General features: G+C 41.0%; 2 protein-coding genes across 4 annotated transcripts; both read right to left on the bottom strand.

The window, feature by feature from the left end:
* Window positions 1-1411: 1411 nt before the first annotated feature.
* On the bottom strand, window positions 1412-23740 carry LOC132898790 (Fc receptor-like protein 5). Of its 3 annotated transcripts, none has more exons than XM_060940456.1 (10): window positions 23615-23740; window positions 23489-23515; window positions 21947-22210; window positions 21554-21847; window positions 18392-18661; window positions 18008-18310; window positions 15414-15464; window positions 5419-5547; window positions 5300-5327; window positions 1412-1756 (listed from the first exon to the last, which is right to left on the bottom strand). In XM_060940456.1, the coding sequence occupies exons 1-10, from the start codon at window positions 23652-23654 to the stop codon at window positions 1672-1674; spliced, it is 1491 nt and encodes a 496-aa protein (XP_060796439.1). In that variant the 5' UTR covers window positions 23655-23740; the 3' UTR covers window positions 1412-1671. The 3 variants fall into 3 exon arrangements, with proteins under 3 accessions (XP_060796439.1, XP_060796441.1, XP_060796440.1); XM_060940458.1 differs by having other exon boundaries at window positions 1412-1628; XM_060940457.1 differs by having other exon boundaries at window positions 23645-23740.
* A 2661-nt stretch (window positions 23741-26401) lies between these two features.
* Window positions 26402-29805, bottom strand: LOC132898984 (uncharacterized). The gene is made up of 7 exons (XM_060940645.1): window positions 29668-29805; window positions 29516-29567; window positions 29318-29418; window positions 29173-29218; window positions 28866-29071; window positions 28365-28524; window positions 26402-26529 (listed from the first exon to the last, which is right to left on the bottom strand). Exons 1-7 carry the CDS (start codon window positions 29803-29805, stop codon window positions 26402-26404), a joined length of 831 nt encoding a protein of 276 aa, XP_060796628.1.
* Between the last annotated feature and the right edge of the window lie 31675 nt (window positions 29806-61480).

Raw genomic sequence — 61480 nt, 5'->3', positions numbered from 1 at the left:
ATTTGAAAAAATTGTACCTGTAAATCTGATGTCTCAAAACTTCCAGAATAGGAACATAAATATCTTGCATGAAACATGCTTTGCAAAATGTGGGTTTGAGTGCCTAAAAGATAATGTAGGATGGGTACACCCTGGACAGGTCACTAGTCTATCGCAGAGCTAACACAGAGAGACAGAGGGCCCGTCCACACGAGTACGTTTTTGTCGAATCCGCATAAATACTTTATCGTTTCGGCCTTGCGTTCAGACGGATCTGGCTTTTTCGAGGTGTGAAACCGGTATTTTTGGAAAACGGGTCCCAGAGTGGGAAAATCCTAAAACGCCGGATAGCCCGGAGTCGTCTGGACAGCGAATGCGGATTTTTTCAGAAACAATGACGTATAAGCCCCGCCTCTCTAACCTTTAACCTCAGCCTCCGCCACTAGACGCGTCATAACAACAACAATGGCAGACTACAGGCTTCTACCATATAGTTCCACTTCATTGTCGGTCCACACAAAAGACTCTCCTCTTCCTCTCAGAGTTGCGCTGGCCATGATCGTCCTCTTCTCGTGTTATGAGCTTGTTTGTAAACAGTGCGTGACCTTTATACGCATGCTCCATGGCTTCTCTTCCGGTTTTAGTGTATTGGTGTGGCGGCATCACAGCGCCACATACAGGCCTGGCATATGTACTACAGCGTTTTGGGTCGTTTCCAGTGAATCCGTGTGGACGCAGATATTTCTGGAAACAACGACGTGTTTACGGAGATTTTTTTTCAAAACGACAGCATATTGGGTGAGGCCACGTACTCGTGTGGACGGGCCCAGAGAGTCGTTCACACTTACATTCACACCTATAGGGGCCTTTCACTGACATCACAGATTTTTGTTTATCACGCAGTGTCCGCCATATTGCTGGGCAAACAAAGAAATGTGGCCACAACAATTAATAATAAAAATCGAGATGACTGCAGTCCGTACAATTTCTCTGAAAGGATTCAAAATTTTGATTATACCAGCAGATCACGTTACATCCAAAAACTGAAACATACAGACATCACAGATCCATATAATTTACATACAAATGTATTTATTTATTCTGCCCACTGCTCTGGGAATATGTGTGTGTGTGTTCGATGCTTTTGCTTTGGTGGTATAATCACTGAAAGGATGAGCTAAGTATTTGTTTTAGATGTCTTTAGGCTTTGCTTTTTCTGCAGCTCAAATCACTCATTGCACTTTTAATTCATAGAACACTGAGATATCTTTTATTTCCTTACATATTAAGAAAATATACAGTATATTTTTTCTTATGGTAAGGACGTCTTGAGTATGACCAGTGAAAACATGACAGAGAGCAATTATTGTTTCATGGGAGTACATTTATTGATATAAAATAATAATCAGTAATGTAGTGTATAATCAAAAACAAAAAGGGAGTAGATTTGATATTGTCGATTTGTATCTTCAAGGACTGCTGCCCTTATTCACAATATGCTCATACTAAACATGCTTTCAACACACTTGTTACTTGTCTTTATAATCCCAATATCAGTGTCATCCAGAAAATGATGGGTTCTCTTTAGAGTCTGGCTCCTCTCATGGTTTCCTCAGTGATTTCTTGAAGTCAACATGCTCATCATATTCCTGAGTGAGAATTGATTGATCTGTTTAGCAATCATGCCTTAGTCTAGATTTCCACTTCCATTACTGTTTCCATATCTTTAACCTGTGGCTCAAACAGAGTCTCTAGCATGGTGTGATGATTCTCAGGGCTAGAAAGTAAGAGATATGACAAGTGATATGTCACGCCATATGTATGATATGTACAACCCCGATTCCAAAAAAGTTGGGACAAAGTACAAATTGTAAATAGAAATGGAATGCAATAATTTACAAATCTCAAAAACTGATATTGTATTCACAATAGAACATAGACAACATATAAAATGTCGAAAGTGAGACATTTTGAAATTTCATGCCAAATATTGGCTCATTTGAAACTTCATAAACAGCAACACATCTTGAAAAAGTTGGGACAGGGGCAATAAGAGGCTGGAAAAGTTAAAGGTACAAAAAAGGAACAGCTGGAGGACCAAATTGCAACTCATTAGGTCAATTGGCAATAGGTCATTAACATGACTGGGTATAAAAAGAGCATCTTAGAGTGGCAGCGGCTCTCAGAAGTAAAGATGGGAAGAGGATCACCAATCCCCCTAATTCTGCGCCGACAAATAGTGGAGCAATATCAGAAAGGAGTTCGACAGTGTAAAATTGCAGAGTTTGAACATATCATCATCGACAGTGTGTAATATCATCAAAAGATTCAGAGAATCTGGAAGAATCTCTGTGCGTAAGGGTCAAGGCCGGAAAACCATACTGGGTGCCCGTGATCTTCGGGCCCTTAGACGGCACTGCATCACATACAGGCATGCCTCTGTATTGGAAATCACAAAATGGGCTCAGGAATATTTTCAGAGAACATTATCTGTGAACACAATTCACCGTGCCATCCGCCGTTGCCAGCTAAAAACTCTATAGTTCAAAGAAGAAGCCGTATCTAAACATGATCCAGAAGCGCAGACGTCTTCTCTGGGCCAAGGCTCATTTAAAATGGACTGTGTCAAAGTGGAAAACTGTTCTGTGGTCAGACGAATTAAAATGTGAAGTTCTTTATGGAAATCAGGGATGCTGTGTCATTCGGACTAAAGAGGAGAAGGATGACCCAAGCTGTTATCAGCGCTCAGTTCAGAAGCCTGCATCTCTGATGGTATGGGGTTGCATTAGTGCATGTGGTATGGGCAGCTTACACATCTGGAAAGACACCATCAATGCTGAAAGGTATATCCAGGTTCTAGAGCAGGGGTGTCAAACCTGATCCATAAAGGGCCTTGTGGCTGCAGGTTTTCATTCCAGCCATGCAGCAGCACACCTGACTTGGCTCATTCAATCAACTGAACTGTCTTCACACAGTCAAATACTTGCAGCCACACCCACCCTTGATTAAAGGGTGGGTGTGTCAGTTGATTGAATAAGCCAAATCAGGGTGCTGCTGCATGGCTGGAATGAAAACCTGCAGCCACACGGCCCTTTATGGATCAGGTTTGACACCCCTGTTCTAGAGCAACGTATGCTCCCATGCAGATGACGTCTCTTTTAGGGAAGACCTTGCATTTTCCAGCATGACAGTGCCAAACCACATACTGCATCAATTACAGCATCATGGCTGCGTAGAAGAAGGGTCCGGGTACTGAACTGGCCAGCCTGCAGTCCAGATCTTTCACCCATAGAAAACATTTGGCGCATCATAAAACGGAAGATATGACAAAAAAGACCTAAGACAGTTGAGCAACTAGAATCCTACATTAGACAAGAATTGGTTAACATTCCTATCCCTAAACTTGAGCAACTTGTCTCCTCAGTCCCCAGACATTTACAGACTGTTGTAAAGAGAAAAGGGGATGTCTCACAGTGGTAAACATGGCCTTGTCCCAACTTTTTTGAGATGTGTTGTTGTCATGAAATTTAAAATCACCTAATTTTTCTTTTTAAATGATACATTTTCTCAGTTTAAACATTTGATATGTCATCTATGTTCTATTCTGAATAAAATATGGAATTTTGAAACTTCCACATCATTGCATTCCGTTTTTATTTACAACCCCGATTCCAAAAAAGTTGGGACAAAGTACAAATTGTAAATAAAAACAGAATGCAATAATTTACAAACTTCAAAAACTGATATTGTATTCACAATAGAACATAGACAACATATCAAATATCGAAAGTGAGACATTTTGAAATTTCATGCCAAATATTGGCTCATTTGAAATTTCATGACAGCAACACATCTCAAAAAAGTTGGGACAGGGCAATAAGAGGCTGGAAAAGTTAAAGGTACAAAAAAGGAACAGCTGGAGGACCAAATTGCAACTCATTAGGTCAATTGGCAATAGGTCATTAACATGACTGGGTATAAAAAGAGCATCTTGGAGTGGCAGCGGCTCTCAGAAGTAAAGATGGGAAGAGGATCACCAATCCCCCTAATTCTGCGCCGACAAATAGTGGAGCAATATCAGAAAGGAGTTCGACAGTGTAAAATTGCAAAGAGTTTGAACATATCATCATCTACAGTGCATAATATCATCAAAAGATTCAGAGAATCTGGAAGAATCTCTGTGCGTAAGGGTCAAGGCCGGAAAACCATACTGGGTGCCCGTGATCTTCGGGCCCTTAGACGGCACTGCATCACATACAGGCATGCTTCTGTATTGGAAATCACAAAATGGGCTCAGGAATATTTCCAGAGAACATTATCTGTGAACACAATTCACCGTGCCATCCGCCGTTGCCAGCTAAAACTCTATAGTTCAAAGAAGAAGCCGTATCTAAACATGATCCAGAAGCGCAGACGTCTTCTCTGGGCCAAGGCTCATTTAAAATGGACTGTGGCAAAGTGGAAAACTGTTCTGTGGTCAGACGAATCAAAATGTGAAGTTCTTTATGGAAATCAGGGACACCGTGTCATTTGGACTAAAGAGGAGAAGGACGACCCAAATTGTTATCAGCGCTCAGTTCAGAAGCCTGCATCTCTGATGGTATGGGGTTGCATTAGTGCGTGTGGCATGGGCAGCTTACACATCTGGAAAGACACCATCAATGCTGAAAGGTATATCCAGGTTCTAGAGCAACATATGCTCCCATCCAGACGACGTCTCTTTCAGGGAAGACCTTGCATTTTCCAGCATGACAGTGCCAAACCACATACTGCATCAATTACAGCATCATGGCTGCGTAGAAGAAGGGTCCGGGTACTGAACTGGCCAGCCTGCAGTCCAGATCTTTCACCCATAGAAAACATTTGGCGCATCATAAAACGGAAGATATGACAAAAAAGACCTAAGACAGTTGAGCAACTAGAATCCTACATTAGACAAGAATTGGTTAACATTCCTATCCCTAAACTTGAGCAACTTGTCTCCTCAGTCCCCAGACATTTACAGACTGTTGTAAAGAGAAAAGGGGATGTCTCACAGTGGTAAACATGGCCTTGTCCCAACTTTTTTGAGATGTGTTGTTGTCATGAAATTTAAAATCACCTAATTTTTCTTTTTAAATGATACATTTTCTCAGTTTAAACATTTGATATGCCACCTATGTTCTATTCTGAATAAAATATGGAATTTTGAAACTTCCACAGCATTGCATTCCGTTTTTATTTACAATTTGTACTTTGTCCCAACTTTTTTGGAATCGGGGTTGTAAAAGATAACATTTGCACATGCATCAGAAATGATTCAAATAAAAAGAGATCTTACTTGATATGTTCATGGCAGTGTACATGATCTGGAAGAAACCGAGAGATCAGTATATATAGTATAGCATCATAGTATGGCTAAAAGAAATGTCACCTGTCAGTGAGCAGTTTGAGACATACCTGAGCTGTCTGTCATTTCACGCTCAGGGTTCTTCGTACAGAAGATACAGCAAGCTCCTCCCACAATCATCACAAACAGGAAGCAGCAGAAGACCACAGCGATGACCCCTAAAGGTGTCTCTTCAAAACCTTACAGAGAATGTACCACAGACCAGTGATCAAGACTGGATTGAAAAATGCTGTATAATAAAATATCAGGCTGCATCCTTGATTTGCATAGTTATGCTGGTTCTGACTAGTCTCATTATAATAAACAGGACACTCTTCTGTATTGAAAAAACCCACAGATGTTACACTGACACATGCTGTACTGCAGGACTTTACATAGCAAAAAAGAACATAAATGTATTCATTTATTTATTTTTCCTACATCACACCACAGCTCTGACAGTTTGCCTGCAAGGCAAAACACAGATTTATACTCATACTCTCATTACCTTGCCCAGGATGGAGTCTACCAGGGGGCGAGGTATTGTTTTCGGTGGGGTTTGTTTGTTTCTTTGGTTTTTTGTTAGCAACATTACAGGAAAATGGCTGAACCAATCTTCATGAAACTTTCAGGATAGATGGGCATTGGTCTCAAATAGAACCTTCAACATTGGACACCAGGAAGAATAGCACTTGTTATAAATAAGGCTAATGGTGATTCCGAATAAAAATGAAATGAAATATTTTGAGGGTTATCCAGTCAAGGTCAGCAAAAAGGTCAAAATCATTTTTGTTGTGGCTATTGCCTCATATAGAGGTGCTAGCCACTATGTCATTATGCTGTAAGAATGTAACAGTCGCGCACTGCGCATATACATACATGTGTTCCGATTAAAATGGCCGGTGAGTGTATACAATTTGGTTCACCATTCTAAATAAATGGACTAGACTAAAGAAATCGCTTTCAGACATGTTTATGCTTATTACAGAGGGAAAGTGTGTTCCACTGAGCTCTAGCGCCAGACCATTTCCGGGAACTAAGAATTTTGGTCATGGCGACAGCATGTGCATGTCAACCTCAGTTCGGAGGTTTCAGTTTCGAAAACTGTAAGAGGTAAGAGTAGAATAATATAAAGTACAGACACTTGGTATATTTTACTTCTGTGATTTTTAAATTGCTAATTTTTGGATTACGCTTCATTTTTGTGGCTATTGCCTCATAGAGTAAATATATATGCTATATTTACTGCATGGACATGGTATCAGAAAATTTTTTTATTTATAAGCAGTAGCCACATGTACCCATAGGGTACCTATTTTTTTTCCGCGATATCTTCCTTCATATTCATCATAAGTGCTACAGGGCAAGGTTTGTTTTGCCTAGCAACACTTGTTCTATTGTTTCTAGATTAACTTACCCAGGGGTGGAGCTTCATACAGGCCACTTTTCTTTTGCATTTTTAGAAGGAGTCTCCAGTGTCATTGCTTTGTAATCAGTCAGAGTTAAAACTGTAATTAAGTTTTCTAGCAAATTTTTAAGGCTTAGATGGTTTGCAATTTATGGTTTCCAGGGACAACAGATGCTACTGAGAAGGACTGATAAGAGAGTGGCTGTTTATAGCTGCTATAACGTAAGTGGAGCAAACCTGATTCACAGACATTTGACAACGTTAAACACAATAAAACGGGCCAGTGGAGGCCTTTCTTTTGTCTTTGCTAAATTCTTTTATTTTAACTGTATTTTAACCAATCACCAAAGCAAATTCCTTGTATGTGAGAACGTACTTGGCAATAAACTTGATTTTGATTCTGAAAAATTGCTTTGGTGTAATTTATCTTATTAATGAATTAATAATGAATTCATCTGGGGTCTGCAGGTATTTTCTGGCACGCTAATGATTTTGGCATTCTCTGGTTTTGTTGTCAATTTCAACAAATCTAAGCAGTATTTCTTATGATGTTTTTGTATTCAACACAAGTTCAGTTACAATAATATCTGTGTAGTATGTCATGATTGTACTTAAAAAAAACAGATAAATGAACATGTTGTAAAAAGCAGTTTTAGAACTGTGTTGGAATGTGTGAAAATCATGACCTTACTCATTGTGATGAAATGTTTTGATCACTTGAGGTGATTCTGTTCAGTCTTAAGAATGTATCAAGCACAAAAACTTAAATCTGTTCCATTGATTTGGACAATTAACTGGCCATCAAAAATTTGTTTCCTATTGTTTTGGGATAAAAAGAGTTGGCAAGGGGAGGGGTATTCAATAAGAAGAGTAAAAAATTCCATTCCATTCAATGAGAAGAGTGAAAACCCCTCCCACTGCCATCTCTTAATCCCATCAGGTCAAGTGATCAAAACGGCTCACCACAATGGGTAAGGTAATGTTTTTTCAACACATTCCAACACAGTTCAAAAACTGCTTTTTATAACAGCTTCATTTATCTGGTATTTGACTTTATTTTGGTATTTGACTCTATTCAGTGTGTCTTGAAATTAACTCTTGTACTATTTTACTCAGTTCAGAGCCACTGTCACAGTGCAGGCACTTACGGACGTATGCGCAGAAGAGGAGTGTAGAGCAAACAGTGAAAAAGCCAAAACGTGAGACATGAATCAGGGTCGAAGAACTAGCAATGGTCAGGTGAACGGCAAACGAGGACAGGCAAGAGAGTAAACAAGAAAGGAGATGCTAAAGTCGAGTAAATGTGCGTCAGTCAGAAATAAACAAGGCTCGGTATGTACTGGGAAAGGCAGAAGAATACTTTGCAGTGAAGTGATGTGAGAGCGCGGTTTAAATAGGCAGAGGGACTAATAGGATGATAAGTAACAACTGTGGTTATTAGTCGGGAGACAGAGGGTGCTGTGAGTTCTGGGAAGTGCAGTTCATAGAGTCCATGTTCGTGGTTTGGTCGAAATTGTCAGGTTTACTGACAGCCACAACCAACTCTGTTACACAATTACTCTGCAATTTTGCTCCCACTCCAACTCCAAACGTTACTCTCTAAACTCAAAGTAGAGCAAAATTAACTATTTTTGAGGAAAATACTTTTAACTCTTGAAAAACTGCTCAGTCATTTTTCCTGTGTATGCACTACAGCGCACGCACATCAACCGATCTATTCATCAGAACTAGAAAAAATATTTACACTTACTCCCAGTTCTCAAGATTGAACTGAATTGCTGTCTTGAATCATGAATCAATTCACTGTTCAGAAATTGAATCGCTGTCCCGAATCATGAAATGAATCATGAATTGAATCACTGCCCGGAAATTTAATTGCTGTCCTGAATCATCTGAAGCGCATACAATCTGTGTGCCATTTTGCAACAAGTTTTACCTCCAAATAGCCTAAACTATGGCTGACAGATTTTATCCCATTTACAGTGGGCGTTCCCACCATTAAAGAGAAACCAATCAAAACTGAAAGAGTGAAAGTGATGATCATTCAGTTACCATGTGAATAGTCTTTTATGAATGCGTAAGTGCGCCCTCAGCGCTCTGACTCCGGTGTGACTGAGTAAGGTGACAAGTTTTATGATTCATCTAGTTTAGGTAATTTAAAAAACATAATATTATTTGACAGTGGGCACATAGGAAAGTGTAAAATATAAAGTTTCTGTCAATATGTTTTTAATGCTTGTATTATAAAAACTCGTGAAGATATTTATCTAAATACATGACCGACTCATTCTAAACCTGCCGAGCTTCGCTGGAGAAGCTGTTGACCCCAAAGGGATATCATATTTCAGGATGTGCACTTATTGGAAAATTATCAACTTTTTGTGGTAACTGTAACTCCGCTTTATGTCAGGTCACATTACACCCACATTGTTGATTATTTTCCTGTAATAGTATAACCTGTCATGGTTTTGTTCTTTCTTGCTAGATATGACCCAGTATTGCAATGCCTTCTTGAGAGTAAAAACAACAGGGTTATCAAGCACTTTGTCACAACAAATAAAAGATCCAACCTCACTTTATGTTTATTGGTTTTGTTCTCCCTTAGTTATCCTGATCACCTCTGTCTAGTTAGTGCTTTTTTATTCATTTCTGCTTTGTATTCATTTTGCCTAGTTGTTTTCACTTGAATGCTCTAGTTTGGACTAGTGTTTGCTTCCTGTTTCTTTGAATCATTAAAATCTATTAGTGTTAAATCACTAAGAACTTTGGATTTTTTTTCTCAGTTTTGGCAGCACGGTGGTGTAGTGGTTAGCGCTGTCGCCTCACAGCAAGAAGGTCCGGGTTCAAGCCCCGTGGCCAGCGAGGGCCTTTCTGTGCGGAGTTTGCATGTTCTCCCCGTGTCCGCGTGGGTTTCCTCTGGGTGCTCCGGTTTCCCCCACAGTCCAAAGACATACAGGTTAGGTTAACTGGTGACTCTAAATTGACCGTAAATGTGAGTGTGAATGGTTGTCTGTGTCTATGTGTCAGCCCTGTGATGACCTGGCGACTTGTCCAGGGTGTACCCCGCCTTTCGCCCATAGTCAGCTGGGATAGGCTCCAGCTTGCCTGCGACCCTGTAGAACAGGATAAAGCAGCTAGAGATAATAATGAGTTATAATTGACACTACACTATATCTTGCCTTGGACATGTTTTGCAAACTATGGGTTTGAGTGCCTAAAAGCCTCAACAGAAACCCAGAATCAGAGGTGGAAAGAGTACTAAAATATTATACTCAAGTACAAGTACTGTTACTCTGATGAAATTTTACTTAAGTACAAGTAAAGTTACCAGACAAAAAATCTACTCAAGTAAAAGTAAAAAGTAGATCATTTAAAATGTACTTTGAGTAAAAGTAAAACGTTACTTTTAACAATGGGTGTTTTCTGCCTCCATTGTGTTGTGCAAAAATGAAAAAGAAGAGGAACCAAGGATATATGTACATCTCAACCCAGATGTTTTATTTAAAGGAAGTGTATCAAATTGAATGCTTAGGATAATGCTGCATTAAAGCTGAGACAAACAAAAAAGGTCAATACACACAGTCATGTCGTTTACATCGCCCTGACCACACACAAAGCATTGTACACGAAATATGAAAGTGAAATGTTGCACCGAAATCTCGTAGCTTGCCTGTGTGCACTGTGTGTTATTGAACAATTCAATTCAAACATTATTTGTTTTGCTTAGTATTCCTTTCTGGCCTGTTGGATGTAGAATGGTAGGAGGACTGATCACGTCAGGTTGGCGAGCTAACTTGCTTGCATGATTTAGCCAACTGAATAACAGACTAGTTACCGTTATGTTACAGTACCAACAGGTTGCTACTTCAACATTAGCAATGCCATCCACTATTTTTGGAATATAACCAGCCTATTGTCGGTTTTACTATGGAAAGGAAACATTATGATCAGGGGTGCAGATACGTTTTTTGAACTGGGGGGGACAAAAAACTGGGGGGGACAAAAAACTGGGGGGGACAAAGCTGCCAGCAAACCAACCCCAACCCCGATATGCCTGTCAAACTTGTTGTGGGTAACCATAGCAACCAAGCTCGAGCTCGCAACCTGTGCAGTCTGCGCAGCTCAACCAACCGAATATCAGTCTTTGTTTTGTTTTATGTGAGTTGTTGCAACTATGTATACACTGCTGTGCACCTCAATAAACCGAATGGTAATTAGTCTTTTGATTTTTCCGTGAGGTTTGCCTTATGCAAAGAAAGACAGCATAGACGTTTTTTCCTCCCTATAAGTGGGGGGGACCGAACGAGGTGAATTTAAATCTGGGTGGGACGAATCCCACCCGTCCCACCCTCTATCTGCGCCCGTGATTATGATGCCAATGACAATACTTACCTCAACATGCTTGCGCAGATTAGACACTGAATTTTTGTATGCTGCAGTGGTTGTCTTCTTGGGCACACATAATCTGCATTGCATAATGAAACTGTCACCCCTTTTCTCTACGAAGCTCAAGTGATCACGTATGTAGGGCCAGGGGTGCACTTCATTACTGGAAGAAATTGCGTTTTCTGCAGGGTCGTCCACCACAGGTTCCTCGGTCTCCTCCATGTCCGCAGGGGCGCTTTATCAACACCCGTGGCCCAGGGGCTAGGCCCCTCATAGGCTACCTGTCAACCCTACCCTTACCGTTGGCCAGGAAAACACTCTTATTTTATTTGCAATACGTGTCAAGCATTTACAGTGTAAGCACGTAATTAGCCTAGAAGCCTATGATAGGTTACGTTTGGCTCAGCATAGCTGTGCAAGGCCCACGCTCACATCGCTCAACACATCCGACCACAGAGGGCGAGAAGAACACGCGCATTATCATTACAGAGCCGATTCTGATTATTACCACGGACAGGACAGTGATACTGCGTAACTTTCACGCAGGGGCATGGCCAGAGATAACCACACAAGCGCGCGTGCGCTATAATGTAGGCCTATTTGTTGTAAACATAAAACACACACACCTACAGACAAGTCCTTTTAAAAAATAAAATACATAAAAATAGCTCGGCGGCATGAAAACAAACATTCACTGCAAGTCAAGGTACTTGGCTCGGCGGCCACATGAAACGTAAACACCATGGACAGCGGCCAAACTCATAACTCTACAGACCGAAATACACGAAACCAAGTCCTACTAGGGTCTATTTTACCGATCTATGTTCAAGCATCATGCAAGTCTTCCTTCTCCTTGAATAAGACCGTGCATTCAACTGCCTTTTTGACATGACTGCATCGAAATAGCACTTGCAACAATATTTCACGCACTCCATCAAGAAAAAAGTTAAACATGATGAACACGGGCATACTGTTTTGAGCATACGATTTTTTAAAAAGAAACTAGCTACATCAAAGTCCTTCAATAAACCCATCCTTTAGCGCAAATGAGCTTAACCTAGTTCAAAGCATGACGCTAGCAGTAGCTGCATAAGGCAAAATCATGTGGGCCTTTCGTCAACAACAAGCCACGGCGGGCAAACATTAATAATCAAGCGTCCTTACCTTAAAACGTTGTCTTGACCACAGAACTTCTCAAATATTTCACTTAAATCCACACGGGTTAACAACACACCCAACACAGCTAGCGAGAAATGTGGATATGCGCTAGCTTTGTATTGCTATTCCCCTCAGTATGCTTACTCTGTGTGCTGCCCGAACTGTGAAAATTATAGGCTACAATCTTTTCATCAATTTCTTCAGTAGATGCCGTTTTAGACATTTTATTATCCCCATCGAAATATGCTATTATACTAACAGGATTATAACTCAAATCACACGACACTTATTCAAATCACAACTGATTTATTTTACTGTTGGACAGATCATAGCATATCTAGCCTAGCTGCACATAGCCTAGCTGCTGGTAGGCTGATAACTGATAAGTAGCTGATATTCTGAACAAATTGGTGATCCTTACCTTAAAAAAGTCTGTGACTTTAGGCAACGATTCTATCATTACCTGCATCTCTCTTTTTTTTTCCTTTTATGCGTCCCGCGAACATGTGAACGCTTCATCTTTCAAAGCCTCTAAATTTGTGTCTCTGTAGTCTGCAGTCTTTGGCGCGCTTTCGTGCGTGACGTTACATTTTGTTACATTTTATTCTGGTACAGTTGTGGGTGTTCGTTTCGCGAACCACATCCACCATGTCTCTTACAGCAGGCTACTGTGCGCTCATTTATTTCTAACCTTATTTCTATCCATACATTAATGTAGGCCCACGATTCCGACAGTTTATTATTTTATTAATATTACAAGGCCCCTGATTGGCTGTGGCCCAGGGGCTTGAGCTCCCCGAAGCCCCCCCCTTAAAGCGCCGGTGCATGGCCACCATCGTCTGTGTGAGACTCGCGCGCGCGACAACTGTCCTTCCCGTGATTCATTTCCAGAACGCATTTCCCCTTCTCCATTTTAGCCTTTTTTTATTTTTTATTTATTTATTTTTACTCAGTAATGGTTGTGATGTAAAATGTACCAAAGTACACTACTTAAAAGAAAACATACTTAAGTAAAAGTAAAAGTACACTCTTTAAAAATTACTTGAAAAAGTATAAGTACACAAAAAAGCTACTCAAGTACAGTAACGTGAGTAATGTAATTCGTTACTTTCCACCTCTGCCCAGAATTATACGAGAATCATGGTCTACTAAATGCAGCGGGGCATTTTAGTGTCTATTTTTTATTCAACAATTGAAACATGCACACAGAGTCATTGGGATTGCTACATACAGTGTTTTGTGAGAAGATAACAAAACAACATTGTCATAACACATAATACACTACGAATATAATATTGTATACAGTGGGGCAAAAAAGTATTTAGTCAGCCACCAATTGTGCAAGTTCTCCCACTTAAAAAGATGAGAGAGGCCTGTAATTTTCATCATAGGTACACTTCAACTATGAGAGACAGAATGGGGGGAAAGAATCCAGGAAATCACACTGTAGGATTTTTAATGAATTAATTGGTAAATTCCTCAGTAAAATGAGTATTTGGTCACCTACAAACAAGTAAGATTTCTGGCTCTCACAGACCTGTAACAACTTCTTTAAGAGGCTCCTCTGTCCTCCACTCGTTACCTGTATTAATGGCACCTGTTTGAACTCGTTATCAGTATAAAAGACACCTGTCCACAACCTCAAACAGTCACACTCCAAACTCCACTATGGCCAAGACCAAAGAGCTGTCAAAGGACACCAGAAACAAAATTGTAGGCCTGCACCAGGCTGGGAAGACTGAATCTGCAATAGGTAAGCAGCTTGGTGTGAAGAAATCAACTGTGGGAGCAATTATTAGAAAATGGAAGACATACAAGACCACTGATAAGCTCCCTCGATCTGGGGCTCCATGCAAGATCTCACCCCGTGGGGTCAAAATGATCACAAGAACGGTGAGCAAAAATCCAAGAACCACATGGGGGGACCTAGTGAATGACCTGCAGAGAGCTGGGACCAAAGTAACAAAGGCTACCATCAGTAACACACTATGCTGCCAGGGACTCAAATCCTGCCATGCCAGACGTGTGCCCCTGCTTAAGCCAGTACATGTCCAGGCCCGTCTGAAGTTTGCTAGAGAGCGTTTGGATGATCCAGAAGAGGATTGGGAGAATGTCATATGGTCAGATGAAACCAAAATAGAACTTTTTGGTAAAAACTCAACTTGTTGTGTTTGGAGGAGAAAGAATGCTGAGTTGCATCCAAAGAACACCATACCTACTGTGAAGCATGGGGGTGGAAACATCATGCTTTGGGGCTGTTTTTCTGCAAAGGGACCAGGACGACTGATCCGTGTAAAGGAAAGAATGAATGGGGCCATGTATTGTGAGATTTTGAGTGAAAACCTCCTTCTATCAGCAAGGGCATTGAAGATGAAACATGGCTGGGTCTTTCAGCATGACAATGATCCCAAACACACCGCCCGGGCAATGAAGGAGTGGCTTCGTAAGAAGCATTTCAAAGTCCTGGAGTGGCCTAGCCAGTCTCCAGATCTCAACCCCATAGAAAATCTTTGGAGGGAGTTGAAAGTCCGTGTTGCCCAGCGACAGCCCCAAAACATCACTGCTCTAGAGGAGATCTGCATGGAGGAATGGGCCAAAATACCAGCAACAGTGTGTGAAAACCTTGTGAAGACTTACAGAAAACGTTTGACCTCTGTCATTGCCAACAAAGGGTATATAACAAAGTATTGAGATGAACTTTTGTTATGACCAAATACTTATTTTTCACCATAATTTGCAAATAAATTCTTTAAAAATCAGACAATGTGATTTTCTGGATTTTTTTTTCTCATTTTGTCTCTCATAGTTGAGGTATACCTATGATGAAAATTACAGGCCTCTCATCTTTTTAAGTGGGAGAACTTGCACAATTGGTGACTGACTAAATACTTTTTTGCCCCACTGTATATGTTAAAAACTTGTACAAATCAACTCGGATTACAAACCCTAAAGAAAAACCTTGTAAGTAGGCAATTCAGTGGTTAACCCTAGGCATATGGCACTGGGTTGCAAATTGAGTTATGACTGGAAAAGAAAAAAACAACAACAACCAAAAAAAAAAAAAACCACATTACCTACATGAATCAAATACAATATTTATTAATCTGAACTCACCAGCAACATCACATGTTGTGTTAGTGCTTGGGCTAAAGGAGGTTGATAAATCTGGAATAATAAAAGCATAAAACAAGTTAATGATGATTTCAAGACAAAGTTCAGTTCTTTGCAGGCACACATTGTACTTTTTAAATGTTTTGTTTTTCGTCCTTTCTTAGTGCAATTCTTGCGAGATACGACCCAGTATAGCAAAGGAGTCTTGACAGTAAATGCAGCAGAGTTAATAAGCACCATGTCACAAAAAATAAAAGATCCAACTTCACTTTCTGTTTATTGGTTTTCTTCTTCCTTAGTTGTTATTCTGATTTCCTCTGTCTAGTTAGTGCTTGTGTATTCATTTCTGCTTTGTATTCACTTTGCCTGGTTGTTTTCACTCGAATGCTTTAGTTTGGACTAGTGTTTGCTTCCTCTTTCTTTCAATCATTAAACTCTATTAAACATTTGTATCCGTCACCTTCCATGTTTCCTTTGTTAAATCAGTAAAAATGTTTAACTTTTTCTCAGTTATAATTGACACTACACCAGATATTTTAAAGACAGATTATTCAAGTTATTCTGACAACAGAAAAGTAGAATTTAGGAAAATCCTGATAACATTTGAAAAAATTGTACCTGTAAATCTGATGTCTCGAACCTTCCAGAATAGGAACATAAATATCTTGCGTGAAACATGCTTTGCAAAGTGTGGATTTGAGTGCCTAAAAGCCTAAAAGATAATGTAGGATGGGTAAACCCTGGACAGGTCACTAGTCTATTGCAGAGCTAACATAGAGAGACAGAGAGCCATTCACACTCACACCTATAGGGGCCTTTCACTGACGTCACAGATTTTTGTTAATTATGCATTGTCCACCATATTGCTGGGCAAACAAAGAAACATAGCCATGACAATTAATAATGAAAATCGAGATGACTGCATTCAGTACAATTTCTCTGAAAGGATTAAAAATTTTGATTATACCAGCAGATCACATGACATCCAAAATCTGAAACATGCAGGCATCACAGATCCATATAATTTACCAATAAATGTATTTATTTATTATTTATTCTGCACACTGCTCTGGGAATGTGTGTATGCTCATTGCTCATTTGATTTTTATAACTGAATCCCTTGAACTAGAAAAAGTGTTTGGAGAAATAACAGGTACACAGAGCTTTCACACTAACTTGATATCAAATGCTTTCCCCACACACAGGAATGCTTTAGTGGCATCCAGTCTTCCTGTTAAATTGCAACTCCCCATTTTTCTCATCTTTATGGGTTCGCTGGGAAGCGGTGAAAAGTTAAACCAGGCTTATCACCAAGCTTTTATCTCCACACCTGTTATTACATCCAAAAGCACTACAGGTCTTTAGCATTGTTCTTGTAGATGTAACTTCTGCAAGTTTATCTGTAGATGTTTACCGAATTGGGCTTACAATCACTCACATACACTTTTGCCAGTCGTTGTCAAACACAAAACTTGCACAGCAACATGGCTGCAAAAACAAATCTGCAGGTAAGATGGCGTCATGTGAAAAGCCCCTATAGGCAATTCAGAGTAGCCAGTTGACCTCATCCACGTCTTTGTGGGAGGAAACTGGAGCACCCAGAAGAAACCCACACCCACACACACAGGCAGAGGAGTACATGCAAACTCCACACAGAAAGGCCCTAAAGGCCCCAGTTGATCAGCAGGTTTGAACCCAGAACCTTGCTGTAAGTGACAGTGCTATCCACTGCACCAGCATGTCACCTGTTTGATTTCAAAAACATTCAAATACATTTTTTCCCTAATTTTTTCACCTGCCAATTCACACCTGCTAGACAGATCAGACTGCTATCACACAACAGCTACCAAACAGGGAGGGTGAAAGCTAACATACTCGTATACTTTTTCCAGGACACATGAAGCCAGCCACCACAACTGCTCATGCTATGTCACAGTGCAATGTAACACACTCAGAGAAAATCGCTATCTATCGCCTGAGCTCACAGGAGTTAGTGTCTCATGTGGCTAACAGGTGAGAGAGTATATGCCATTTTTCCAAACCAGAGAGCACAGCCAATCACTCAATTCCTAGCCATGGATGACTGTGACATTATCAGGATTCAAACTTGCGATCACTGGATGATAGGGCGAGCTCTTTTCTGTTTTCTCAAGAGCCCCAGCTTGGCTGTTTTGAGTACTGAAAACAAACATACCCGTGGTGTTCACATAAAATCTTTAGTTAAATTCTTTGTACATCAGAACACAAGAAAAGCACACAAAATTGCATGAAGAATGCAAATCTGCTCTTTTATTCATAACAATGTTTCTCTTTTGACTGATAGACTATTTACTAATTTACTGACTCTCTTGCAATGTTAGGGGAAAAAATGTGCAAATTTCATGTTTGGCCAAACTATTCTATCTCTTTTTTTCAACCACAGTTCTATTAATTTCTTTTGAGACTTTTTTGGACTTTATACAATCCTGTTTACAGAGTCTGTATATTGTCTAATATCTTATCATGACCCCAAGGCCCCACTGTACATGTCTACAGAAAGATGTCACTTGACGTAGTGTCAGCTTTTGAATGTAACCTGAGCAATGACAGGATCTCACCTGTCATCTTCACCAAGACCTCCTCACTCTCCACCCAGGATGAGTTAGAATTGAAACTGTCCCTCACTCGACAGCTGTAATACCCCGAGTTCCCAGGGCTGATGTGTATAAGAACTAGAATTTTGTCATGTTGGATAAAAGTAGGGGAATTGGGCTCCAGGGTTATGGTGGAGCCATTGAAAGACCATGAGAAGATAGGAAAAGTCCCCATGGTGATCACACACTGGAGCATGGCAGCTGCTTCTACAGAGTCTACTCTATGGAGGTACTCCACTTGGACATGTGCAGTCCCCATTACTGGAACTGAGAGAAATATACACAAATGAATCATGTATAAATAAATCATTAACATGTAACATCTCACAAATACATAATGTTACTCACCTACTTCCAGATCTATTGAGTTACTGGGAAGCCATTGGATGTCATTCTTTGCTATACACTGTACTCGACCCATATCCAGTCCTACAGTGACGGGCTGAGAAAACCAAGCTTCCAGTAAATCCACCTGCATCACGTCAACATGCTTCCCATTCAGGAGCAGTTGGAACGTCACTGGAGGGCTACCATAGGCCAACCGACAGCTGATGTTAGCATAGTAACCCGAGCCATCATGGAAAAGTTTGAATGACAGCCTGGGAGCTGACAGGTATTCTGTGACCAATTAAGAAATTAAGAAATTTCATCAGCACTGAATATGTACTGCTTTTAACTCAGCTACCATTAGCTAGCTAACAGACACCAGTAGACAGAGTTTCAGCTCTCTAATTTAAGTAATGAATTTGAAAACGTTACAGAGCATGCTGTTACAGGAAAAATAATCAACAACAGGGTGGGATGATGTGGGATGTGAACACCACCACCACGAGTTGATTAGGTTCCAATAACGGCATGTCCCGAAGTGTTTTATTCTTCTTATACCAAAGTAATTTGGCAATTATTAAAATTTTTACTTTGCTTTTCAAAAGTTTGTAGTTATATTGGAACATCCACCAGACAAGTTTTTGTTATAGCAGATATAAACAGTCATTCCTTTCTTCTTCTTTTGGCTGCTCCCGATTAGGGGTCGCCACAGCGGATCTTTCATCTCCATTGCTCCCTGTCTTTCATATCCTTCTCTACCACACCTGCCACTTTCATGTCCTCTCTCACCACATCCATCCACATATCTCCTCTTTGGCCTTCCTCATTTTCATGTGCCTGGCAGCTCCATCCTCAACATTCTCCTTCCAACATGCTCTGCATCTCTTATCAGGATGTGCTCATACCATCTCAGTCTCATCTCTTTAGTTTAATTCCCAAGCTCTCCACATGTGCTGTCCCTCTGATGTGCTCGTTCCTTATCCTGTCCAACCTTGTCACTCCCATCACAAACCTTAACATCCTCAACTCTGCCACCTCCAACTTTGCCTCCTGTCTCTTCGTTAAGGGTACTGTCTCCAATCCATACATCACAGCTGGTCTCACTACTGTCTTATACATTTTTTTAAAAGATATTTTTTGGGCTTTTTTCACCTTTATTGGATAGGACAGTGTAGAGACAGGAAATGAGTGGGAGAGAGAGATGGGGAGGGATCAGGAAATGACCTCGGGTCTGAATCGAACCCGGGTCCCCGGATTTATGGTATGGCGCCTTATCCACCTGAGCCATGACGCCCCTGTCTTATATGATTTACACCATATCTTCCCATCACGTTCTCATCTCCTCTGTTTCCCTCGCCAACATGTCCATTGAAACCTGCTCTTCTCAGCACATGCTACTCCCTCAGTATACTTTCTACCACGTCATCCATCTTTTCCCAGAAAAACTCTTTCTCTTCATTCTCATATCCAGCCTGTGGGGCATACGCACACACAACATTGATTACCACTCCTTGAATCTCCAACTTCATGCCTATCATTCTGACACCCTCTTCACATCAATCACACTGTTGACCAACTCTTCCCTCAAAACAATACCAACATCATTTCTCTTTCCATCGACTCCATAATAAAACAACTTGCATCCACCTCCAATGTTCTTGGCCTTGCTTCCCTTTCACCTCATCTCCTGCACACACAAAATGTCCAACTTCCTTCTTTCCATCATACCTGCTACCTTTCTCGCTCTACCAGTCAATGTTCCCACATTCAGTGTTCCTACCCTCAATTCTAAGCGCCTTCCCTTCCATCTTTCATGCTCTCTCCTAACATGCCTCCCCCCTCTCTTTGTCCTCCTCCGTTTTGGCGCAACAGTAGCATCCTTTTCACCAGCACCCTGTTGACCAACAGTACCGGAGGCGGCCGTTGTTAACTCGGGCCCCGACCGATCCGGTATGGTATTTCTCTTTTCAATCTGCATGTTAGATTTGGCACAGTTTTACGCCGGATGCCCTTCCTGACGCAACCCTCTCCATTTATCCGGGCTTGGGACCGACGCCAAAAGTACGCTTATGCACCCCCAGTAGATGGATTATAAATGGTCATTCCTTTGTCAGGCTATTTTTACTCTCTCTTGAAGTTAAAAGAGTTGATTGATGGAAAACTTTCTGAAATTTAAAAAAGTGCTGACATTGGAGACTCCTGACATAAATGTTAAACATCTCCTTATTTAAAGATTCACCATATCAATGATAGTACATTTGTCTTTGCGAATATTCAGTTATTCCACGAAATCGAGTTGTTCATGAGCTGATAGCTGACGAGGCGCGTAGCACCGAGTTGGCTATAAGCCATGTACGATGAGATTGAGTGGAATAACTGTTTTATTATATCCACATTCACTGGATTTTGAGAAACAGGACATTTTTGTTTTTAGCAAATTTGATAAATAAAAACTTTATTTAAAAAAACTCTGACAAAATAATTTCAGCTTAGAATGTAAACAAATCGGTGAAATGACAGTAGCAATTTGTGAAAAATGCCGCCATAATAATTCTTGAAAAAATAAAAAAAGATACATTCTTACCATCAAATACTTTTATTCCATATTTTGTTGCTTTTTTTTGTATTGTTTGGGGTTTTGTTTTCAAGTAGAGTTTTTATTTCGTCCTCGGTTGGTTCAGTAACATGCTTCGCCATTTTGTTTTTCTCCACTCACGGTATATGAGCAGATAGCCTAGTAGTAGAGTAGCCAATCAGAGCATGCAATTGCTCATATCCAGTGAATGTGGACAGAATAAAACATTTAGATACATTCAGATTACGTGATGCATCCGCTATGCAGTTTCCTGTGAATTAGCTGTTAATATGAAAACAATAACATTTTATATAAACCTGTGATAATTTATATTATACATGTTAAAAACTATCTAACACCTAAGATTAACATTAGATCATTCATTGACACTTAAGCATGTAACTTATGTGGTTTATCTCAATGGCAAATGTTAACATTCACAGAAACATGATCACGGAATCATTTCTACTCCATGATTTTTTTGTCTTCCAACCACAACTTTCCAACATCCTCTCACACTGTGCTCAAGTGACAGAAGCTTTGTCCTGACCCTCGTGTGGTTTTGAAGCTAGATATAACGTGAATTTCCATAAGTAAATAATGTTTACTTTTTACTACAACAGTGACCGGCAGACTGCTGGAGACCCAAGTGTTGTTCCCCAGCATGTTTTTGGCCACACATGAGTAATTCCCAGCATGCCTTTCAGCAGCCCCATCTACTGTCAGAGCATTTCCAACAAAATGATGAAGATGTGAGGATGAGGTCACGTCCTGCTTGTTGTGGTACCATGAGTAATTGAGGTGAGTCCCTTTTCTGGCCACACAGCTCAGATTAAACCCTGCCCCCTCATAGATGACAGGCGGGCTGGGTTCTGGGGCTAAATAGACACCTTGGACAGGAACTGAGGGAGAGAAAACATGGAGTTATAGTGATCATTGCACTAATTCTCTCTCTGACTTATGCACAGTTTCAGAAATAAACACTACATATTGTTACTCACTCACTACTTGTAAGTGCACTGGATTGCTTGTGCTTGTTTGATTTCTTGCTGTCACTCTGCAAAAATACTCGCCTTCTGAACCCTTCTTGACTTTTAGAGGAAATGTGATTGAATCATTGCTTGTGACAAGGACCTCGTCATTGCCCTTTATGAATTCAAAGGTCAGAGATGATGGTACTTCTGATACCTTACATTCAAACGTTACTTTAGATTTCAGAAAGGCCATACTCGGCCCAGTAAGTTCTGGCCTGAGAGCAGATCCATCTGCACACAATACAGAGATTGAGACTGATGTTACATCTCTTAGCATATTATACAATATTACTATCTTATAGTGGTTTTCCATTGGAAAGCACAGTATGGCAGCCAGAACTATCTGTACTCGGATTGAGTACCTGTGTCTGTTTCCCACTGCATAGTGATACCTGTGAAAGTAGGAAGAGTAGTAGTGGACAATAGTGCACTAGTTTGATATGTAACCACCTAATCGAGTAGTAAAATGGTACTTATGAATAGAAATACAACTATTTATTTTTATATGACAGCACTGTTGAAATCTTGATTGTTATTGGTCTGGAGATATTGATTCATTTTTATGACTGTGAGAACATGTTTATTTTTGGAACGAGTCTCCATTGTGGCGGCATGGTGGTGTAGTGGTTAGCACTGTCGCCTCACAGCAAGAAGGTCCGGGTTCGAGCCCCGTGGCCGGCGAGGGCCTTTCTGTGCGGAGTTTGCATGTTCTCCCCGTGTCCGCGTGGGTTTCCTCCGGGTGCTCCGGTTTCCCCCACAGTCCAAAGACATGCAGGTTAGGTTAACTGGTGACTCTAAATTGACCGTAGGTGTGAATGGTTGTCTGTGTCTATGTGTCAGCCCTGTGATGACCTGGCGACTTGTCCAGGGTGTACCCCGCCTTTCGCCCGTAGTCAGCTGGGATAGGCTCCAGCTTGCCTGCGACCCTGTAGAAGGATAAAGCGGCTAGAGATAATGAGATGAGATGAGTCTCCACTGTCAGCACTTTATTCTAGTCGGAGGTAAAACTGTTCATTTTATTTTCTGACACAGGCAAGGCTTTGCCCTTTGAGGTTTCTTGGTAATGTGTTTTGTTGTGTTCACTTCAAAAGAGAAAAAAGAAAGGGAATTGAGGGAGTTGTTCATCACTGCTGTAACGCGAGTGATAAGAGCTAACTCATTTTGTGGATGTACTACAATGTTAATTGTCAATAAATGGATAAAACATCATACTTATCATTCTCTTTAAAAAATTGGCAATTTGATGTGGTATCAGAAGAATAAAGCATTAATGACTTATGATGATTCAGTGACGGTTGTATTTGATAATCAGTGGTCTAAACTATATCTAGTTCCACCCATATATACACCTGTTCAGTACTCTTGGTACTGGAAAGAATTCAGCATGGGTACTTTATGGTACGGGTCACTTGACACTGCTAAAAAGTGGGATTATTGTTAGTTTACTGTGCCATGTAGTGCTGTCCAGTGGAAAACCAACATGAGACTGAAATATGTGAATATAAATACCAGAAATGATCACATGCCCAGGCAAAACTAAAACACAAAAACAGAAAGGGCTATTAAGACACTGACCATATTTTAAAACACTAAAATTTTGTACTAAAAATCGTGGAAGAATAATGTCAAACTCACGTAGGACTGACATCAGTAGTAACAACAGACCTTCGCTCATTCTTGGCTCTTTCACTCTACTGCTGGCATTTTAACTTCAGCTTGAGCTTTCAATGTAATGTAGGGTGTAAGGTATAGTGTGTGTGTGTGTGTGTGAGAGAGAGTGAGTGAGTGAGAGAGAGAGAGAGATGGGAAAAGCTCGAGGCCTATACACTACTCCTCCCTACCATGTGTAAGCTATAGATAAAAAGTGTTCGTGTTTTTGTCTGTTTGGTTTTTGGGGTATTTGAGCAGCTTCAGAAAACACACCCAATATTCTTGCTCAGAACATTTATTTAGGATAAGGTGACTAGATTTCTGAGAAGAAAACCGGGGACATTTTCGGTTCAGCGGTGAAAATATCCTTAAAACATCCTGTCCAGGAGCAGATGAAGTGATCTGTCAAAGCTGAATGAATGACTTTTGTTTAGACAAAGATTCTAGTGCTCTACTAAAAAGTTGATCCTCAGTTCCACCAATCAAAATACTGGAAAGGCTATCACCAGAGGTGTTGCAGAGGTGGATCCAAAGGCCCCTGGAAGCTCTGCAGTTTTTAAATGCCTGGAGATGCATTTTGAGCTGTCAGAGACATTTTGTAAATGAAATCTCTGAAAGAAAATTACCATATCAAAACTATGTTTTAAAAGTAGGAATTTTCAAAACCATTTTATTAGTCACTGAATATTGTCACAGTTGCAGGTATATGCATAGAACATAATTCCAACTGATATATGGTAATATTTATGAAAGTTGCATTGTCCTATAATGCATTACCACATGACACACTACAGTGTAATAAACTGACCACAAAACACCTTATATCAATAAATTATTACTATTTTAGCAACTGCAATCTGAGCTCCTGTTCAGGACATTTATTCAATGTACATATAAGACAGTGAATATACTCAGGTAAACTGAGGTAATGTAAGTGACCACTTAAGACAGAACTTATAATAATCATAATAATCAGTTAAATTTATATAGCGCCTTTCTCAAAACCCAAGGTCGCTTTACAGTTATATGGAGAAAAAAAAAAAAGTCCACCAAATAGAGGTCAGGATGTCAGTCCAATGGTGTAGCAGCCACAGTCCCACCAAAAGGTGCACAAAAACAAGTCCCACACTGCCTGCACAGCCGCCGCAACGCTGCCAGGCAACATCACTCGGAACACCGTGCCATGGATCCACAAAGCGAGCACAGACGCACAGCCACGCAGAGCGCTGGTATGTCCCAAACCACCTACACAGTCACCGCGATGCCACCAAGCAACATCACTCGAAACATCACGCCAAACACTAAAGCACTGCTGCACAGAGCACTGGACAACCACAATGTTAAAATGAGCAACGAGCTCATTGCAGTCCATAGCGAGGAGCACAGGTGTCATCCACGGCGAACCAAGGCCTGGAGGGAACCGACGCCCAAAACTGGGTCCGGACTCCGGAGCTACACCACAACTGGCGGACAAAACACTCAAACAAACATCAAACTACACACACACACACACACACACAAAATAAAAATAAAAAAATAAATAAAAAGCTCCGGTGAGAAGCGGCAGCCAGAATGCACAAGACTTACTCTCAACCGGAAAACAGAAACCGTGATACCTATACTGAGATAACTATAAACAAAGATTGCAAGAGTTGCCTGTCTATAATACAAAGTCAGTAACTGCAATCTGCGCTCCTGAGTCTAATAGACTGAGAATGATACAATGATTGTGTGAGTTGCATGTGAACAAGTCCTATAATAAGTCTTACTTCCCAAGACTCAGGGGATTTCAAACAGATTTTCTTCAGAGCCGCTGCAAAAATCAACATCTCTCACAGACCTATCCAGCCGCTGTTGTAAAAATCAAAGTGAGACTCACTGCGGCGGCACGGTGGTGTAGTGGTTAGCTCTGTTGCCTCACAGCAAGAAGGTCCTGGGTTCGAGCCCCGGGGCCAGCGAGGGCCTTTCTGTGCGGAGTTTGCATGTTCTCCCCGTGTCCGCGTGGGTTTCCTCCGGGTGCTCCGGTTCCCCCACAGTCCAAAGACATGCAGGTTAGGTTAACTGGTGGCTCTAAATTGACCGTAGGTGTGAATGTGAGTGTGAATGGTTGTCTGTGTCTATGTGTCAGCCCTGTGATGACCTGGCGACTTGTCCAGGGTGTACCCCGCCTTTCGCCCGTAGTCAGCTGGGATAGGCTCCAGCTTGCCTGCGACCCTGTAGAAGGATAAAGTGGCTAGAGATAATGAGATGAGATGAGACTCACTGCCAAAATGGCACGTGTCCCATGTACATACACAGGGTATAGTGAGTACAGGGATACCCTATTAATGAATACGAGCAGTAGCCAGACAGCCGACACGTGTGTGTGTGTGTGTGTATACACAGTAAGCCTGCTGCAGCGTCTTATCATTTTGGCTTGTGAACATGCATGTTAACAATACCATGAACATAAAAGGATGGTGCGCACCCTTTACATGTAGTCTACCGTGCAGTCCAGGAATAGAGTATGTTATTATGTAGATGCACAAAGTTTCCATGCCCTGTTAAAATCCAACAGGACTCACCCAGTTTGCTTTTCATTGCATTCATGTCTCGAGCGGAAAAAAAAAAAAAACTAAGCCAGGACTTACTATTAACTATATTCCTCCTGGGACGCCCCCTGCCTCTGGGTGCTGGTTTGTCAGGATGTAGGGTGTGGAATTCCTGCTTGAGGAGTGGGTCTAGAACATTCTTGGTAGCGACCCAGCTCTGTTCTTCAGGGCCGTAACCCTCTCAATCTACCAGGTACTCGATTTGTCCTTCTCCTTGTCTTGAGTTGAGGATATTTGCCTGGTAGACTGGTTCACCCTGTATGTCAAGAGCTGGGTGCTCCTGGACTGATGTGTTCTCAGCAAGGGGCCCTGGGATCACAGATTTTAGACTGGAGACATGAAATGTGGGTGCTAGCCTGCTGTGTGTGTGTGTGTGTGTGTGTGGGGGCAGTTCCAGACGGTATGAGACCTCGTTTATGCGACGAATTACCTTGAATGGTCCAATGTATCGTGACTGGAGCTTCTTACAGCAGTTCATGTGAGGAAACCCACCAACATCCCAAAGTTGAAGCTGTTCTGTACAGAGGAACGGGCTAAAATTCCTCCAAGCTGGTGTGCAGGACTGATCAACAGTTACCGCAAACATTTGGCTGCAGTTATTGCTGCACAAGGGGGTCACACCAGATACTGAAAGCAAAGGTTCACATACTTTTGCCACTCACAGATATGTAATATTGGATCATTTTCCTCAATAAATAAATGACCAAGTATAATATTTTTGTCTCATTTGTTTAACTGGGTTCTCTTTATCTACTTTTAGGACTTGTGTGAAAATCTGATGATGTTTTAGGTCATATTTATGCAGAAATATAGAAAATTCTAAAAGGTTCACAAACTTTCAAGCACCACTGTACATGCAGGTGGCGTGAAGCAAACTGTAAACAAATCCAAATCGAGAGAAAGAAATCGTGGTCAGTAGCAAGCAAGGGTCAGGCGATCGGCAAACAACATGGTAGAGGAAAGACAAGGGGCAAAAACGTGAAAGAGTAAGCAAAGGTCAGAAATAGAGAGGCAGTCAGAATAAACATGGCTTGGAATGAATTGAATGGAGCAGAACAATACTTCGCACTGAAGTGGCATGTGCGCGAGGCTTAAATGGGGAGAGCAGTGATTAGGGAAATGAGTGTTAGCTGAGATCAGTAGTCTGGAGACAGAGAGCGCCATGAGACTTGGGGATTGTAGTTCAAAGTATCCATGTTTGTAGTCAAAGCTTTCTCAGCCAATTTACTGACAACAACCTAGTCTAAATGAGTAGCCGTGATCAAAATGTGTAGTCTACTACCCAAGTAGCAAAAATTGTGCGGGCCGAAAGCGGCCCGAGTAATCAGAAATCACTCGGCCGATCTCCGGTTTGAATCTAGGCCCGATTGCCCCCCGAGCACTCGACTTGAACTCGGCCCAGTTTCCACAGAACGACTATTCACCAGAGCAACTATTTGTACTAGATTCGATTGCCTCAATCCAGTTGATTGAGAACTGCAGACAAAATAAACCAGCCCTGACAGATCATTTCAAATGTGTATTCCACTTGGCCCACAACTTCATCCCAGATTTAGATTTTGGCCCATTGTGAATTTGAGTTTGACACCCCTGACTTAATACTTATTCTAGAAATGGCACCTTTGGTACCAGTACTCTTTTTTTTAACCCCATTAGTGGAAGTGAACTTGTGCATTAATGTGGTTTCCTTTTACACTTAGACATTTATCAATTAATGTCCAACACAATACTATTAAGATAGAAACAATGAGAAGACAGAAAATGAATTTGGATTTACATTTTAATGAATTTACGATGTGTGTGTGTGATCTTGCTCTCCGGCTTCTGCCACCATCTCTGTCCGCAGCAAGTTGAAGCCATCTAATGATAAGGATCTCTATTTCCTTATCTGTTGAGGCTTGGGTTAGAGTATTTGAGCGGACTGCATCTGGAAAACACAAGAAGAGGATAGTATGATACTCAGTGTAACACAGTATGATACTCAGTGTAACACTTGTGTCACTGCAACCATCTGGATCAGTTGTATGTTCATTAAGTGGTGTATGTTGTATTTAAGACATGAGACATGCCAGCAGTTTACTAACAAGAATAAAATTGAAATAGGTTAGCATATTGATATTTATATAATTTATACAGTGACTCACCCACGATCACATTTTTTAAAAGCAGGCCTTTAAAGGCTACTTTTTGATTCGACCCACTCCAGTTCGTATGTTTTGCCAAGGAGGTGTCAATTGTTCTTTTCAGGATACGCCAGATTGTATCTTTAAGTGACATGCCCCCCACCGTTCCCAGGAGAACAGTCTGAAACAAGACATGCATCAGTTATTCAATGAATATTACATTACATTAAGCAGACACTTTTATCCAAAGCAACTTACAAAAGACATATATAATCAGCAACATACAATGTGTGGGGGGAAATAGAGTACACAGGCATAACAAGGTTAGTGCAGATGAACAGGGTTTTGTTTGTTAAAGTTTTGTTAAAGAGAAAGAGTCTTCATGAGCTTCTTGAAGGTTGAGAGAAATGACCTTAGTCTTTTAGTGGCTGATATCTTGTTCCACCATTGGGGGAATAAATCATGGGTGAGAGTCAGGACTAACTTTTAGGATTGAATTGATTAATCAACCATTTAACTCACCAAGTTCTTCTTCTTCTCCTCCTCTGTCTGTAAGATTTGCTCAAGGTGTTTAAGGTCTTCTGGTGTCTTGAGAGGGAGCCTAAACTCTCTTGGGTCAGGAGCTGCCCCACTGACCCTGGTGTTACTGAGCTGTTGTAGCTGCATGAGGATTAGCAGCTGGGTCTCCCGGATGGTGTTCACTTGTATAAGAATCTCCCTTTCAAATGCTGTTAAAACATGAGGAAAAAAAGGCGTAAAGGATTATTAGCAAAACATGGTACGTAGTTATGTCAAGGTAAAAAGAGATCGATCACTGTATTATTCCTACCTGAAGGCTGGGCATCAGGTGACTGTACTGCAACTTGCATGGTGTTCTAGAAGAAAAAAATAAAGTGAATATTTTAACCTCATCACACATAATATCAGGGTGATTGTTTTCCCACATGAACTATAGAATATTCAATTTTTCTTACTTGAAAGCCAGTTTGGCCGGATGACTGATGACTGACTGGTTGGCTGGACACTGGGTTGTAAGTGGGTACAGGCCGTAAACCGCTCGGCAGGTCTGTGGGCCCTGTGATGTCCACAGTAGATTAGTAGCAGTAGATTAGTAGCAAAAAAATGGTACATATGTCAAGGTAAAAAGAGAGAGATCACTGTAGTATTCCTACCTGTAGGTTGGGCGTCAGGTGACCTCATTTGTACTGCAACTTGCATGGTGTTCTAGAAGAAAAGAATAATGGAAATGTTTTAAACTCATCATGCGTAATATCAAAGTGATTTTTTTTCCTGCATGAACTATAGAATATTCAATTTTTCTTACTTGATAGTCGTTAGTCATCCGGCCAAACTGGCTGTCATCAATCCGGTCAGCATTCTCAATATCTTGCAGTAAATTAAACACTGATTTCACTGCCTTGCGTCTAAGATTAGATTTTAACGAATGTATGTGATTATCCATACTTACCTTAGAGCAGGGTTAATATAAATTAGCTGTGAGAGAGAGAGAGAGAGAGAGAGAGAGAGAGAGAGAGAGATTACCTGAGTGAGAAAGAAAAAAAAAACCCACTAGAATGGCAGGGGAATCATGGAAGAAAATAAATACACACATTGATTTTATCCATATACTAAGACAATGACCCTTAAATAATATTTTGTTATTGATACAGTAGATATATAATTTCTCAATACAGTCTTCTGGTATCATGTAGTTTTTGTCTTCTATGCATAAACTATGTGGCAATTTATAACACACACGTTTGTTAATAGCTCATTGCTTTACACGCAGGGTGTAATTATACCAACTTAGTCTATTAAAATAACAATTCAGGCTCTCATTTTCGATGAACCTCAGATCTATCTGGCAGTCCATCATGCCAGGGATGTTAAATTGCTAAGAATCCACGAGGTAAGCCATGCTAGATTTCACTGACGTCACCTGAAACCGGAAGTAAACAGACCCTGCGCCATTTTGGAAGACCAACAAACTCGTGATTAGGGGGAAATAACGGCAGCGGTATGTGAACCCACGAGAATAAAGTGGAGTGGCAAACGACTTAAACAAACAAATCTGAGCTGTTTTATTTATGATTTATTGGCCCAACAGTAGACTTGAAAGAAACCTGTGTGAGACTTGGCAAAAAACTGTGGATATAATGGATAAGTCTGTGCATGATCTGCGGACACTTTGAGGTAAGCAAACGCAAGAAATTCAGATTTAAAACATGCTAAATTGGCCCCAAGTTGATAACTGTATGAGGAGCAAGCCTCCCAGACTTCTACAATTTAATAATAATAATAATAATAATAATCATCTCATCTCAGGGCGGCACGGTGGTGTAGTGGTTAGCGCTGTCGCCTCACAGCAAGAAGGTCCTGGGTTCAAGCCCCGGGGCCGGCGAGGGCCTTTCTGTGTGGAGTTTGCATGTTCTCCCCGTGTCCGCGTGGGTTTCCTCCGGGTGCTCCGGTTTCCCCCACAGTCCAAAGACATGCAGGTTAGGTTAACTGGTGACTCTAAATTGACCGTAGGTGTGAATGTGAGTGTGAATGGTTGTCTGTGTCTATGTGTCAGCCCTGTGATGACCTGGCGACTTGTCCAGGGTGTACCCCGCCTTTCGCCCGTAGTCAGCTGGGATAGGCTCCAGCTTGCCTGCGACCCTGTAGAACAGGGGTGTCAAACCTGATCCATAAAGGGCCGTGTGGCTGCAGGTTTTCATTCCAGCCATGCAGCAGCACCCTGATTTGGCTTATTCAATCAACTGACACACCCACCCTTTAATCAAGGGTGGGTGTGGCTGCAAGTATTTGACTGTGTGAAGACAGTTCAGTTGATTGAATGAGCCAAGTCAGGTGTGCTGCTGCATGGCTGGAATGAAAACCTGCAGCCACAAGCATGGGCGTAACCACCATAGGCACTGGGGGGGGGACATGTCCCCCCCAATATTGGGAAAGTACCAATCTGTCCCCCCCCAATATTTGGCATATTAAATCAGTATGAGACAAATAATATGCCATCCTGAACCATGGCTATATAATGAATCCTTCACTTGTTATGTCTGATTTACTTTCAATTTAGGAAGCACAGAGAAACAAACAAACAAAAAAAAAAAACTTTGCGACCACCCCCTATGATTGTGCACTTGGGTCAGCCCATGACGCCGTAGTGCGGCTTAGGCTGGGCAGACACTGTGCGATTTTTTCAATCGCGGTATTCAGCTGCTGCTCACACTGTACGAGTGAATCACAGGGGTAAACAGCACGCAGCTTACGATTCCTGTTCTCACACTATACGATCCGATGCTCGGATGCGATCTGACTGCTCACACTGTACTTCCATACTTCCAGATTCTTGTATCCGGAACTGCAACGTGATATAGTGTTGTGACGTTCGCGAACGAACCGATTCTTTTGAACGGCTCCTAGGCATGAACGATGAGAACCGAGTCTCGAGCTGGGGGAGCCGTTCTTTCTGTCGTTCTTTTTCTGTACTGTGTTTCAGATAGTTTATAATGTTGTGTGATATTAATGATAATATTGGGGGAAAACTACTTTGCACGGACGTTCATTTAATTTATTCTATCGTCATTTTGTTTGTTCCATTTTTGTGTATTTTATTTATTTATTTATCTGTTTTGTATCTCAGACTTAAATGTTTTTGTAAAACAAGTGTTTTTCTATAAAATATTCTTGCGTTCTTGATAACTATGTTCTTGAGTGGGTTCTTTTTTTTTTTTACAGAAAAGCCGTTCTGCATGGACATTCATTGAAGCCCTCATTGTTTTTTAATGGTTATTTATGAGCGTTTAGGGGTTACAATAATGTAAGTCTAGGTTGCTTTATATAAAAGGTATATCCAGAAATATTGATGTCACTGTCTAAGCAGAGGGATCTGGCTTCTTTAGATGCTGTCTTCTTAAAACTGAATAAATATTTTAAAAAAGAGCCAAATGAGCCAGTCTTTTGAACGGCTCTTTTCAAAGAACGGATCACAAAGATGCGGATCCCATCAAAGAGCCATAAATCCCATCTACGTGAAGAAGAGGAGGAGACCGGAAGTGCTGCTCAGTGTTTGTTTTCTCTTCCGTATCTGTGTTCGCGCATGTGTAGTGTGACAGGTTGAGGTAAATCGGCTCGTGACACTGCTTCAACAGTGCGATAGCCTCACGAGGGGCGACCAGGATTTCAAACATGTTTGATTTTCATCCGATCGATCGGGAGGAGGTCGTGAGGTGTTAATCGCTTGTCGTTACCCCATGTATACTACACGATCCGAGACGCACGATTGAGCCAAAAATCGGCCCGATCTCCAAAATAGTCGCACGAGTGAAAATCGTGTCAAAATTGGGCCAAAAATCGCACAGTGTCTGCCCAGCCCAGTTTGGATACAAACTGACGCTACGTTCACACTGCAAGGCTTAATGCTCAATTCCGATTTTTTTGTGAAATCCGATTTTTTTGTGAGGTCGTTCACATTAACAAATATATGCGACTTGTATGTGATCCTCAGTATGAACGAAAAGCGACCTAAAAGTGTTCCGCATGCGCATTGCAGGATACGACGACGTCACACGCAGTGAGCATGGCCAGTGTTTACGGAAGTAAAACCGCCTGGTTGCGGTATGACCCATCCAATCTAGCTTGAATAGCTGCATCCCCCCCAAATGGAAATCAGCTCCCTAACCTCTGCGTCCTTCCATTGAGAAGATTCAGAACCTTCACAGCCCGAAGCGTCCCTCGCATTGATGTCATGCGCAGGGGCGCAGATACGTTTTTTGAACTGGGAGGGACAAAAAACTGGGGGGGGACAAAGCTGCCAGCAAACCAACCCCAATATGCCTGTCAAACTTGTTGTAGGTTACCATAGCAACCAAGCTCGAGCTCGCAACCTGTGCAGTCTGCGCAGCTCAACCAACCGAATATCAGTCTTTGTTTTGTTTTATGTGAGTTGTTGCAACTATGTATACACTGCTGTGCACCTCAATAAACCGAATGGTAATTAGTCTTTTGATTTTTCCGTGAGGTTTGCCTTATGCAAAGAAAGACAGCATAGACGTTTTTTCCTCCCTATAAGTGGGGGGGACCGAACGAGGTGAATTTAAATCTGACTCGTCCCACCCTCTATCTGTGCCCGTGGTCATGCGCCATGTTGTTGTAACTTTTTTGAGAGACCCGCCGCCTACTTCAGTGCAGAATAGTGACGTTTGTGGCTTGTTGATGACGTGTAAGTCGGATGAATGCGACCTGGCGGTTCAGACTGAAGTCGCATATGAAAAGAGCGGATAGGAATCGGAATTAGGACCACATATCCAAACGGCCTGGGTCGGATTTGAAAAAATCGGATCTGTGTCGTTCATATTGTCAATAAAAGATCGGATACAGGTCACATATGGGCGAAAAGATCGGATTTGAGTCACTTCAGCCTGCAGTGTGAACGTAGCCTAAAAAAGCTGGTAGAAACCGTATGTAATGAATTAAATCGAAATGTAAGCTGATCTCTTACAATACATCACAGCACTTGCGAATCCGCATGGGACTGAACTGAGATTCTCATTGAATACCCCTCCCACTGCCAATGCTTTATCCCAAAACAATAGAGGGATTTCACTGACGTCACCCGAAACCGGAAGTAAACAGACCCTGCGCCATTTTGGAAGACCAACAAACTCGTGATTAGGGGGAAATAACGGCAGCGGTATGTGAACCCACGAGAATAAAGTGGAGTGGCAAACGACTTAAACAAACAAATCTGAGCTGTTTTGTTTATGATTTATTGGCTCAACAGTAGACTTGAAAGATACCTGTGTGAGAGACTTGGCAAAAAACTGTGGATATAATGGATAAGTCTGTGCATGATCTGCGGACACTTTGAGGTAAGCAAACGCAAGAAATTCAGATTTAAAACATGCTAAATTGGCCCCAAGTTGATAACTGTATGACGAGCAAGCCTCCCAGACTTCTACAATTTAATAATAATAATAATAATTTAGGATGGTTTGGGGCTTGCTCTCCCTCCTATTATATAAATAAAGCATAGTTGTTGTGTAGGCATATATCATAAATACATATGTATAATTTGGATAAATTAACCTAAATTATGGATACCTTAATAGTAACAAAAAGTTAATTTTTCAACTGAAAAGATATATTATTAAAAGATAAATATCAACAAGATTACCTTGGCCATAACTATGTGTAGGTTATTCTTAATAACAGCTGTAATATCACGAACCAAGCCTCTAACAACATAATTGTAAGCCTGTAGCCCTTTGTAGGCTTTCAAGTCATCAGCAGTGTAGGCACTGGGTGTAAACAACAAATAGTTTACAATGTCTGGGTAGCAAACAGATGGCAGAATTGGTGTCAGGTCCTCCTTATGTTTCCATTCTCCCTTGCCCCGAGTCTTATCATATGGATCAAACCCATCAATCACAGCGAGTTTCTCCACATACCGTGCCCTTTCTGCAGCTGGTAATGTACTCACATAACCAGAATTATCAGCCATCGTGTCACTTCACTCTCGCTCGTAGTTTGTTTTATATTGTATGTATGTATGTACTTGAGGTCTTCCAATATGGCGCCCTCACAAAATCTCGTGGTACGGTGACGTCACGCGGTAGCCCTCTATTCTTGAACGCCTCCATATTTTTGGGCCATTTATTTAGATAAAGTCAATATATTTTCTACAAAGTTCTATGTTGTTTTGACCTATTAACCAGGGTAATGCTCCTTTCTATTGCTTTGGTAGCCATTTTTTTGTAGCAATTTGGCATTTCTGCATTTGTGTGTGTGTGTGTGTGTGTGTGTGTGTGTGTGTGACTAGCTCTGGTGTGACAGATTTTCATGCAATGTTTTACATTTTTTTTGTATGTTGTATTGCGTTTCATGTTTTGCAGTTGCACATTCTGTTGTTTTGTGTTTTGCCTGATACACAATAAAAAAAAAACAAGATATAAATGTTAACATGTTAATTGGTAATTGTTCATCAAAACAATGTTCTAGATAAGCACATCTTTATCAATAGGCCCATATGAAAATTGCGCGAAATGCACTTAAAAATATTTTGGGAAGGGCTCAAATTTGGACCCCCCCAATATTTATACCATGGTTACGCCCTTGGCCACAAGGCCCTTTATGGATCAGGTTTGACACCCCTGCTGTAGAAGGATAAAGCGGCTAGAGATAATGAGATGAGATTATCTGAACCAACTAACATTTTCCATTTTATTTTCTTCCTTAGGTCAAATACCGTGCTCGTAAATAATATACTACTACATTGCATTCAAGCTCCAAAGAAACTAATGAGCTAAGCCCCACATAGTCCGCCTTGAGCTAATAGTCATTGAGCTAAAACGGTTAGTTCGCACCGTAGTTGAAGCCTATTTCATATACATCTTCCCCAACTTGCACTACTTAACTCGACATGATAAAGAATTTTCGGTTGCTGTTCTAATTAATAATGCTTAGCTGCTGTTTAAATTACATTTTATTCTGTCTGTTCATTTCATCTGGAGCAAGGAATCCAACGAACAAGAATATATTTCAATGGTTAAATAATAATTGACATATATCAGCAACAACTCGAAATATTAATGTACAATGTTGTTGGAACTCTATTGTTTCCACTTTTAACAGAAATTTTAAACAACATTTACCTCACCGTACCAAACTGGCTTCACCGCGTGGGATCAGTAGCAGGAAAAGAACGTTTATAGTAGTCTTCTTTTTTAGTTGTGTCCCCTGACGTCACAGTCACTGTGAACCAGTCATACACACCGCCTAGTGGCCAGTGTTAGTAATTACCAGTCATACACCCCGCCTAGTGGCCAGTGCTAGTAATTACCAGTCATACACCCCGCCTAGTGGTCAGTGTTAGTAATTACCAGTCATACACACCGCCTAGTGGCCAGTGTTAGTAATTACCAGTCATACACCCCGCCTAGTGGCCAGTGTTAGTAATTACCAGTCATACACCCCGGCTAGTGGCCAGTGTTAGTAATTACCAGTCATACACCCCGCCTAGTGGCCAGTGTTAGTAATTACCAGTCATGTCTGTGAAGATTCTCAATCATCCAGGTCATAGTAAACTGTGGGTGGTAGAAATGGGCAACTGGACTTGCTTGAGAATTCTTGAAAACGTTTCACCTCTCGTCCAAAAGGCTTCCTCAGTTCTGTCTGACTAATAGGGAGTATCAAATATTTATCTTCTCCTGGATCAGAATCAGAATTCTGATGACCAGCTCATCTAAAGGTGTCATTGAGGCATCATGTTGGTGTGGGTCACTGGAGGCTGGGTGTGAACGGCGAGTCATTAGGGTGATCAAAGGATTGCCCGTTAGGGTGATCAATGGCAATCTGACTCTCTCTGTCCTCCTGTGAGTCACAGCTGGGTCCTGGCGTACACCCAGCCGTCTGGGAAGAGTGTCCAAGACCGCCTTGTAGATGTTTAACAAATGATGTCTTAGACCCTCACCTCTGTTCAGTGATGGCTGTTCCAGGTTGACAAAAATGGCTTCTTTCACTCCTCGCTCATACCAACGATCCTCTCTGGCTAAAATGTGTATGTTACAATCCTGAAATGAGTGTCCTTTGTTGTTAAGATGAATGTAGACAGCCGAGTCCTGGCCTGAGGAGCTGGCTCTCCTGTGTTGGGCCAAGCGCCTGTATAGCGGTTGTTTCGTCTCCCCAATATACGAATCCGTGCAATCATCACTGCACTGAATTGCATACACTACGTTGTCCTGTTTGTGTCTGGGTATTCTGTCCTTAGGGTGGACCAGTTTCTGCTTCAGGGTGTTACTGGGTCTGAAATGTACCGGAATGTTGTGTTTGTAGAAGATCCTCCTGAGTTTCTCGGATAGACCGGAAATGTAGGGAATGACAATGTTCTTGCGTTTGTTCCTGTTATCATCCTTGTCAGTTATGTTCCTTTTTATGCTCTTTAGGAAAGCCCAGTTGGGATAACCGCAATTCTGAAGTGCTTTCTTGATGTGATTCTGCTCCTTCTCTTTTATTGTGGCCAATTTATACATGGAGGAACTGGAGCATATAGCTTTGACCACTTTTGCAGGAGTTGCTCCCAGCCACTGGTTTAGATACGTGGATGATACCTGGGTTAAAATCAAAATCCATGAGGTGGAAGCTTTCTCGAAACACATCAATGCAGTGGATAGCAACATCAACTTCACTCGGGAGGATGTCAGTGGGAATAATCTAGCCTTCTTGGATTGTGATGTACACATTAGACAAGACAGAAGCCTTAGTATCGAGGTCTACCAGAAACCCACACACACAGACCAGTACCTACTTTTCGACTCTCGCCACCCACTGGAACATAAATTGGGGGTCATTAGGACCTTGCAATACAGGGCTCAGAACATTCCTACAACATTAGATGGAAAAGAGAAGGAGCAGAATCACATCAAGAAAGCACTTCAGAATTGCGGTTATCCCAACTGGGCTTTCCTAAAGAGCATAAAAAGGAACATAACTGACAAGGATGATAACAGGAACAAACGCAAGAACATTGTCATTCTCTACATTTCCGGTCTATCCGAGAAACTCAGGAGGATCTTCTACAAACACAACATTCTGGTACATTTCAGACCCAGTAACACCATGAAGCAGAAACTGGTCCACCCTAAGGACAGAATACCCAGACACAAACAGGACAACGTAGTGTATGCAATTCAGTGCAGTGATGATTGCATGGATTTGTATATTGGGGAGACGAAACAACCGCTATACAGGCGCTTGGCCCAACACAGGAGAGCCAGCTCCTCAGGCCAGGACTCGGCTGTCTACATTCATCTTAACAACAAAGGACACTCATTTCAGGATTGTAACGTACGCATTTTAGCCAGAGAGGATCGTTGGTATGAGCGAGGAGTGAAAGAAGCCATTTTTGTCAACCTGGAACGGCCATCACTGAACAGAGGTGGGGGTCTAAGACATCATTTGTCAAACATCTACAAGGCGGTCTTGGACACTCTTCCCAGACGGCTGGGTGTATGCCAGGACCCAGCTGTTTTCGGTGACTCACAGGAGGACAGAGAGAGTCAGATTGCCATTGATCACCCTAACGGGCAATCCTTTGATCACCCTAATGACTCGCCGTTCACACCCAGCCTCCAGTGACCCACACCAACATGATGCCTCAATGACACCTTAGATGAGCTGGTCATCAGAATTCTGATTCTGATCCAGGAGAAGATAAATATTTGATACTCCCTATTAGTCAGACAGAACTGAGGAAGCCTTTTGGACGAGAGGTGAAACGTTTTCAAGAATTCTCAAGCAAGTCCAGTTGCCCATTTCTACCACCCACAGTTTAATTACCAGTCATACACCCCGCCTAGTGGCCAGTGTTAGTAATTACCAGTCATACACCCCGCCTAGTGGTCAGTGTTAGTAATTACCAGTCATACACACCGCGTGCATAGACAAGACTGTGAACGGCATGCATAGACAAGAAGTATTTCATAAACATATGAGATTAAAATGGTTTTCTTTGTTTACTATCTAGTGAAATGCAAACTGAATATATAATGTCTGCTATTTTAATTTATCTTATGAAATATAAGCAGTCAATGCAGTCAGTGATTGAACTGTGTGCAAATGATGCTTGCTGCAGTACCGTTGGCATTTTCAATCAGCTTCATACTGGTAGCCGAGCGCTCAGATTTTAACCTGGGTGCCATGATTCAGCTGATGCCGCCAAATCACAGTCGGCATGAGCAGTTTTATGGAAGCGGCCCGCTCCCGGTTGCCATGGCTCAGCCGATGCTCAGTCAGACGGAGCCAATTAAAGACCTGGCCCAATTGCGGTTGGCACTATTCAGCCGATGCCGCCACTCAGCCGATGGCGCTGGAGGTTTTACGGAAGTGGCCCGATTCTCATTGCTACTTGGGTACACATCACAACAAATTATACAGATTACTGACACTTTGGTAACTTTACCATAAGCCTACAGCTTTACACAGTCAGCTACTCTGTGGGATAACACACCAATTTGTAAGTTAGCTTATGCCATTGAACTGTTACAATTTTACCTCAGCTGGATTTCTGTTACAGCAACGTTACATCTAGCAACAGCTTCAGCTGACTGATTGCTGCTGCACTGAGCTTTCTCCTGCTAGCATTGGCTGCAGTAGGCTACGGTTTGTTAGGTCAACCGCTACATCGCAATACAGTGTGCCAAGCAATGTTATGTCATATACAACATTGCAAAATTTAGCTTACACATTTAAAGGTTAAATAACATAGATGACAAACAATGTCACTAAGGACTACAAAAAAAACTATGGTTCACCTGTCCAGGAGCGGATGAAGCAATCTGTCAAAGCTGAATGAATGACTTTTGTTTAGACAAAGATTCTAGCGCTCCGCTAAAAAGTTGTTCCTCAGTTCCACCAATCAAAATACTGGAAAGGCCATCACCAGAGGTGTTGCAGGGGTGGATCCAAAGGCCCCTGGAAGCTCTGCAGTTTTTAAATGCCTGGAGATGCATTTTGAGCTGTCAGAGACGTGTTGTAAATGAAATCTCTGAAAGAAAATTACCATATCAAAACTATGTTTTAAAAATAGGAACTTTCAAAACCATTTTATTAGTCACTGAATATCGTCACAGTTGCAGGTATATGCGTAGAACATAATTCCAATTGATATATGGTAATATTTATGAAAGTTGCATTGTCCTATAATGCATTACCACATGACACACTACAGTGTAATAAACTGACCACAAAACACCTTATATCAATAAATTATTACTATTTTAGCAACTGCAATCTGAGCTCCTGTTCAGGACATTCAATGTACATATAAGACAGTGAATATACTCAGGTAAACTGAGGTAATGTAAGTGACCACTTAAGACAGAGCTTAATACTGAGATAACTATAAACAAAGACTGCAAGAGTTGCATGTCTATAATACAAAGTCAGTAACTGCAATCTGCGCTCCTGAGTCTAATAGACTGAGAAAATGATACAATGATTGTGTGAGTTGCATGTGAATAAGTCCTATAATAAGTCTTACTTACCAAGACTCAGGGGATTTCAAACAGATTTTCTTCAGAGCCGTTGCAAAAATCAACATCTCTCACAGACCTATCCAGCCGCTGTCATAAAAATTAAAGTGAGACTCACCCCCAAAACTGCACGTGTCCCGTGTACATACACAGGGTATAGTGAGTACAGGCATACCCTATTAATGAATATGAGCAGTAGCCAGACAGCTGACACGTGTGTGTGTGTGTGTGTGTGTGTGTGTGTGTGTGTGTGTGTGTGTGTGTGTGTGTGTGTGTGTGCGCGTGTATATACACAGTAAGCCTGTTGCAGCGTCTTATCATTTTGGCTTGTGAACATGCATGTTAACAATACCATGAACATAAAAGGATGGTGCTCACCCTTTACATGTAGTCTACAGTGCAGTCCAGGAATAGAGTATGTTATTATGTAGATGCACAAAGTTCCTGTGCCCTGTTAAAATCCAACAGGTCTCACCCAGCTTGCTTTTCACTGCATTCATGTCACGAGCGAAAAAAAACTAAGCTAGGACTTACTATTAAATATAAATTTATACCACAAACTCTTCAGCTCAATCCCACATAACTATTCATTTAGTTTATTTTTTAAACCTTATTAATTAAATAAAAAATGGCAGGCATATCTTGGTATCTGTAATGCTAAAACTATTTTTTGCCAGGTGCCCCCCCCCAAACCTGCGCCAGTGCTCTAGAACATCTCTGCTATCAGCCTGAGCCTGTCTTAAAGTGATCCACAAAACAATCCGCTAGGCGTCTGCTGAAATCTGGTAGATATTTTGGTCTGGGTTTTTTTTCAGTCTTTTTTTTCGGGCCTGTCGGTCATGGTTAAAAATAGGGACATTTCTGGGGACAGTTCCAGCTGGGGACAGGCCACTAAAAACGGGGACTGTCCCCAGAAAACGAGGACGTCTGGTCACCCTAATTTAGGAAAACCATGGAAACAATCGCAAACAAGTAAATAAAGTACTTGTACTAGGACCACATGCAGCTAGAAGTAAGTTTTCTGATTAAATAGTAACTCTGGATGGCCTTTCTGTTTCTTCACATGCAACAGTAAAAGACCTTGGGGTAATTATTGACCCCAGTCTTTCATTTGAAACTCACATCGATAACATTACCTGGATACCTTTCTTTCATCTGAGAAATATTGCTAAGATAAGAAATTTAATGTCACTACACGACACAGAAAAACTAGTTCATGCTTTTGTTACCTCCAGGTTGGATTACTGTAATGCCTTACTGTCTAGATGTTCGAATAAGTTAATAAACAAGCTCCAGTTAGTTCAAAATGCAGCAGCAAGAGTCCTTACTAGAACTAGAAAATATGATCACATCACCCCATCTTATCCACACTGCATTGGCTCCCAATCAAATTTCATATTGATTATAAAATCCTACTATTGACCTTTAAAGCACTGAATGGTCTCGTACCACAGTACCTGAGTGAACTTCTGGTCCTTTATAACCCGCCACACCTACTTAGATCAAAAGGTGCAGGCTATCTGCTGGTACCTTGTATAGTGAAGGCTACATCACAAAAGGCAGAGCCTTTTCTTACAAAGCCCCACGGAACAGCCTTCCAAGTAGTGTTCAGGAATCAGACACAGTCTCAGTGTTTAAGTCTAGGCTGAAAACATATCTGTTTAGTCAAGCTAATGGTGTTTATGAGGTAAAGGTGTAGATCTGGAGGGTCCTCAGACATAGAATGTTTTGGTAAACTGGGATGTATGGATGCTGTCAGTCCCCCACTCGCTTGCTCACTCCAGTTTGTTGACGGTGTAGTGGCTGGCTGCTTTATGTCCCGGGGCTCTCTCATGCCTGTGGTACCTTCTGGCTCTCTCTTTTTAGTTATGCCGTCATAGTTAGTTTTGCCGGAGTCCCTGCTTGTACTCAGCGCAAAATGTATACTGTTCCTACTTATTCAGGTGACATTGGGCATACCTAACAACCTGTGTTTTCTCCCCCCCCCAATCTGTCCTTCTGAGTTACATGTCAATTCTGAGATCGAGATGCTGACCTCTTCTGCTCCTCTGACCTTCCTGATCCATCCTGATGCCTTATGTCTAGTCGGAGTCTCATCACATCGCTCCTGTGGAGGACGGCCCCATATGGACAGTTGAAAGTCACACTTGGAAGACACTCTGGACACTTACAGTAATGCTTTTATAGCTGAGGACTACAGTTGACTTGCTAACTTTAGGACTGCAGTTGTCATTAATGGTTTTGCACTCAAGTTTCCATCAATGAAGAGTTATAACATCAACGAAACTGACTTCATGTTAAAACTGTTCATGTTATAGTCATGTTGTCTGTTGTTGCCTAAATGAGGATGGGTTCCCTTTTGAGTCTGGTTCCTCTCGAGGTTTCTTCCTCATGTCGTCTGAGGGAGTTTTTCCTTGCCACTGTCACCACAGGCTCGCTCATTGGGGATAGATTAGGGATAAAATTAGCTCATGTTTTAAGTCATTCAAATTCTGTAAAGCTACTTTGCGACAATGTTTATTGTTAAAAGCGCTATACAAATAAACTTGACTTGAAATAAAGGGAAAATGAGAAATGTTCATAATATTACACATGACCCACAATATTAGCTCAGTCCACAATGCTGATGTTGCTATTAGTGAGTGGATGCTAGCATAATGTGATTAGCATAACATTCATTCGTTTGTTATCTGTTTTCTGGTTGAGTTATTTCTTTTATCAAAGGACGGATAATGAAAGTTCACATTGGTAGGAAAAAAAAACAAAAAAAAAGCCTGTACATCAAACAGTTCTTCACTCAGTGAAAGGGAAATCTTCTTGTAGAAAGTTTTAGGCTGAATCACAAATTAGCTCTCAGCAAATACATCACTCAGTGCAGGTGTTTTTACACACTTTCCTAAAATTAGGTGGGCCAAGATGGCGCTGTAGGAGGTGCAACGTGTTTTCAGCTCGGAAAAAAAAAATCAAGCACTAACTCACTTAAGCTTGTCTAATATGATAAGGACCGGTTAGAATACGTTATCTTTTCTTTTAATACATCGTTATTAAGAATTAGAAGCTCTTAGTAACCATAAAAGTTGTTTATTTTTCTCTTTAATTTTAACACGATAACTAGCCTGTATCCGGAGTGCTAGGAAATTAGCCTGCAAGATAAAGATTGAGCAAGATAAACAATCGAACCAAAATCCAAGGAAAATGAGTCAAGAAAGTGATCCAATGGACTTGAACAGCGATTTGAAACGAGCCTTACACAGCTATGCAAAGAAATCGTTGGAAAATGACTTTGATGCTGTGGCAGAGGGACCTGCATTACCGTCAACTCCCGAGCCCGAGCCTCATGCTAAGAAATCCAGACCCTCTGACAGTTCACTTGTGTCTAACAGCGTACTGTTAGCAGCCATACAGAAAGTTGGACGTTTGCAAGAGGAATCGATTGCGAAACTGCAGTCTGTAGAAAATGCGGTAAAAAACAACACCCAGTCAATAAAAGATCTCACTGCTTCTTTGGAATTCATGAACACACAAGTTGAGGATGTTAAGGGGAAAGTGAATATAATGCAAGGCAAAGTTGACAGTCTGGAGAAAGAAAACAAATGGCTGCATCATAAGTGTTCGGAGATGGACTCTTACAAACGACGGTGGAATTTGTGCGTTGCAGGAATCAGAGAAAAACAAGGTGAAAATGTCAAGAGGGCCATCATCGATCTGTTCGCCCAAATGTGTCCAGATATTGCTGAACTTCTCCCGAACTCTGTGTACATCGTGCACAGGATCGGTCCTCAGGATGACGGGTGAACCCAACGCATTGTTGTGCAATTCATCTCCCGCTCTCACAGGGACAAGGTATGGAAAGCTGCTCGGACCTCTGCCGTGCTATCAAAGAACAACATTAAGATCTTCGAGGACTTATCACAGGAAACCAAAGATGCCAGAAATAGGCTGTGGCCTCTTGTGGAGAAAGCAAGAGGTGAAGGGAAAAAGGCTGTTTTCAACGGCTCTACTGCAGTAATTGACAGTAAAAAAGTCTCAGTTAAAGACCTGCCTAAATAACATTAGATAGCCTGCATAGCTAATAGCTAATTGCAGTCAACTATGGGTTGCTTAATACCTAATCTTTAACGGATTGTATTCTTGATGAACACATGCAAGGCCATTTGTTCACATGATCTACATTTTGTTTTTCATAGCCATTCATATCTTATTGATAACCTAGAGATATGTTTAGTTTATAGGCCTATTTTGTCTACATTGGATTATATTTTGTTCTGGATATTCAATTTGTCATCAGTTTAGGGTAAATGGCGTGTTCAGGCTAGTAGCCTACCTACTCAGTTAATGCTGAATTGTTATTCTTACCTAGCTATGGCCATGGTTCGCTTAAATGAGTTGTGCTGATTCAGTTAAAACAGTTCAAGTTCAAGTGCAGACTAGTGTGAGTTTTAACTCAGTGTTGTTGACATTTGGTGCCAATCTACTTGCTTTTTGTTAGTTTTTTTCTGTATGTCTCTCTCTTTTTTGTCTGTTAATGCCAGGGGGTTAAAAGACAGTGTAAAAAGGAAAGCCTTATTTCTTTATGCTAAGAACTATAAAACTAGCTTTTGTGTTTTTTTTCAAGAATGTCACTCAACAAAGGAGGATACAAACTTTTGGAGGACTCAGTGGGGTAATGAGTTGTGGCTTGCACATGGATCCTGTCACTCTGCTGGTGTAGGAATTCTAAAAAATGACTTCACAGGAAATATTGTAGGTACAGATAGTGATCCATTAGGTCATTTTTGGTTTTTGATCATTTCTTTTGAGGGAAACATAATAATTGCTATTAATATATTAATAATTGCCCAGGGACTGCAGGCGGAAAGTAGCAATCTGCTATAACCTGGCACAAAGCATATTATCTTGTTGTACAGGATTAATGTTTTTTTTTGTGCATTGTCCCTGATATGAAATAAATTACAATTACAATATGTATGGTTATAACTCTTCTACAGAGAATGACATTTTTTTGGATGTGGTTGAAGAGAAACTTAAACATTGGCTGGATAAATACCCAGATGCTAGTCTTATAATTGGTGAGGATTTCAATGTCACTCAGAATGACACTCTTGATAGATGGCCCCCGCGCCCATCTACCACAAGCTCTAAACTAAAATCATTTATGGATAGATATGATATCATTGATATTTGGAGGCGAAAAAATCCCCAAAGTTGCACTTATACCTGGAGCAACAAAGATGCATCCAGACAGTCTAGGCTAGACTACTGGCTTATATCAAGGTCTTTAGTTGACAAGACCATCTCAGTTAATATCCAAAATTCCCCCTTAACTGACCACAAGGCAATATACTTAAGCCTAAATCTCTCTTCTGACCTGGGTAGTACTAAAAAAGCCACAATCTGGAAACTTAATAGCAGTCTGCTTAAGTATGACTATGTTAAAGAGGAAGTTAAATAATTAATTTTTGATTACTGGGTTAAAGCTTTAATTGAGAATTCCTATTGCCAGAATTGGGAATTGTGCAAATATGAAATAGGTAAGTTCCTGAGGAAAACCGGTAGCAATCTTGCAAAGAAGAGAATATGAGCATAGTGTAGTCTCCCGATTGACTCTCCTTGCTGGCCACCAGCCTCTATCTGAGGAGGATAGAAAAGAATATATGAAACTCCAAAATGAGCTAGATGAGATATATCGTAGAAAAGCTGAAGGTGCATTCATCAGGTCCAGAATCAAATGGATGGAGGAGGGAGAACAAAATTCGGCGTACTTTTTCAGACTAGAAAAAAGAAAATCTAGATTGTCCTTTGTATCACAGTTAGACATCAATGGTGAGAGAACATCTCATCTCATCATCTCTAGCCACTTTATCCTGTTCTACAGGATCGCAGACAAGCTGGAGCCTATCTCATCTGACTACGGGCGAAAGGCGGGGTACACCCTGGACAAGTCGCCAGGTCATCACAGGGCTGACACATAAACAACCATTCACACTCACACCTACGGTCAATTTAGAGTCACCAGTTAACCTAACCTGCATGTCTTTGGACTGTGGGGGAAACCGGAGCACACCCACGCGGACACGGGAAGAACATGCAAACTCCGCACAGAAAGGCCCTCGCCGGCCACGGGGCTCGAACCCAGGCCTTCTTGCTGTGAGGCGACAGCGCTAACCACTACACCACCGTGCCACCGGTGAGAGAACACCTGATGCAAAAAAGATATCCATGTTTTGTACTGATTTCTATAGTAATTTATACAGATCAAGATACTCAGAAGAATTTGCTGGTGATTTTCTTCAATCAATTAAGAATTGTAGTAAAATCTCTGATAGCGATAGGCAAGACTGTGACCATGACATTTCTATTATTGAGATTAAGCAATGTATTAAGAACCTAAAAAATAATAAATCACCAGGAAATTATGGTCTCATAGCTGAGTTTTATAAAATATTTTTTGATGACGTTACTCCTTTCTTGCTTTGTGTCTATCAAGAAAGCATTCAAAATGAGGCCCTGCCCCCTTCTATGACCCAGACCATTATTACTCTAATTCCTAAACCCAATAAAAATTTAGATTCACTTGACAATTGGCACCCAATTAGCTTATTAAACAATGATTACAAAATACTGGCATCTATTTTTGCTAATAGGTTAAAGAATGTCTTAGACATCATTATTGACAAGACTCAATCAGGCTTTATGAGAAATCGACACATCACTAACAATATACGCTTAGTGTTAGACTTATTAGATTATAATGAGCTTGTTGATAATGATAGTCTAATTATGTTTTTGGACTTTTATAAAGCCTTTGACTCTGTAGAGCACCCTTTCATTTTTAAAGCATTAGAAATGTTTAGTTTTGGTACCTACTTTTCTTGCGCAATTAAGACTCTATACAAAAATGGTAACAGCTGTATTAAACTAAAACATGGTACATCCAGACGTTTCTGCCTATCACGTGGTATTAGGCAAGGGTGCCCAGTCTCACCCTATCTGTTTCTCCTGGCCTCTCAGCTACTTGCAACATATTTACAGCAAAGTGGATCGCAAGGAATAACTGTTGCTAATCGTGAAATTCTTATAAGTCAATTAGCTGACAACACTACTCTCTTCCTAAAAGATTATTCCCAGGTTCCTCAGGCTATCTCTCTTATTGAAAATTTCTCCAGAGCATCAGGTTTATCTCTAAATCTTAATAAATGTGAACTGCTGCCCATTAAAGGTAACAAAATGACCAGCATTTGTGGTATTCCAATTAAGGATCAAGTCAAGTATTTAGGGGTTACGATTCTCAAGAATGATAAGATCCCATGCAAATTTCAATCCAGTTATTGAAAAAACTCATAATAGATTGAACTGCTGGTTACAAAGAGATCTCTCATTGAGAGTGAGAATCCTATTAACAAAAGCTGAAGGGATCTCAAGGCTAACATACCTCACTCTCTCCTTGTACATTGATATATCTCTTGCCAAGAAAATAGATCAATTGTTGCTTAATTTCCTTTGGAGGAATAGAGTGCATTATATTAAGAAGACTGTCTTAATGAATAGTAACTCTTGTGGGGGTACGAATTTTCTTGACTTTATGTCTCTAAATAATACTTTTAAAGTTAACTGGCTTTGGCAATTTATAAATAATTCTTCTTCTATTTGGAATCTTATCCCACAATACATCTTCTCAAAAGTAGGTGGGCTCAAGTTCCTTCTAATGTGTAATTATAACATTGAGAAGGTCCCCATTAAACTAGCCAATTTTCACAAACAGGTACTTCTAGCTTGGTCTTTAGCCTATAAACACAACTTCTCCCCCCATAAATATCTGATTTGCAATAACAAAGACATACTATATAAAAAATAAATCTCTCTATCTAGATAATTGGGTATGCCATGACATTCTCTTGGTTGCTCAATTAATAAATGAAAATGGCTCTCTCATTAATTACTCTGAATTCTTATCTAAATTTAACCTTCCTGTGACCCCAAAGGAATTTGCCACTGTTATTGGTGGCATACCTAATGGAGTGGTAATGTTACTAAAAAAACAGCAAGCATTTTGCTCTTTGCCAAATGTGGCAGATTTGAACCCTTGCACTTCAGCTGTGGGGCAGGTTTGTTTTTCACATAGGACTAGTAAGAATAACAGAGATATCAGAGCATTGTTCCAAAGAGAAATTGTAACACCATATGTGGTTTCTTACTGGACCGGGCTAGTTGGGGACATCCCTTGGAAAAGGGTCTGGACATTACCAATGAAATACCTTCTCATAAATAAAGTACGTGAAGTAATATAAACTTATTCATAGGTACTATCCCTCCAAGAGCTTCATCATCTCATCTCATCATCTCTAGCTGCTTTATCCTGTTCTACAGGGTCGCAGGCAAGCTGGAGCCTATCCCAGCTGACTACGGGCAAAAGGCGGGGTACACCCTGGACAAGTCGCCAGGTCATCACAGGGCTGACACATAGACACAGACAACCATTCACACTCACATTCACACCTACAGTCAATGTAGAGTCACCAGTTAACCTAACCTGCATGTCTTTGGACTGTGGGGGAAACCAGAGCACCCGGAGGAAACCCACGCGGACACGGGGAGAACATGCAAACTCCGCACAGAAAGGTCCTCGCCGGCCACGGGGCTCGAACTCAGACCTTCTTGCTGTGAGGCGACAGCACTAACCACTACACCACCATGCCGCCCTGACCTTCATCATAAGATTGAAAAAAGATCTCAATGATGCATGTTCTTTCTGTGAAGGATCCCCTGAAACTTCTGCACATCTCTTTTGGTTTTGTCCACACTCCAGTAAGTTCTGGACAGATCTGTTATCATTGCTATGTACCAGATTTAAACAGAATTTTGAATTTTCTTTTAAACATGTTTTGTTTGGTTTCCATGATTTTAGCAGAGAGGAAAGCAATATATTTTATATTGTAAATCTGGTGTTTCTTCTTGCAAAATTTTTCATTCACAAATGTAAATATACCAACAGCAAGCCACTCCTTTCCATTTTTATGAATGATATAAATACCTACCATAAAACATTACGATCTTCAACAAACCCCAAAGCCATTAAAACAATTCTCCTCCTAGGCTCTTTCCACTTTTGTGACTAAAAGCTTATGTTTATTTTATGTATGTCTTTTTTTTTCCTTTTGTTGTTTTATTCTTACTTTTCTTTCTTTTAGGTTTTGGATGCATTTGTTTTCTATCAGAATCCTGGTGTTTGGAAAAGAATGTTGATTGTACCCTTTCTATACAAATGTATGTGATAACACTCAATAAATCACTTAAAAAAAACTTCACTAAAATTACTCATGTTGGGCTTCTGCCATCTGCTGGAGAAAAGGGGAGTTTCAGCTGTAATTTGTTCTTTTGAAGCTATAAAAGGAGGCTCTGATTTGTTAAAGGTGCTATATGTAAGAATTTTAGTATAAAACGTTCAAAAATGAAATACAATTATCAACAGAATGTGAAGAAATAACAGTTTTGACAATATGTCAAAGACATCTATGTATTGTCTTGAAAAATATATTCTTCTTGTATTGAAAAATACAGGCTAGGTCAAAAGTAGGTATATAGTATTTAAACATTACATCATTTTATTTTACAGGCATTGAGTAGATATTGAGTCATGTATACAACACTGACTGGTCATGTTTAATCTCTTAGATGCTCGAAATGTTCCCCATCAATGTTGCAACACTCCTGGAACCTGTCCCCGACACTGTGGCGCACAGTAAAAGTAAATACTGTATATCTACTTTCGGCCCACCCTGTATATCACTCATTCGTTTCACTCAATCGTGAAATATATTCACCAGTCAAAGATAAGCTTCATATCTTTGCGCAACCATGTAATATCCTTTTTGAACTTCAAAAAGTGATAGCGAGTCACTGTACCATCCAGTCTGCCCTCAGTCCAGTCATGAGAGGATAAAGTTGCGATGCCTTGAGGGCATATTCTAACCTCTTGTCAATCATGTCAATCATGTACTGCCCCTGGTTATTAACCCTCTGGGGTCTGAGGGTATTTTCTGGCACTCTAATGATTTTGGCATGCTCTGATTTTGTCGTCAATTTCAACAAATCTAAGCAGTATTTTCAAAGTCATATGACTTATGTATTCAGTACAAGTTCAGCTACAATAATATCACGGCTCAAAATTCGCGGTGATCCGGTCGCCCGAAGCGACTTAATGTGTCATTTGGCGGGTAATTCCTGTCACTAGCCAGCCCGGCTGGCTAGTTGAAAATAAAAATATATATATGAAGCGAAGATTCAGACACACTATCAACTAAAGCCGCCACATATTAAGCATGTGCCGTGTCTGTGTTCATCAATGTGTTTATCGGCAGGACGGAAAATACCGAAGAATTCCGAATCATATCGTTTACGAGTCAGGCTGTTGGTTTTTTCACTATTGCGCATGCATATAACGCATCTCGTTGAATATCGCGGTAATCACGTTATCAAATTCAATATATGTGGCCACATTATCACCCATTTAAACACGTGTTTTTGTTGTTGTTTACATCTACATCTGCCAAAGCTACGTTGCGATGTGGAATTTTCTGAAAGGTGTACAGAAACCGCCAGAGACGGGGACAAAGCGACCTCGGTCTTAAGAGAAGAAAAAGGACGCCAATAAAGCGTACGAGAAGGAGAAACGACAAAGGACTTAAGCAAACGTGGGAGCAGGGTAGGCCTTGGCTGCGATACGATTTTTATGGAATAATTAATTTTTTTCAAGTTGGTTCCTAGTCAATATGAAGCTCCTAATGCTTTCTCTCTCATAAATGGTTAAATACAGAAAGCATGTTGGCCATATTTTGGGTGCTATAGTCATGATAGTAAGTATATTTGTTTTCAATACTCATACACCAAGTTGCCAAGTTTTTCAATATATTATTATTTGTTGATATTATATTATGGTGCAGGTGGCACGGTGGTGTAGTGGTTAGCACTGTCGCCTCACAGCAAGAAGGTCCTGGGTTCGAGCCCCGGGGCCGGCGAGGGCCTTTCTGTGTGGAGTTTGCATGTTCTCCGCGTGGGTTGCCGCGACCCTGTAGAAGGATAAAGCGGCTAGAGATAATGAGATGAGATATTATGGTGCTCTGTGTTGTTCTCATTTATGTATTTAACAACAGTATCAAAATACTCAGGTCTTGAAATAAATGCACATTAGTCATGAACAATGGTAACGACTCTCTTTTGTGTTATTTTTGACAGAAGTAAAATTCATACATGAACAAATTTTGGCTAGTTGATTTTCTGTTTGGCGAGTTACTTTGGAAGGTAACTAGTCCGGCTGGCTGGTGAAAAAATATATGAATTTCTAGGCCTGAATATCTATGTAGTATGTATGTCTTGATTCATGGGCGTCGCCACCATTGAATGTGAAGGGGGCGTGTCCCCTTCACATTTCATAATTCTTCGTTTGGACCCGCCCACATTTAACATAAAATATGAGTTCACCCGGGGTGGCACGGTGGTGTAGTGGTTAGCGCTGTTGCCTCACAGCAAGAAGGTCCTGGGTTCGAGCCCCGGGGCCGGCGAGGGCCCTTCTGTGTGGAGTTTGCACGTTCTCCCCGTGTCCGCGTGGGTTTCCTCCGGGTGCTACGGTTTCCCCCACAGTCCAAAGACATGCAGGTTAGGTTAACTGGTGACTCTAAATTGAGCGTAGGTGTGAATGTGAGTGTGAATGGTTGTCTGTGTCTATGTGTCAGCCCTGTGATGACCTGGCGACTTGTCCAGGGTGTACCCCGCCTTTCGCCCGTAGTCAGCTGAGATAGGCTCCAGCTTGCCTGCAACCCTGTGGATAAAGCGGCTAGAGATAATGAGATGAGATGAGATGAGATGAGATGAGTTCACCCAGTGCCGTTTCTATTGCTTCGTGGAAGAATCCATTCCACTTGATCGATAAGAGAATACACAGACCACTGAAAATCCACTCCGGGTTTTCCGAGCGTTCCCTACAACAACTCACCGCACGCGAGTGAAGTGATCAGTGTTGCCAGATTGGGCGGTTTTCCGCCCAATTGGGCTACTTTTGATTACATCTGGCGGGGGAAAATGCATTGGGCGGGTATATACAATTTGGGCTGCTTTTGCCAACAACTGGCGGTTTTTTAATATTGTGAAAACTGCACAACAAACCGTTATTTTATGGTTTAAAAACAATACAAATACAAAATTCAGTATACATCACTCGTATTATGGTCATTGCAGTGAGTTATTCAGTCGCTATAACAACGTGACGTCACATCAACAAACTAGCCAGCTGACCTGGCTTCAAGTAACTGTGCATAGTTCTAAAAGTTCTTCAAATCAAATCAAGTTCTTCAAATGAAAGACGCTGATTCTGCGTAAAGGTAAGATGATTTTTATTATTTACGCCATGACCTTTGTTAATTGCGTCCACTGTTTTAATGCATTTACTGACTGGCTTAAAATAACTTTTCACGGCGTTGTGTGCTCTTGATCCATGTTAGCTGTCATACTGTAGACTAACAGCTGTAGCGCCGTGCGTCTTTCAGCACCCTGGTGGAGAGTGACTGACTGTTCATGTAAATATGGTCTCCATATGTCCATAGTAATCTTTTTACGTGTAAATAGCAGGTGGTTACTGCTGCTGTGTTAACTTGGGCCTGGCACTGGGATACACGAGGTGTATTTGGCAAGTTCTGTGATTGTTTTATTATGCTCTTTTTGGTTGTGATTTGCTATCTGTAACAGTCTAGATATTTCTGCAGTGTCGAGTAAGGCCACAAGAGGGTGGCGCCTACTTTTTTGTATCGTGTATGCACTATCTTGTTCTCCCCTGCCACACGGACTTCCATTCTCTTTCTTATGCTTATATTCTCTTGTAAGTGGTGATAGCGTATCAACCTATGCGATCCTACGCATGTATGACTAATAAACGCAAATACCGTTGAGATCTGGCAACTTAAGCCTTTGGGCGGGATTTTATTGGATTGGGCGGGTTTCAAACTGTGATTGGGCTGGAAACTGTCACTCTCATCTGGCAACACTGAATTCTCAGCGCGAGCAGAGACGTGTTGGTGCAGCTGCTTGAAAGTGGAGGAGGTGACGTCAGCCCCATTGTCACCTCACAATGTCTAGCTTTTGCTAAAACCTTATTCTTTTGTTATCTGCCCTCAAAATTAACCCTCGGCCACGTTAAATTAATGTTCAACTTATCAATGAAATAAGCTTAGCCTAATGGGGTATTCTTGGTTGATGAATTGTCTGCAGTATTTGCTCCCTCCCCAGACACAAGGAAATTCTTTACAAAGAAGCGGAAAGTCAGTCAAAATTTCCCCACAGGGCAGGTTTCTTTTGTCCCAATGCAAATGTTAGTGCAGTTAGCTGGCTAGTCAATGTTAGATGTATCAGCTAGCTTAATGTTAGCTATCATTTAATTCAAACCCAGTAGGCCTGCCTTACTGTAATGCCAAGAATGAGGTCAAGTCTGCTCTGATGATATTTACTGATTCCCTGTTGTGATTTGAAGAACTTGTTTTGTCTGGTCCTTGCCAGTTTTCTGGAAAGTAACATGGGAAATCAGTGTATGGGGAAGGAATAGTCGAAAGGAAAGCAATGGAGAGAGATGGATGTTATTCCAGGTGGATTGTGAAGGAAAGGGGGATAAAAATTATGAAGTGGTAGAAATTGTGGTGGCACCAATGTAAGAAGGCGTTATATCTATAAATCTGTTTGTTATACTAATCTGTAAATGTTACTGTAGTACCACCATTGCATGTACAGTGGTGCTTGAAAGTTTGTGAACCCTTTAGAATTTTCTATATTTCTGCATAAATATGACCGAAAACATCAGATTTTCACACAAGTCCTAAAAGTAGATCAAGAGAACCCAGTTAAACAAATGAGACAAAAGTATTATACTTGGTCATTTATTTATTGAGGAAAATTATCCAATATTACATATCTGTGAGTGGCAAAAGTATGTGAACCTCTCAGATTAGCAGTTAATTTGAAGGTGAAATTAGAGTCAGGTGTTTTCAATCAATGGGATGACAATCAGGTGTGAGTGGGCACCCTGTTTTATTTAAAGAACAGGGATCTATCAAAGTCTGATCTTCACAACACATGTTTGTGGAAGTGTATCATGGCACGAACAAAGGAGATTTCTGAGGACCTCAGAAAAAGCGTTGTTGATGCTCATCAGGCTGGAAAAGGTTACAAAACTATCTCTAAAGAATTTGGACTCCACCAATCCACAGTCAGACAGATTGTGTACAAATGGAGGAAATTCAAGACCGTTGTTACCCTCCCCAGGAGTGGTCGACCAACAAAGATCACTCCAAGAGCAAGGCATGTAATAGTCAGCAAGGTCACAAAGGACCCCAGGGTAACTTCTAAGCAACTGAAGGCCTCTCTCACATTGGCTAATGTTAATGAGTCCACCATCAGGAGAACACTGAACAACAATGGTGTGCATGGCAGGGTTGCAAGGAGAAAGCCACTGCTCTCCAAAAAGAACATTGCTGCTCATCTGCAGTTTGGTAAAGACCACGTGGACAAGCCAGAAGGCTATTGGAAAAATGTTTTGTGGACGGATGAGACCAAAATAGAACTTTTTGGTTGAAATGAGAAGCGTTATGTTTGGAGAAAGGAAAACACTACATTCCAGCATAAGAACCTTATCCCATCTGTGAAACATGGTGATGGTAGTATCATGGTTTGGGCCTGTTTTGCTGCATCTGGGCCAGGATGGCTTGCCATCATTGATGGAACAATGAATTCTGAATTATACCAGCGAATTCTAAAGGAAAAGGTCAGGACATCTGTCCATGAACTGAATCTCAAGAGAAGGTGGGTCATGCAGCAAGACAATGGCCCTAAGCACACAAGTCGTTCTGCCAAAGAATGGTTAAAGAAGAATAAAGTTAATGTTTTGGAATGGCCAAGTCAAAGTCCTGATCTTAATCCAATCGAAACGTTGTGGAAGGATCCAAAGCGAGCAGTTCATGTGAGGAAACCCACCAACATCCCAGAGTTGAAACTGTTCTGTATGGAGGAATGGGCTAAAATTCCTCCAAGCCAGTGTGCAGGACTGATCAACAGTTACCAGAACCGTTTAGTTGTAGTTACTGCTGCACAAGGGGGTGACACCAGATACTGAAAGCAAAGGTTCACATACTTTTGCCACTCACAGATATGTAATATTGGATCATTTTCCTCAATAAATAAATTACCAAGTATAATATTTTTGTCTCATTTGTTTAACTGGGTTCTCTTTATCTACTTTTAGGATTTGTGTGAAAATTTGATGATGTTTTAGGTCATATTTATGCAGAAATATAGAAAATTCTAAAGGGTTCACAAACTTTCAAGCACCACTGTAGGTTGACAAAACTGCACTTGTTCATTGTGTGACATTATCTTTAATGTGTCATTGCTTGACACAGTGTAATTTTGTGTTATGAAGACTGCATGATGCCATGTCATTTTTGTTATGAGTATCACTAAATCGATAAAAAGTAAAATGCACCCACTAAAGTCACTGTTGGTGGTTAATAAAATTGCACCTGTTCATTGTGTGAATTTATTTTTTATGTGTCACCGTTGCTTGACACAGTGTGATTTTGTGTTATGAAGTTTGCATGATGCCATGTCATGCCTGTTCATTGTGTGAAATTATGAATATTCTTGTTTTTAAACATACAGTTGAGTGTCACTATTGCTTGGCACATTGTTGTGTTACATCTAAAACCAAATAAAAAAGGAAACACAAAATAAAAAGTAAAATGCATCCATAAAGTCATTGGTGATAAATTGTGTCACATTCATCTCATTATCTTAGGCATAGCAGTGGGTTTAGAAACACGTTGATATATATGGACTAGTTGAACGAGGACTTATTGTTGAGTCTCTAAAATAGTCATTGAATTAAGTGACTTTTGTAGGTAAAATTAGGTGTTTAACAATCTGTTAAAAATACACCAGAATGCAGGAAATGGCATCTAAGTAATTAAAATTTTTCTGGGGGAGGACCCCCAGACCTCCCACCAGTGTGTCCCCCGCACATTAAAAATGCTTCTGATGCCCCTGTCTTGATTGTATTTTTAAAAAATAACAGATCAATAAAAATGTTGTAAAAAGCAGTTTTAGAACTGTGTTGGAATGTGTGAAAAAAGCATGACCTTATCCATTGTGTCGAAACGTTTTGGTCACTCGAGGTGATTCTGTTCAGTCTTAGGAATGGCTCAAGCACAAAAACTTAAATCTGCTCCATTGATTTGAACAATTAACTGGCCATCAAAAAAATCTATGTCCTATTGTTTTGGGATAAAGGGTTGGCAGTGGGACGGGTATTCAATGAGAAGTTTAAAAACTTTCCATTCAATGAGACGAGTGAACTGATCCCATCAGATTAACTCTTAATCCCATCAGGTCAAGTTACAATGGGTAAGGTCATGTTTTTCACACATTCCAACACAGTTCTAAAATTACTTTTTACAACAGCTTCATTTATCTGGTATTTGACTTTATTTTGGTATTTGACTCTATTCAGTGTGTCTTGAAATTAACTCTTGTACTATTTTACACAGTTCAGAGCCACAACCTACTCTGTTACTGTTATACAATTACTCTGTAATTTTGCTTCCACTCCAACTCCAAATTTTACTCTCTAAACTCAAAATCGTGCAAAATTAAGTATTTTGAGGAAAATGCTTTTAACTCTGGAAAAATTGCTAAGTCATTTTTCCTGTGTATGCACTACAGCGCACGCACATCAACTGATACGCTTATAAGAAATAGAAGAAATATTTACACTTACTCGAGTTGATCTTGGGCTGGATCGAGTCGAAGTAAAAAAGGTCATCGGTGTCACAGTTCTCAAGATTGAATTGAATCGCTGTCCTGAATCATGAATTGAATCATGAATTGATTTGCTGTCCTGAAATTGAATCGCTCTCATCTCATCTCATTATCTCTAACCGCTTTATCCTGTCCTACAGGGTCGCAGGCAAGCTGGAGCCTATCCCAGCTGACTACGGGCGAAAGGCAGGGTACACCCTGGACAAGTCGCCAGGTCATCACAAGGCTGACACATAGACACAGACAACCATTCACATTCACACCTACGGTCAATTTAGAGTCACCAGTTAACCTAACCTGCATGTCTTTGGACTGTGGGGGAAACCAGAGCACCCAGAGGAAACCCACGCGGACACAGGGAGAACATGCAAACTCCACACAGAAAGGCCCTCGCCGGCCACGGGGCTTGAACCCGGACCTTCTTGCTGTGAGGCGACAGCACTAACCACTACACCACCGTGTCGCCTGAATCGCTGTCCTGAATCATGAAATGAATCATAAATTGAATCGCTGCCCTGAATCATCTGAAGCGCATAAAATCCGCATGCCACCTCTCAACAAGTTTTACCTCCAAATAGCCTAAACTACGTCTGACAGAGTTTAACCTGTTTATGGTGGGTGTTCCCACCACGAAAGAGAAAACAATCAAAACCGAAAGAGTGAAAGTGATTATCATGCCGTTACCATGTGAACAGTCTTTTATGAATGCGCAAGTGGGCGCTCAGTGCTCCGAATCAAGTGTGACTGAGTAAGGTGACAGGTTTTATGTTTCATCTAATTTAGGTAATTTAAAAACTATAATATTACTTGGCAGTGGGCACATAGGAAAGTGTAAAGTACAAAGTTTCTGTCAGTATGTTTATCATGCTTGTATAATGAAAAACTCACAAAGATATTTATCTAAATGCATGATCTATTCATTCTAAACCTGTCGAGCTTCGCCAGCAAAGCTCCCGACCCCAAAGGGTTAAGGACAGGTAGTCAATGAATAGAACAGTCTATGCAAAAATGGCTGAAGCTCTTCGCAAGTGACCAGCACCCAGAACACAGAAAAAAAGCATGTCTTTAGTTTGCTGATAGAGTGCAAGAGACACTGCAGGTGTGTGTCAAGTGCAGCCAGAGATAGAATGTGCACAGAAGAGATTTTTGTTTCCTCAGATTAGCTAATATTTTCTCTTCGAAATGTACGTAATATATATGCTTGCGAATGTCTCACTGCATGGAATGTCCCACACTGCATGCTCAGGAATGAACAGCATCTGTGTTCATTAATTTATGCATTATTAGTAGATCACCCATGGTTTTGGCCACTCTAATTGGCACTTTTTTTGGATTGCAGCCTCATGCTAATTTGCTCTGTTTAGTAAACCTGGCCCTATGTCTGCAAATGAATACAACCTATGGGCATGTATTACATTTGAAGAAGTCTGTTTCCACTAATTGAAGACAAAATTGGACAATTTATTAATTGTTAATAATAAGTTTCTCTTAAGGCACTAAAGATCTGTTCATTTTGAGATTCACATTCGCACCTCCGACAGCATCTAAACAGAACCACTGAGGAGGGTTTCATTCATATATGCCTTATAAATATAATATAACGCTCACTCAGGGTGGCACGGTGGTGTAGTGGTTAGCACTGTTGCCTCACAGCAAGAAGGTTCCGGGTTCGAGCCCAGCAGCCGACGGGGGCCTTTCTGTGTGGAGTTTGCATGTTTTCCCTGTGTCTGCGTGGGTTTCCTCCGGATGCTCTGGTTTCCTCCCACAGTCCAAAGACATGCAGATTAGGCTAATTGGTGGCTCTAAATTGACTGTAAGTGTGAATGGTTGTTTGTCTCTATGTGTCAGCCCTGAGATGACCTGGTGACTTGTCCAGGGTGTACCCCACTTCTCACCCATAGTCAGCTGGGATAGGCTCCAGCTTGCCTGTGACCCTACCCAGGCTATGGATAATGGATGGATGGATGGATAATGCTCACTGACATCTACACACATTTACAACCCCAATTCCAAAAAAGTTGGGACAAAGTACAAATTGGAAATAAAAACGGAATGCAATTATGTGGAAGTTTCAAAATTCCATATTTTATTCAGAATAGAACATAGATGACATATCAAATGTTTAAACTGAGAAAATGTATCATTTAAAGAGAAAAATTAGGTGATTTTAAATTTCATGACAACAACACATCTCAAAAAAAGTTGGGACAAGGCCATGTTTACCACTGTGAGACATCCCCTTTTCTCTTTACAACCAGGGGTGTAGTGGTAAAAAAAGAAGTGGGTAAACTATAAATTTTGGGATCGGGGGACCACGACGTTGTAAGGGCCAATTCATAGTCGACGCAAGCATGACGCAAGGATGCTACGATGCGTATTGTATGAAACAACTTTTCTGACACATAGGAGTGTGTGTGTGTGTGTGTGTGTGTGTGTGTGTGTGTGTGTGTGTGTGCGCATGACAGTGCATGTGTGTGTGTGTGTGTGTGTGTGTGTGTGTGTGTATATGACAGAGTGTTTGTGAATGTGCATGTGTGTGTACTTGTGTGTGTGAGTGCATGTATGTATGTGTGTGACAAGGGTTCCCTGAGGTCTCTACTCTATATCATTCATAAAACAAGATACACAATAAGTATGTTTGAGGTTTATTAAATCTTAATAAAGAGAAATATAATGTCAGTGTGAAAGAATGGCAAATTACACATACCAGCAGTAGGCCATATGAAATCCATCAGCTGACAGATATATCACAGCAGTAGACCTTGCACTAGAAGAATGTTAACTTTTGTATGTGTGTGTATGAAAGTGTTTGTGTGTGTGTGAGTGTGAATGTGCATGTGTGTTTACTTGTGTGCATGTGTGAGTGAGTCCAAGCATTTGTGTGTGTGTGTGTGTGTGTGTGAGTGAGACACCAAGTAGTGGTGTTTATGAAATCTAAATAATCAATAAAGAGAGAAAAATAAAGACTGTGTGTAAGAATGGCAAATTACACATACTTTCAGTCCAGATGTGTGGATGGCATCTGATGCTTTCTGATACTGTCTCAGTTTCCTCTGCCTCCATTTCGTCTGTCTCTGCATCTTCTCTATCTGATTCTCCTCCCTCATTTTCTCTTCCTTCTGTTCCGTCTATTTCTGTTTTTCTTCCCTCATTTTCTCCTCTCTCTGTTTCTCCCTCAGTTTCCTCTATCAAAGTTTCTCTTAAAGGCCTATCTGATTCTCCATCCATTTGCCTTCTCTCTTTTCCTCCCTTTTCTCCTCTTGTAGTTGATCCTGTTTCATCCTCTCTTTGCCCTATTTTCCTCCTCTCACTCTCTCCTCCTTCTGTCTCTCCTCCTGCTGTTTCTCCTGGCCCCGCAACACTGTCTGTCTCTCCACCACTATCTGTAAAATTAAATTAAAACGGCTAAGTACACCAATCATGTGGACAAGTATTTCTGCCCAATCTGAATGCTATAGCCTTCTTTAAAAAATAAACACACACACCCACACACCGAGAAGGGCGGGGAGGAGTGACTTGCCTAACGTTACTTTAGGCTAAGTTCTCTATATTATATCCGTGACATGAAGCTAGCATGCTGTCATCATGACTTCGAGATTAACATGAAATGACAACTATTTGTCTTACAATGCGCTACAAATACTGAATTTATGTTGATATAATAATTACCAAAAACTTTAGACTACACTAACAACGTCATTTGTCTGCCAGAAAGGTAGGCTAATTTGTTGGCACAAGTTAACAACCTAACGTTAGTTAGTGGCATGGTTCACAAACCAAAATGATGGGGAGTTTATCCTAAAAACGTGAAGTTCAGGATTCTTTTTGGACTCACTGTGTCGAGACGTTTTGCTGGTATCAGCTGGAAGGGTGATGCTCCGACGCTTCAGAAATCGCCTAATATCCATTTCTTCACCATTTCTTCACACACGTAATCAGTGACTAATGAATCTCGCAGTCTGCTGGCTCCCGCAAGAGGGCGAGCGGTAGACAGACAATTACTACGCGTAGGCTACGCAGTGTTGATAAAACCCACAAGAACTTGTGCAGGATCTACTAGGTGTAGGCAATTGAAAAATAACGGAAAAGCTGTTTTAATATCTGTATAAAACAAGAGACATACGTGCGTAAACTGTATTTAGAGGTGGGTAAACTATGCTTGGACGTGCGTAAACTATATTTAGAGGTTCATAAACGCTATTTCCTAAAATCTGGAGGTGGGTAAACGGCGTTTATGTGCGTTTACGCACCACTACATCC

The sequence above is a fragment of the Neoarius graeffei genome, chromosome 15 (genome assembly GCF_027579695.1).
Source record: "Neoarius graeffei isolate fNeoGra1 chromosome 15, fNeoGra1.pri, whole genome shotgun sequence".
NCBI classification, from domain to species: domain Eukaryota; kingdom Metazoa; phylum Chordata; class Actinopteri; order Siluriformes; family Ariidae; genus Neoarius; species Neoarius graeffei.
The sequence above is the reverse complement of the archived record's forward strand: the minus strand, read 5'-3'. Positions and strand labels throughout refer to the sequence as shown.

Excerpts from the sequence above, each read along its gene's own strand:
- LOC132898790 (XM_060940456.1), bottom strand. The coding sequence starts at position 23,654 with ATGAGCGAAGGTCTGTTGTTACTACTGATGTCAGTCCTAC. Across the intron at positions 22,211-23,488 it reads TGGGCATGTGATCATTTCTG|ATGGATCTGCTCTCAGGCCA; the intron begins GTATTTATATTC and ends TATTGTGTGCAG. Across the intron at positions 1,757-5,299 it reads CACTGCCATGAACATATCAA|CCCTGAGAATCATCACACCA; the intron begins GTAAGATCTCTT and ends CTTACTTTCTAG.
- LOC132898984 (XM_060940645.1), bottom strand. The coding sequence starts at position 29,805 with ATGGATAATCACATACATTCGTTAAAATCTAATCTTAGACGCAAGGCA. Across the intron at positions 28,525-28,865 it reads AGGAGAAGAAGAAGAACTTG|ACTGTTCTCCTGGGAACGGT; the intron begins GTGAGTTAAATG and ends GTCTTGTTTCAG. Across the intron at positions 26,530-28,364 it reads TTTAAAAAATGTGATCGTGG|GGCCCCTTGCTGAGAACACA; the intron begins GTGAGTCACTGT and ends CTGTGATCCCAG.